The sequence below is a fragment of the Peromyscus eremicus genome, chromosome 1, assembly GCF_949786415.1.
Source record: "Peromyscus eremicus chromosome 1, PerEre_H2_v1, whole genome shotgun sequence".
Lineage (NCBI taxonomy): Eukaryota > Metazoa > Chordata > Mammalia > Rodentia > Cricetidae > Peromyscus > Peromyscus eremicus.
Genome location: NC_081416.1, coordinates 156,846,200 through 156,907,147, shown reverse-complemented (window position 1 = coordinate 156,907,147; position 60,948 = coordinate 156,846,200). Strand labels below are relative to the sequence as shown.

The 60,948-nt window shown below is 53.0% G+C and overlaps 5 protein-coding genes across 10 annotated transcripts; 1 reads left to right on the top strand and 4 right to left on the bottom strand.

The window, feature by feature from the left end:
• Window positions 1–232: 232 nt before the first annotated feature.
• On the bottom strand, window positions 233–10,318 carry Fxyd5 (FXYD domain containing ion transport regulator 5). Of its 3 annotated transcripts, XM_059276021.1 has the most exons (10): window positions 9,874–10,309; window positions 9,715–9,775; window positions 8,489–8,557; window positions 7,510–7,566; window positions 6,290–6,421; window positions 4,357–4,440; window positions 3,320–3,349; window positions 3,162–3,236; window positions 467–512; window positions 233–374 (listed from the first exon to the last, which is right to left on the bottom strand). In XM_059276021.1, the coding sequence occupies exons 1-10, from the start codon at window positions 9,964–9,966 to the stop codon at window positions 308–310; spliced, it is 714 nt and encodes a 237-aa protein (XP_059132004.1). In that variant the 5' UTR covers window positions 9,967–10,309; the 3' UTR covers window positions 233–307. The 3 variants fall into 3 exon arrangements, with proteins under 3 accessions (XP_059132004.1, XP_059132018.1, XP_059132011.1); XM_059276035.1 differs by lacking the exon at window positions 6,290–6,421 and having other exon boundaries at window positions 9,874–10,318; XM_059276028.1 differs by having other exon boundaries at window positions 257–512; window positions 9,874–10,142.
• An 804-nt stretch (window positions 10,319–11,122) lies between these two features.
• On the bottom strand, window positions 11,123–19,682 carry Fxyd7 (FXYD domain containing ion transport regulator 7). Of its 2 annotated transcripts, XM_059276304.1 has the most exons (6): window positions 19,652–19,682; window positions 15,600–15,629; window positions 13,391–13,465; window positions 13,119–13,161; window positions 12,924–12,964; window positions 11,123–11,178 (listed from the first exon to the last, which is right to left on the bottom strand). In XM_059276304.1, the coding sequence occupies exons 1-6, from the start codon at window positions 19,680–19,682 to the stop codon at window positions 11,156–11,158; spliced, it is 243 nt and encodes an 80-aa protein (XP_059132287.1). In that variant the 3' UTR covers window positions 11,123–11,155. The 2 variants fall into 2 exon arrangements, 1 of the variants encoding a protein (XP_059132287.1); XR_009382027.1 differs by lacking the exon at window positions 19,652–19,682 and adding an exon at window positions 19,284–19,563 and having other exon boundaries at window positions 13,391–15,629.
• A 293-nt stretch (window positions 19,683–19,975) lies between these two features.
• Fxyd1 (FXYD domain containing ion transport regulator 1) lies at window positions 19,976–24,056 on the bottom strand. Of its 3 annotated transcripts, XM_059276114.1 has the most exons (9): window positions 23,945–24,039; window positions 23,038–23,061; window positions 22,650–22,714; window positions 22,184–22,216; window positions 21,717–21,791; window positions 21,325–21,361; window positions 20,434–20,483; window positions 20,232–20,286; window positions 19,976–20,111 (listed from the first exon to the last, which is right to left on the bottom strand). In XM_059276114.1, the coding sequence occupies exons 1-8, from the start codon at window positions 23,947–23,949 to the stop codon at window positions 20,264–20,266; spliced, it is 312 nt and encodes a 103-aa protein (XP_059132097.1). In that variant the 5' UTR covers window positions 23,950–24,039; the 3' UTR covers window positions 19,976–20,111; window positions 20,232–20,263. The 3 variants fall into 3 exon arrangements, with proteins under 3 accessions (XP_059132097.1, XP_059132104.1, XP_059132087.1); XM_059276121.1 differs by lacking the exon at window positions 23,038–23,061 and having other exon boundaries at window positions 23,945–24,056; XM_059276104.1 differs by lacking the exons at window positions 23,038–23,061; window positions 23,945–24,039 and adding an exon at window positions 23,721–23,847.
• Window positions 24,057–27,300: 3,244 nt separating this feature from the next.
• Window positions 27,301–37,820, top strand: Lgi4 (leucine rich repeat LGI family member 4). The gene is made up of 9 exons (XM_059275628.1): window positions 27,301–28,073; window positions 28,468–28,539; window positions 28,903–28,974; window positions 31,754–31,825; window positions 31,938–32,009; window positions 32,219–32,388; window positions 35,472–35,636; window positions 35,719–36,224; window positions 37,417–37,820. The coding sequence occupies exons 1-9, from the start codon at window positions 27,904–27,906 to the stop codon at window positions 37,729–37,731; spliced, it is 1,614 nt and encodes a 537-aa protein (XP_059131611.1). The 5' UTR covers window positions 27,301–27,903; the 3' UTR covers window positions 37,732–37,820.
• A 1,259-nt stretch (window positions 37,821–39,079) lies between these two features.
• Window positions 39,080–45,551, bottom strand: Fxyd3 (FXYD domain containing ion transport regulator 3). The gene is made up of 8 exons (XM_059276298.1): window positions 45,465–45,551; window positions 42,273–42,326; window positions 40,616–40,648; window positions 40,504–40,527; window positions 39,801–39,875; window positions 39,687–39,723; window positions 39,398–39,435; window positions 39,080–39,292 (listed from the first exon to the last, which is right to left on the bottom strand). The coding sequence occupies exons 2-8, from the start codon at window positions 42,310–42,312 to the stop codon at window positions 39,273–39,275; spliced, it is 267 nt and encodes an 88-aa protein (XP_059132281.1). The 5' UTR covers window positions 42,313–42,326; window positions 45,465–45,551; the 3' UTR covers window positions 39,080–39,272.
• Window positions 45,552–60,948: the final 15,397 nt, after the last annotated feature.

Here is a 60,948-nt window from a genome sequence, read left to right as displayed (position 1 = left end):
AAGTGGGCTGGCCCTGGGTCCTTCCTCTCTTCCCTGCACACACATCTCCCTCCCCTTCTCGCTCACTTTATTTCTGTCCTTGACCCTGGAGTGTGTGGCACCCTGGCCTACTCCCAAGGGCTCCAAGGCCAGCCCTGACTCTACCACCCCCACCCCCCCACCCCCCCCACCCCCCCACCCCCATCACAGACTCACAGAAGACAGAGGCCATGGAAGAACGACCATAGGATTTATCTGAACAGATTAGATAAGGGGCAGGGCAGTGCCTGGGGAGCCAGGCACCCTCAGGGTGGGGAGGCCACCAGCCTTAGGCCAGGCTCCCTCCAGTGGCCTCTTCTTTCTGGGTTCCTTTTGTGTTGACCACTCTGTAGGCTCTTGGGGTAGAGGGAGGAGGCAGGGGATGGTGAGCCGCTGTGGTATGGAGACTCCAGCTGGGGTGCCCATCTGGGTGTCAGTCCCCACTCACCTGTGGCGATTCAGGCACATTTGGGACAACTGTCTACACTTCCCACCTAGCAGAAAAGGAAGCAGTTCTCCCATGAGTCAGAAACAGTATTGATTATCACATGCACACTGGGGACCAACAGGTAGGCCAATCCTGGCCCTCAGGAAGCTCCCAGTCCACTTCACAAACATGTAAAGGGCCAATGAGAGGGCTTAGCCAGTAAAGGTGCTTGCGGCTAAGCCAGACAACCTGAGTTCTGTTCCTGGAACCTATGTGGTAGAAAGAGGAAACAAGGGGCTGGAGAGATGGGTCAGCGGTTAAGAGCACTGACTGCTCTTCCAGAGGTCCTGAGTTCAATTCCCAGCAACCACATGGAGGCTCACAACTATCATAACTGTAGTCCCATGGGATCCGATGCCTTCTGGTGTGCAGATGTACACACAGACAAAAACCCATATACATAAAATAAATAAATCTTTGTGGTTTTTTGTTTGTTTTTAGACAGGTTTTCTCTGTGTAGCTCTGTAGACCAGGCTGGCCTGAACTCAGAGATCTGCCTGAGTCTGTCTCCTGAGTGCTGGGATTAAAGGCATGTGCTGACACCCAGCTAATCTCCATGAGAGAGACAGACAGAGAGACAGACAGACCGACCGAACCAACTCGTGAAAGTTGTCCTCTGATCTCTACATGTGTACTGTATGTACACACACACACACACACACACACACACACACACACACACACACGCTGAAATAAATAAGCACAGGTGGGGCAGAACAGTCTGTGCAAAGGCCCTGGGGTAGAAGGGCAGGGATGAGTTCCAAGGACAAGAGAGAGGCTGGAACCTGGATCAGAGTCACCAGGGTATGGGTAGAGATGTTAGGAAGCCCCAGGGAAGCGGGGCTATGGCAGCCCACCTGCCTCTCTGGCCTCGTGCCCTCCCCTGCCTGCCTGCGACACCCTAGCCTCTTCTCACTGTGTCCCATCAGTGCCCAGCTGTTCTGCCCCTGGACCTCTGCAGATGCTGCTCCCTTCAGCCGGGGAGTTTGTAGTCACCTGGCCCTTAGGACATTCTGATTTCACCCCCACCTCTTGCTTGACTAACAAGGACTCTCCTCTCTTCCATGCTCTGGAAGATTGTCAAGGCCTTGCGCTGAATCTCACGTGGTGTGGGTGTGGCCCTCTAAATGTCCATCTTAGAGCTGGGGCCTCAGTACCCGGCCTGGGGGCTTTTGGGGGCCAGGAAGTCATAGGTCCGCTCTCTGTTAACCCTCAGGAGGAGGAGCTGTCCTAGAAAGATTAGCCAGTCTCCTCCCTGCTCTCTCACGCCTGTCTTGCCTGTCTTGTCACATGACCTCTCCTGCTACACACCCTCCCCCACCAGAGGTGGATGTGGGGTGTGTTCATCTCTCTCCACTTCATTTTATTTGAAGACAGAGTTTTTTGTTGAACCTAACGCACACCGACTCAGCTACGCTGGTTGGCTCTCTCTCTTCAGCACGGGGTTGGGGGCGTCACAGACACATGCTGCCACCGAGGGTTGGGCATCTGAACTCAGGTCCACGTAAGCACCTTACCCACTGATAGCTCCTGAGTCCCGTGGATCCCTTCTTAAGCTACAAGCCAGAAGAGGCAGCACCTTACGTCGCTCCTTGCTGAGTATTTGATCACAACAACGAGAAAAGCAAGCAGCAGAGCCCCCATCAATGTCAGAGTGGGGATGTGGCTCAGGTGGTACAGTGCTGGCCCAGCTCGCACCAAGTGATGGGTTTGATTCCCAGTGCAGCATTAACCAAGTGTGCCTATAGTCTAAGCACTCGGGAGGTAGAGGCAGGGGGATCGGAAGTCCAAGGCTGAGGTGGTGGAGGTGGCTTAGTGATTGGTCACTTCCTACTTCTGGAGAGGATCACCCATACTCATCTAAGAAGGCTCCCATACATCTCCTGCAACTCCAGCTCAGGGGATCCAACACTGTCTTCATGTGCACACTCACATGTGCACACACCCACACAGATACACACCTATACACATAATTTAAAAATAAAAACAAATCTCTTTTTAAAAAAGATATTCAAGGCCATCTTTGGCTACATAGTTAAGTTCAAAGCCAGCCTGGGCTACACGAGACCTGTCTCAAAACAAACAAACAAAAACCCAAAACAAAACACCAAAAACTGCTGAGCGGTATGGCACACACCTATAATCTCAACCCTTAGGAGGCTGAGGTGGAAGGGTGGTGAGTTTGAGGCCAGCCTGGGCTACATAGTGAGACCCTGTCTCAAAAAGAAAACAACGAAATCTATTTTCTCATTTCACAAATGAAGCTGGCCCTTGGCTTGCAGTGAAGCAGAGTGTGGTGGACATATTAGCAGCCGTCTGAGCCTGTGTGTCCTCTGTCTGTGCCTGCTTGTCTCTCTCATCTGGGCACCACCACATGCACAAGCCCAGGAAGACAAAGATGATAAGGGGAAGCGGCGTGCTCCCTGGAACAGCGCCCCCTGCTGACTCAGCCCTGCTGCCACCAGAAGAACCTCCCAGCGGGACCCAGCCAGCTTCCACCAGGCAGGCTCGGAGCTGGGTCACGGCTTTTCTGTAGGAACCTGAGTTTGCACAGCTTTGCCCAAGGGGTTTCAAGACCCCGACCCTCAGTCACCAGGCGGCCCAGACCGCCCCACCCCGAGTCTCGGTGCCCTTTCTGCCCACGGCCCACTCTCACTGGTGAGGATGATGATGCCCATGATGAACAGCACGGCGGCCACCAGCAGCCCCCGTTTCCGGAGAGTGAAATCATCTGTGGAGACAGAAATGGAGGTGTCAGGGCAGGGGGTCTTTGTCCCACCTCCAGCGGTGGGGTGGTGGTGGGCGGTAACTTACCATAGTAGAAGGGGTCATTCTCATCCTTATCTAGAGAGGACAGATAAATGTGAGTCAGAGCTGGGCAGAGGTTTGCAGAGAGAATAAGTGCAGACTAGGGAGTGAGGACACCTGAGACCCGGCCTCCTAAGCCTTAGGACAAAAATGGAAGTCCTCACTGTGACATGCCATGTGGCTCCTCACTGGCCTTCCTGCTCCCAAGTCCCACCAGACATCCAGTCACCTTAGGTCCTTTGTATGAACAGCCTTTCCCTAGACACCCACAAGGCCCCTCTGGCACTTCCTTAACCAGAAAACCTTCCTTGGATCTGTGTATGAGACACTCCCTGATCATTCTCAAATCCCCAATTTCACGCTATTTTTCTTGATAACAAATTAAAAACTACCCGATACATAAGTACTCCAATTATATGCTATCTCCCCCCACTAACGCGTCAGCTTCAGAGGGTCTTTCTATATAGCCCAGGCTGTCATGGAACTTGCTATGTAATGGGGGGGTGGGGCTCAAACTTGCAGCCATCTTCCTTCCCTGCTTCCCAGGTGCAAAGATTACAGAAATGCATCACCATGCCCATCAACAGCCTAGATATTTGTCTGTCTTGTTCATGGCTGCAACGAACACACATGAATCTGTGATGAACACACAGATGAATGGGTGACCCGGCCATATGGCTTCTACGCCTTCAGTGGGGGTGGAGTAGGCAGGAAGTGGAGATCAGGAGGGGAAAAATGAAGAGGACTACATGGGCCCCAGCTGGTCCACAACTGACCTTAGGTGTGTGAGTGAGTCTACAGTGGCCAGAAGAGCCACACAGCTGAGCCCAGCCTGAATTTCAATTTGTAGAATTCAGAGTTCAGAAAGCAGCCACCTGGGCTTGTTCGGCCTTTACGCACGTGCTGCCGTCTGTCCAGTCAGACATCACAGCGTTCCTACCCTCTGCCAGCCTCCTCCTCCGTGGCATGAGCCCTGCAGACTTTCCCATTCCGAGCGGAAACTACTGGGCACCTGTTTCTAGTCAGGAAAAGGAGGTTCTAACCTCGTGCCTTGGGTAAGTGGTGCCGCATCCTGTCTTTGGTTGGTCTTGGAGTGCTGATCCCAGGGAGCGTCGTGGTACCTTCAGCTGAAAGGCAGAAAAAAGTGGAGGGCAGGAATGGCCACAGGCACAGACACAGAGATGTGGATTAACAACGGAATACATCTTTGCATCTGGGGACAGCGACCAGGCACCTCCCACTGACACTCTGGCAGCGGGCACCTGCCTGCACTCCCCCAGGCTGGCCCCTCTCCCGGAACTCTATTCATAACCCAAGCGCAGAAGCCAGGATTTCACGGACTTGGTTCCCACTGTCCTGGAGACACTTATTGAACATATTGTGAGCATCCCTTCTGCTTTGGGACCAAAAATAGCAGAGCATTCTCTTTTTACTTTTAATTTAATTAAAAAATTTGGAGGTGGGGTCTGTCATGTAACCCACACTGGCCTCACGCTCTCTCTTCTGCTTCTGCCTCCCGAGTTCTGGTATATGAGGATTAGGGGTCACCTGCTGCCTCAGTCTCAGCTCAGCCCCTTTCCTCACACCTGTTGATCTAGAGGAAACTACTTCCTTCCTGATTCTGGGCTGTGTGGACTTTTCCAGCCTCAAGGTGGGGAACATTGACCAGTCAGAACTGCCCACTTTTCAGGCTTCCATTGGGTCAGACAAGGACATGTGATTTCAACCGGACCAATGAGAGTCAATTTCATTTTGGGCAGGGCTTACGAGGGAAAGAGGACTGTGTCTCCCAGCTGCTCAAGTACGGGACATCCAAGAAGCAAAGAGAATGAAAACAGTAGAGGCAAGAGGGAGCAAGTCAGACACACTGACAGTTCCTACGTTCCTTGGTCCAGCTGTGCCCTGACACCTTATCTTCAGATTTTACAGCATTGAGCCAATACATCTTTTTGTTTTGTTTGGTTTGGTTTTTCGAGACAGGGTTTCTCTGTGTAGTTTTTGGTGCTTGTCCTGGATCTCGCTCTGTAGACCAGGCTGGCCTCGAACTCACAGAGCTCTGCCTGGCTCTGCCTCCCGAGCGCTAGGATTAAAGGTGTGTGCCAGCACCACCTGGCCCAATACATCTTTTTTAAAAGGTATATTTTGCAACTGAAAAGCCCCCGCTGTAACAGAAAAAGAAGACACAAAGGAAATCCACAATTCCATTTCTCAGCGCCCGCCAGCCCAGAGTAGGGAAAGGACAGGCAGTTGGCTCCTCTTTGCACCGGATAACATGCTAGAATGTTCCAGCATGGAGTTACTTGCTATGGAGTAGCTTCATCAAGGATCTGAGAAGGTCTTTCATAAAGAAGCATTGAACTTTAACTCAGAATCCTCCAAATAGCTTCACACACACACACACACACACACACACACACACACACAAACCACACTCATACACGCACACAGACACACACACACACACACACTACACCACGCCACACACTCACGCACGCACACAGACACACAGACACACTCACACATGCACTCTCTTGCTGTCTCTCACACACACAGACACACAGAGACAAACTTGCACACACACAGACACTCACACATCAACTCCATCACACAGACATATACATGCACTCTCTCGCTTGCTCGCTCGCTCTCACACAGAGACACTCACATACACACTCGCAGACACACACAGAGATACACACAAACACACTCACACGTGAACTCTATCACACAGAGACACACACACAGACACACTCATACACAGACAGACACAGACACATGCACGAACACACTCACACACACTCGCACACAAACACACACACACACACACACACACACACACACACACACACACACCCCGAGAGTTTATTAGCAGTTCCTCAGGCAGGTGCTTTGAGAAAAGCACTTGGGGAATGCTGACCCAGAACCGAGGCAATTAAACAAAATCTAGAGGGCTTCCGCTGTCAGCCAAGGCTCTACCTTCCTTACTGCTCCTGTGTGTCCCTGGATCTGTCCCTGGATCTGTCCCTGTCGCTGGATCCATGGTGTTCACTCCCATTTTTGTCAGTTGCTCCGTCTCGGTTTTGGCCGCTGTCTGGCTTTGTGTGGTTTCTGCTCCAGTCAGAAGAAAAGGAGGGAAGGGTGAGGGGTGAGGGGTGAGAGGTGAGGGGTGAGAGGTGAGGGGTGAGAGGTGAGGGGTGAGAGGTGGGGGGTGAGAGGTGAGGGGTGAGGGGTGAGAGGTGAGGTGAGAGGTGAGGGGTGAGAGGTCAGGGGTGAGAGGTGAGGGGTGAGGAGAGGTGAGAGGTGAGGGGTGAGAGGTGCTCGGCCACAGAACTGCCGGCAGCGTTCCCTCCACATGCTGGTACACACAGTCTAAAATATCAGGTGTCGCTTTGTTGGCATGGGGTGGGGACTCTTTGAACACCACAGGGGAATGAAATGTGTGTCTGTGGCCACCATCCAGACAACTTTTCTTTAAAAATAAAACAAAACATGGTCTCACCAAGTAGCCCAGGCCGACCTTAAGTTTTTCATCTTCTTGCCTCAGCTTCCTGTGTGCTGGCATAGAACAATTTATACTTAATTGGGGGGGGGGGTGTACTAGGGATTGAACTCAGAGCCTCATACATGATAGGCATTCTATCACTGAATCCCCAGCCCCTCACTGGGGGATTCTAGGCAGGGGCTCTACCACTGAGCCACACCCCAGCCCCTCACTGGGGATTCTAGGCAGGGGCTCTACCACTGAACCACATCTCCAGCGTCATTAATCATTAACTGAAGAAATGATAAGGGACACTCTAAATTATGCTATACTCGAAGAAAAAGTACAATAATTACTTGAAAAACAACTTTTAAGGAGATACAGACCTGAGCAGGCACTGGGAGTGTCTGTAAAGATCAACTTTTGAAAGTGGGTCAATTTTAAAAGATTATTATGTTTTTAAGTCAATGGAATTGGATACCAGATAGGCTCAGGCAGCTTGTAATGCCAACACTCCAGAGGCTGAGGCAGGAGGACTGCCCTTAGTTCAAGGCCACCCTGGGCTACAAAGCAGTAGTGTGTGGACAAAATAAACATAGAATGGGCTGGCAAGGGTCCAGAGCTATGGTGGGCTGAAGTGAGCAAGGAAACATCAGATGTCAGAGGAAGGGGTGTGTGTCTGGGCCCTCCCCCGACCCTGCCCCACCCCACTCACCATCAGCTCCCCAGTTTGGGATGGGAGTGGTAGGCTGGACTTCTGGGTTGGTTTTATCTGGAATTGGGGTAATAACAGGGTCAGAGAGAAGGGAGAAGGGAGCAGCAGCAGAGTTTCTGCAGGTGGAGACTGGAGAGTTTCCATAGCAACTCCATCTTCTTTTTTCACTGCCTGTCCATCTGCAAGAGCGGCAGGGGCAATCTCCGCTGTCTTTCCTTAAGAGCTGTCTACCTTCTCGGAGACAGGCTCTCTCATTGGCTTGGAACTCTCCAAGGAAGTCAAGCTGGCAAGCTCTAGGGATCCATCTGTCTCTGCCTCCCCACCTGGGGTTTGCGACCACGTGCCATTATGCCTGGCCTTTTATGTGACTTCTGGGGACTGAACTTGGGTCCTTAGGCTTGTGAGGCAAGTGCTTTACTGACTCCCTTCAACTCCATTTTGAGGTGATGAGAGAAATTCAGGCCCTTTGATAAGTCCTAAAACATGATGCCCGGGTCTCCCCTGCCTCCAGACCACTAGCAAGACTCAGAAGCCCTTCCTGAAAAGGATGTTTGACTCAGTTTCCCAAACCTTCCTGACCACAAACCAGTATTACTTGCTCTAATAAGAGCCCCTGGGCTGGGTACTCAGGAGGTGGATCGTGCTTGGAGCCTCCTCCCCCTCAGACATCAAACGGGACAGCTGATGGGTGGAAAAATTTAACTTCCCCAGCTTTAGATTCTTCTCGATGAGAAGCTGACTAGGGGTGAACCCAACACAGAGGACCCAGAAGCCAGATTTGGTGTTAGGTCCCTGACAGTCGCGTTGAAGCACCTAGATCAGGTCATGACTGAAGCTCCATCCTGTTTTGTTTTGTTTTTGTTTTTTTTTCAGTTACACAAATGTAAATTTCCCTCTTTGGTCCAAGCATGGTGGCATCATTACCCGCAGTGAGATTACCCGCAGTGAGAATTTTATAGACCTGCATCATTTTTCTTACCTGGGACATGAGTATTCACAGAAGTCTGGTCCTCCGCAAAACTGGATGTGGCCTTTTCTGGTGTCTGCCCTGGGGAACCAAGGCTGAGCAGTCAGAAGGAGCCTCGAACTCCCTTTGGTCCCACCATGCCAGACCTTTTGAAGTCTCCTGGCAGTCCTGAAGGTCCTGATCCCAGGGGAACCAGCTTTGGCTGGGTCACTCCATGGTCCTGAGAACACTTTAAGCCTAGCTACTGCTCCAGGACTTTGGCACACCCTTGCAGGACAGTCTCATTGAGAGTCCGGGTGCTAGGGTCAGCCAGGGCCATGGTTTCACATTCTGCTCCCGACCACTTTCTCCTTGCTGTGTGCCCTGAGACACTGATGCCCCCTCTCTGTGTCTCCTTTGCCCCATCAGAAAGGTGGGGGTGCCTCACTGCTCCCCGGGCTAAACCCTGTCTCCTCCCACTGGGGTGCCCAGCAGCCCCTCTCTGGCCTCCTGCAGCCAGAAGGGACCTGTGAGGAAACCCAGGTCAGGACAGACCCTCCGGGCTCAGAGCCCAGGGCGGCTGCACCTCACTCCAGGAAAAGCCAAAATTTTCATCTGGTCCCCAAGTTCCCCCGCCTCCAGTCCCACCACCGTCTTCCCCACCCAGCCCAGCCTTCCACTGTGTCTCAGATCCACACAGACCGCTCCTTCCTCTTCCTGTGTCCCCCACATTTACGCCCCACCCCCAGCATCAGTGTCCCGTCCATACAACGGGCAACTGAGCGCGAGCTGAAGCACAAGACGCACTAGCAAGTGCCCACCTGGCCTGTCCCTTTTGAGAAGTGCTTCCCAGGTGAGGGTGAGGGTCTCCTACTCTATACCCTATTCCCTCTTGGACCCGTTTGCCTGACTGTATTCTCAGAAAACCCAGCAGTTCTGCTTTGCTGGGAGCCTGGGGTTTCCTGGCTGCCGAGTAGAAAACTGACACCCATCTCCCAGCCAAGTCAAACTCAACAAGTCCTGGTGAAGGGGAGGGTGCTCAGCAGGGCAGGCTCCAGCCAGACCCTCTGGAAACAGCCACCCGAGGTCTGAAGTGTCCAAAGAGGGTGCAACCCAGAGCCTGCCTCGCCAGGCTTCGCCCCACTTCCTGGTGCCAGCTCACTGCAGGGAAGGGGCGTGAGATGGTACAGAGCATTCAATCTTCAGTCACTCGCCTAGCCGCCCACTGAGACGGGGTGGTGGTGGTGGGGTCTTCTTACCTCTGCTGGGCAGAATCAGGACGACAAAGACGAGGAGACACAGACAACTGGACGGTGACATCTATGGGGTGAGTGGAGGGAAAGGTGAGTGAGGCAAGAGCCCTCGGCAGCCCCACATCCTCCTGGAGCAGGCCCCTGGCTTCAAGGTTCCTCTGGTACCTGCCTCTGGGAAGGGATGCTTTTCAGAGGCCCGAGTCCCAAGCCACCATCCCCTTCTTCCATGAGCCGATCCCCAAAGAAAGCCAGAAGCATCAGCTAAGCCTGGCCTCCTGACAGCCCTGAGGCAGAGAGGCTGTTCCCTGCTCCTCCAGCCGGAGCTGACCCTCCTCGCTGGTGGTGGTTCCCTGGCAGAGGAAGCCAGGGGCCCGCGGTGTCTGCTCCCTCGGGGATGGAGCCCAGAGCAGTGGGGCCCGGAGGGGAAGAGGAAGGGTGACTAATGCCTCAGAGGAAAAAGTGAGCTGGTGTTCGGCTGCCCTGCAGGCACCACCGCACCCATGCTAGGAATATTTTAGAAGAACCAGTCTGCCCGGGATGGAGAGACTCCTCTCTGGGGAGACTGAGGCAGGAGGTGTGCCCACAGAGGAACCAAGGGTGAATGCCAGGTAGAGAGGCATCCAGGTCCCCGCCCGCCCCCCCAGCTGCTTCCCATCTGCATGCCGTGGCCCTCAGCAAGAGGGTAGAGCAAAAGAGGGACTTACGTCCGAGCCCAGGGTCTCTAGCCTGGAGTGTGAGAGTACCGCGTGGGAGCTGCCTCGGGGCGGAGGGTGTGGCCAGGGGCGCGGGCGCGGGCGGGCGGGGACCAGAGCGGCTCAGTCATTTCCTCTCTGGCTTCCAGGCCCCACCAGCAGGGGTGGGAGCAGGAGCGGTGGAGGGCATTGGGGGACTGAGGGCGGTGGCCTCCATTCGAGGGTCTGGGAGACACAAGGGTACCGAGAAAGGAAAGCCCCTTGGGTAGGTTTGAAGGGAAGGATGTGGTGAGGGAAGGAGAGGGAGGAAGGAACCCGCCGGCTACCTCAGCCTCCTACCCAGCCCTTGGGTGCCCACAGACGACAACACACAGACAGAACGGGAGGAAAAAAACGAATGCACATTTATTAAGCTCAAGACATGGACCCTGAGGGGACAGCCAGGAGGGTCCTGGAGAAGGTGACCAGGAGATGCAGGAGGGAGGGATACGAGGATCCCAGGGGACTGGGGACGGACTCCTGGATCCCAGGAGCTGGAGGCCTGAGTCTCTGGGTCTGGGGTGCAAGTGGGCTCTTTGGGGGATCGTCGTTGCCAAGGCCTGGGGAGGGACAGCGGGGTGCAGTGGCTCCGGCCTTGGGATGGGTGTGGCGGCTCATTGGGGGCACACTCCTCGGCGCCAGGCTGGGTCCCCACCGCCTTCACCCGGTCCTCGGGCTCCTGCGCCAGGGACAGCAGTGGAGATCTGTAGAGGGTCCTACACGCCGCCACCTCCAGGTGCTGGGAACAGAAGAGAACCCGCGTTAGTGACCCAAGTGAGGAAAAGAACCAGAGTCCAGGGATGGTCTCCTTCTGGCTAGCCTTGGGGAGTCCTCATGTCTTCCCCATCCCCTGATATCTGGTCACCATGAGGACATCTTCATTGCTGCTATCTGCTCCATCTTGGGCCATGGAGTAAAGGACACCTAAGGCTGACCTGAATGTTCCTGGGGGTTTAAAGTCTCCTTGGAAGAAAGAATCCCCACCTCATGCTACACCCCCAAGCTCCTTTTCTATATATGCTTTTGACAACCTGAACATCAGGCAGGCATCTTTCAGGCCTCCACTTCCCTTCCAGGACAGGCCACCTTTGTTCTCCTACCCCGACTAGGGCTGAGCTAAACACCTGCACCCACCCTACCCCAGCACCACAAAGACACCTCTGATGTTCTTAACTCTCGTTAAGAAGACATGAAACAAGACGTAATTTCTCACCCATCCTCCCCCACAGAACCTATGTCCTCAGAGTGCCATCCTTTGTCGTAAGATTTTAATGGGAAGCTAGCCTAGTGGCTCACACCTGTAAACACCCCAGCACTTGGGAGGCGGAGGCAGATGATGGCTGTGAGTTTGAGGTTGACACAGTGAGTTCTTTACAGAGTCCTGGACAGCCAGGACTAAAGAGAGACATGGTAAGAGGAAGACAGCCCCACCTCTGACAGGTTTTTACTCCCTGAAGTAAGTTCCTAGAAAGGAGGTAACTCTGCTAGTAAACACGCCCAAAGTCTCCCAAGTACAACCTCCTCACACCCTTCATCTTCCCCATCCCCACCCCCTCGCCTTCCAGCCTTCTTTGTCGTCTTCCTGTCCCCATGTGCTGCCCTCCATGCTCTCCCCTTCTCTCTTCTACACCAGCTTCCTCTTCCCCCACTTCCTTCCAGCTGGAATCATTTTTCTTTTTCTTCTTTTTGAGACACAGTCTCATGTAGCCCAGGCTGCTCTCTGACTCTCTCTATAGCTAGGAATGGCCTCAAACTCCTGATTCTCCTGCCTCCACCTCCAGAGTGCTGAGATTCTGAACAGGCACTGTGCCCAGTTTAGACAGTGCTTGGGATTCGACCCAGGGCCGCATGCATGGAGGCAAGCACCCCAGCCGCATGCCCCTGCAAACCTCAGCTTTTTGTTTGTTTGTGTGTTTGTTGTTGTTTTGTTTTGAGACAGGGTCTCACTATGCAGCCCTGGCTGGCCTGGAATTCACAGAGATGCACACACACACACACACACACACACACACACACACACACACTCACCCCGCTTGCTCCCCACCTCACTCCAACTCCCAAGTTCTGGGATTAAAGGCATACATTCTTGCCTTCCCTCCATCTTTAAATCTGTATTCTATGCTTCATCCGGTCGTCCTTATTCAGAAGCCCACCCTCTCTTCCCTCCCTCTCCTTTCTCTCTCCTGCCCTCCTCTTTCTTCCCTGTGGGCCTACTGGGAGGTAGAGGGGAAGCCTGTGGGGTTTCCCAGGTGCTAGCTGGCCCCTTCCATCCTCAGACTTCCCCAGCCACACCCCACCCACCAAGCTCTCTGACGCCTGCATTTCTTTGGGACCTCCTTGAGATATTGCCGGAATCCCCTCTCTGCAACTTCACCCCCTGAAGGAAGGACCCAGGATCAGCTGCAGCCTGGTGGGGCCCCAGGCTCCAGTCCCCCCACATAGCCCTCTAAGGATCCTGCTAGCAACCTCCAAAACCGTGCTCACCTGAGGAGGGCAGTTCCGACTTACAGGATTTGCATGTTGGGCTGTGGGGAGAGAGAGAGAGAGAGAGAGAGAGAGAGAGAGAGAGAGAGAGAGAGAGAGAGAGAGAGAGAGAGAGAGAGGAGGCAGCTTAACAGGGTGGCTAGGTTCCCTGGGCCCTACATTAGGTCTCCATCCCAGTTCCCCAGGCTGCCCCACCTCTCAGACCTGGAGTCCGCCTTCCTGCACTTCACCTTCTTGCCTGTTAGGAAAGAGATAGCAGGGAGCAATGCGAGTGGGTAGGAAGAGACAGGGCAGGGCAAGCAGAGGACCTTCACAGGTAAGGAGGGAGTGGGTGAGGCCTGCAGGGGACCCCTGAGGATTGACAATCGGGACCTTTGCAAGTGCGGACCGGGTAGGGGTGGGCAGGAGATCCTCTAAGGTGGGGACACTCTCAATTTGGGGACCCCACAAGTGGGGAGGGCACTTACTGAGGATGATGATGATCCCCAGCACGAACATGATACTGGCCAGGGTCATCCCCACAGTCTGTACGGTGGCATAGTCTGAGGGAGACAGCGGGACCTCAGGGCAGGGCGGCTCTCAGCCCAGCCCAAGCCTCAGGTCAGTGGCCCAACAGGACAAGAAATCTGCCAGCTGAGCCCCCAACTCCACCAGGGACTGGGGGAGGACCCAGATTGCCTGGGCCAGTCTGAGACCTCTGTGCCTCTCTACCCTCCACCCTCCTTCCCAATGCTGCCCTTCTGGATTCTCACACGAGACACTAAGCCCCATCAATCGCCCCTTCCTGGGTCCTCATCTTGGTTCTGTCCTCCATGATCAGGGCCTAGACTATCCCGGCAGATCTCTCTATGGTATTGCTGCCCTGCCCCCATTCTTCCTCCCACAGCCACAAGAACTCTATTACTCCCAGTCAGATCAGGGGCCTGCAGAGGCCTCCCAAATGGCCCCCACAGTATTCCAAGCAAAAACCAAGATAAATCAAGATTTGAACCTCAGAGTCGTGAAATGACTTCTGATTATTTCAGTGCATGAGCCCATTAGCCCTGGTCATAATCCGTGGAGATGCTGAGTACTGTTTGTTATTGAGACAGACAGCAGCCTCACCTGACTGACAGAGTCCATCTAGCACTGATACAATGAATGAGAGTTCTTCAGTGGATGACCTAGTCCTGATCTTACTAAGGCTTCACACACCCTTCTCTTCTCACCAGTCCTCTGCATAGCTATACAAACCCCCTGATCCTAAAGCATGCCAGCCACCCTGCCTCAGGACCTTTGCACGAGCCACTTCCTCTGCCTGAAGGCTCCATGCACTTGACTTCCTCACCAACCTGTGAGTTTAACTGAAATGCTCCATGTAAAAGTCTCATGGCCCCAGCTCTCTCTAGCCCCATTCCCTTTCTTATTTTTTTTTTCATAAGAACATATTGCTTTGAGACTGGGTCTTACTACATAGTGCAGACTGATCTCAAACTCACAATCCCACTGCCTCAGCCTCTTGAATGCTGGGAAGAGTTATTCTTGTTTGCTGTACATGTGTGATGAATAGGAGGAGAGTATGAGGCCTGTCAGGACAGAAAGGCTGGTCTAGAAACCTCCCCATGATGTCTCTAGAGCCAGGTGTGGGGCCTAGCATCCAGCACACACAGGCGTCACAGGGAGGGGACCGTGGAGCGCCTACTGTGTACAGCCTGCATCTGCCCTTCAGCAGCTAGCTCTGATGCTGTGATCAAGCATTCATCAACAAACAAAAAATGCTAACAAAAACAAAACCACACACACAAATCCCCAAGTCACGGCAGGGTGTGGTGTGGCTGCTTTGGCTGGGGACTCAGGGACAGCCTCCTAGCAAATCAGTCAATATCTGATCCGAGGCCAGCAAGGAGAGGAGCCTTAGCTCACTGTGTGGAGAGCTGGGGGTGAGGAATCATGTTTCTGGTAGAAGGAAGAGTAAGTCCAAAGGCCCTGAGGTAGTAAGGACCTTGGCCTATGAGAGGGTCTGTATTCATGAGTAAGGACAGAAAATGGGGGGAATTCAGGCTAGCTTCCAGTCTGCCAGACCCAAGGCTTCCGTGTCTTAGGCATGAGAGAAAGGCATCATTACAGAAACTCTTTCCGTAGTCCTCATAGGTGGGAACCATTACTATACCTTATTTATAGGAGGGCCCAGAGAGGTAAAGTTGTTTGCCCTAGGCCACACAGCTAGGAAGTGGATAAATTAAGATTCAAATCTCAGAGTCGTTTTATGACTCTTCCCAAGCTGCTGCTTTGATTAATTCAGTGTATGAGCCATAGTCCTGGTCAGAATCCTTGGAGGCGTTGAGTATTAGTTGCTATTGAGGCAGGCAGCAGCCTCCTCTGACTGATGTAGTTTGTCTAGCACTGATATAATGAATGCATTTTTCCTTCCCAGTCTCTTCCTAGTCTCCAAAGAGGGAGCCTAAGGCTGGTGCTTGCCAACCCCAGTTAATCTCTACCCTGAACCCAAGAGAAAACAGGCTTTACAAGGCTCACAGCCTCCATCAGGGGCTGGAGGGGGTAGGAGACCACCTCCCTCCCCCAATCAGGCTGTACCTTCCACATACCCCTTTGGTGAGCCAGTGTCCTGTAGTCCCAGCTGAAACTACCCTTCCATTCCAGCCCTAGGGCATCCCCAGCACAAGATCCAACACTCACCATAGAAAAACGGGTCTGTTTCTTCGGGAACTGTGGAAAAGAAGACAGAGAAGAGGGGAAAACATGTTTCAATACTGGCTTTCTGGATATGTTCGAGAACCAAGATGGACCAAGCGCTTCTCTGTATGGTGGATGATACTGCCTCTCGGTAGAGCACATAGGATGCCCTCCAGACCCATCCACCCATCAGTTAGTGCCACGTCCTGTCTAGTGCACCACCCACCCAATTGTACATGGCAGCCCTGGTCCTAGACCCCTCGGAGTCATTCTGTGAAACACACATGTTGTACATACACACACTGGACCCATCAGAGCCCAGTCTCACAAGAGGACCACCAGATGGACGCATTGGCTTCCCCTAAAGACTCTCTCAACCCTCCCAGTCATCCAAGGGCCCCTGAGGTCACAAGGCTGCCCCATGCAGAGCTCTCCCATCTGCTTAGGCTGTCACCAAATCCAGTATGGGCAACCTGTGCTGACTTATATTCTCTATCATCTAAGACACCAGCAGTTTGGAGAGTTGGGATCAATCTTGTGGTAACTCTGTGCTCCTTTGTAAATGAATCTTCTCCATCAAGTGAAATGTAAGGCCCTTAGGTTTCTGAGGTTGGGTTCCTCCAACCTCAGAAAATGCGTGTGTGTGTGTGTGTGTGTGTGTGTGTGTGTGTGTGTGTGTGGCCTTTTCCTATTTCTCACCTTTGTCCTAAACCCCTTTTAGCAGGCTAGGAGAGGTAGGTATGGTGGCCCACATCTATACCCCAGCACTTGTAAGAATGAGACAGGATAAAGACATCAAGGACAGCCTGGGCTACAAAGAGACCCTACCAGGTAGAGGGGGAGCTCAGAACATCCTTCCAGCATAAGATGTGCACCCTGGCCAATCATGGTAGCACATGCCTTTAATCCCAGTACTAAGGAGGCAGAGGAAGGTGGATCTCTGAAAGTTTGAGGCCAGTTAGTTCCATACTATCTGAGGCTACATAGTGAGACCTTGTCTTTAAAAATTAAATTAAAAGGTGTCCACCCTGTAGCCGGATGGTGGTGGCTCACGCCTTTAATCCTAGCACTGGGGAGGCAGAGGCAGGCGGATCTCTGTGAGTTTGAGGACAGCCTGGGCTACAGAGTGAGTTCCAGGAAAGGCACAAAGCTACACAGAGAAACCCTGTCTCAAAACAAACAAACAAACAAACAAACAAACGAAAAGATGTCCACCCTGAGACTGTCAACTCCTCCCTGCAGCTCTCACCACACTCTGCCCGGTCTACAACAGAATTCTGCAGCTTGTGCCACTAGAAAGGGGGGTGGGTGATGGCACTGGTGCTCCCCTTTTCTGGGTTCTCTGGGACCCATGAATGCTCAAGATGGTGAGTGCTTTAGTCGTCTTTGGGGTGTGGAGACCTCCTGCCTCCATCCACACATCCCTAAGTTAGCAGTGCATCCTAGTGGCCTTCCTCCACTGAGACTTTTGGTACTATTTGCTACCAATACTACTTGGAGCCCGAACTGACTGATACAGCTGGCTATGAGGCGTGACCATTAAAAGCTCTGGTTTATTTGGTGTGTCCTTCCCAGGTCTCTGTCCAGGCTCTAAAGAAATCCTGGTTTTGGTGCTGATGTGTCTTTAACATTTGTCAACTGAATTGTTGTTTGGGGAATGTGACTTAGGTTTGCTTTTTTTTTTTTTTCCAGAGGATCTCACTATGTAGTCCAGGCTGCTCTTAAGCTCACATTCCTCCTGTCCCCGCCTCCAGAGTGCTGGCATTACCAGCATGTACCACGCACCTGCCTCCTGACTTTTAGGGCAAGAGAGGGAAAAAATAAATACGAATTTTCCATTTGTGGTGGTGATAAAAAAAAAAAAATAAAGCCCAGTAATGTTTTTTAAAGAAGTTAATCCTCAGGAGAAAAAAAAAAATCTTAAATAAACAGCAGTAAAAGGAACGTTCCAATACGGCAAACTCAGACGCATACAGCCTGGACCCTGTGTCTGAGAGCCATCTGGGCTGCATTTTAGCCTCATCACCAGAGGGTGGGCAAATTGGTCTCTGAAGCTCAGTCTGGTTCTCAAGAAGTTTTCTGGAATGAATGAATGAACGAATGAATGAATGAATGAATGAGAGGGTCTCCAAGGCTGCGGGTGATTGCATCAAAGACGGAGGTATTGGTCTATCTCTCAGTCTCCTGGTTTCCCATACATCCCTTCTCCAGATGGCTGCCTGTCCCAGCATCTTCCTGGGCTCCTCCAAAGATTCCCTGCGGGTCCCTGACCACCGCAGTCCCAGTCTTCAGGGTGTGGCTGGGTTAAGGGTGGAGCCAGGAGGCAAGAGAAGCAATGTACACCACTCTTGGCCAGTTGCCAGGGAGAGATCAAGAAGGAGGTGGTTGCTATGGTAACCAGGGCATCTTGCGAGGTGATTGGGGTCCTGGCACTCCAAGCTGGGTGGGGTCCTGTGTAAGGTTTGGGGGATGGGCCAGTCTTACCTCCCCTCTTTGCCCCTGCAGACACGGCTTCTGGCCAAGCTGTCTTTGCTCCCAAAAATAGGGTCCTAGATCCAGGTATGCTCACATCCCCGTTCTGCTCACCCCTGATTCTCCCTCTTATTCTCTGACAAGAACCGCATCTCCCTTCTCTCCCTCAACAATTCATTAATTTGTTTCCATAAGCTGCCTGGGAAGAATGTACCGGAGCTTTTCCTCCCCCGGGGTTTCCCAAGTCCTGCGGTCCCCTGTCAGGCTGTGACAGGGAGAAGGGGATTGGCGAGGCATCTGCCCTCCCATCTCCACCCGTCTGCTGCCATCGATCCTGCTAACCGCCACCTCTGCGAAAAAGAAGCCCTGGGCTCCCGCCAGACCTGCTGGTTCAGCCCTGCCCCCTCTCCCTGGGGTGGCTCCTAGCCTCTGCAGCCCCTCACCCCCGCCCTGCCTGGGATTCTGCAGCTAGGGCTCTGCACAGCAGCCTCCCCCCCGCCCCCCGCGCGCGTTTGCTGGGGAAGAGGAAAGGGAAGGTGCCGTGAGAATGGAATTGGGGTTCCCTCCACCGCTAGGGGCTCCGCAGCACCCCAAGTCCTCTGCGTTGCCCGCACTCCTGTTTAAGCATCCTACCCCTAGCTCCTCTGCAGAGGACCGGGCAACAGAGAGGGAGATCAGGAAGCCAGGGAGCCAGAGAGTGTTTAAGAGGGTGCACCAGATCTGGGTTAATGGGTGCTAAGTGTAAACCTAGTGCGGCTGGATACAGGGAGACGAGATGTGTCTCCGAGATGAAACCATAAGTACATGTGGGCTGGGAAGGGGTCCCCGACATTCCATTCCCACCATGCGGGTTCACCGCAGTGCTGCAGCCCCACCCGTTCCCCCTCCCCCGTTCCCCCCCCCTCCGTACTTGTCTATGTCCCTCAATCTCAGGGTCTCTACGTCTGAAAACCTCTCTCTCTCTCTCTCTCTCTCTCTCTCTCTCTCTCTCCATCTCTGAGAGACTGTCACCTGGGTTTTCGTGCCTCTGGCTCTCCTGTTTCCCTTGGTCTCTGTCTCTTTCAGGTTTTCTTAGCCCATCTCTTGTCACACCACCACCTCCCTCTTCTCCCTTCAACAGTCCCTCTGGTCCTTTAGCATCTGCCTGTCGGAGTTCAGTAAATATCCACACTACACAAGGCAGTCTTAGGATAACGACCCCTTTAACTGGCCCACCTCAGGGTGCTGAAGTCTTCCAGAACCTCAGTGGCTGCAGATCCATCAGCTCCCACCCTTAAACCCCCATCTCTTCCCGTTAGCTTCCACCACTGTGCTGGACCAGCCACCCGGTTGCCATAGCAACCTGTCCGCGCATCCTTTCTCTTGGGACTGTCACTCTCTAATCATAGGTCCTGTACAGGGTGCCCAAGAAACCCCAAGGGGTGTCAAGGAATGTGCTCCTGGGCTTCCACCCACGATAGGGGCAGATATTTCCCCTCCCTCTTCCTTTCAGTACAGGATCCTCCCCACATCCTGTCCCCTAAGCTCTTAGATCCAGGATCCCCCACCTCCATGCTAGCACCCATTCCCCAGGCGACGCTCACCGTTTGTGGGGCTCTGAGTTGGGGTAGCCATGCTGAGCCCGAGCAGGGGGCTGTTGAATGCTGAGGCAGCGAAGGCGCGGCTGCAGCAGCTGGAAGCAGGACAGACTGATGTGGGGGGGTAAAGTGGGGGAGCCCTGGTAGGGCGGGGGGCCTGTAGCCAATGGGGGCCCGGAGAGCCCGCCCCCGTCCAGGCCATCCCCCCGCCCCCGCCCCCGCCCACTGCTGACGTCCCCGCCCCTTCCCCAAGGGTGGGGGCGCCCCCTGCCGGGGCCAAGGGGGCTTCCAGGTTTTCGCGCAAGAGGCACTGAGATCAACCAAGCGCTATCAGGAGGGAAAACCGAGTTTTATTGGAGGTCTTAGCAGTAAGGGGTGTCCGAGAGGCAGGGCTGAGGCAAGGGACGCTGGAGGTGGCCACAGGCGAGCAGCTGGGTGGGGGGAGGCGTCAGATGTCCAAGGGGTCCTGTGGGGAGTGAAGGGAGTGAACGGCAAGCAGAGACCCCCAAGCTCTCCTCGCCACGCTCCCACCCTGGCACTGTGCCCCTCTGCCTCCCTCCCAACTTCAGCCCATCGGCTGCAGGACCTGGCTGAGTTTCCTGGAGACAGGTGGAAGGTCTACCGCCTGCGGGTGGACAGACCTGGGGGGGGACACAGAGAGTTCAGCGGGGGCGGGGGGAATCTGCAACCCGGGTAACTCCCCGCCAAACCCATCGTGCTGTGCGCCCAGGAAGAGGGGTTCTTGGAAACAGCTGCCCCACAAACCCCTGCTGTGTCCACGAACTTACGGCGGATGGAGCTGCGGAAAGTTCCCTCCTCTTCGTCGGGTTCCCCAGTTCTGAGAAGGGACAAACAGAGGAATTCGGATGGACCAGGATGGGCAGCCGCTTCCGAGAAGCCCCAAGTGCAGGCCTTATTTCCCGAACCGCAACGGGGACTTGGATACGGGAAAGGTCCATCCAAGAAGCATCCTGTTTCTGTTCTGGGGTGCGGCAGGAGCAGCTCCCAGCCGGTCATAGTGAAGGCCTCCGGGATGTTGGGAAAGGGACTTGACATTGTTGGGGAGAGGGACAGTCACAGGGTCTTGGGAGACGGCCCTGATGGGACTTGGGTCCAGTGAGTGAGCCTAAGTCACTTCACCTCCCCGTGCCACCGTTTCCTCATTTGCAAAACGGAATTGATGGCACCCAGGTGGGGTGAGGGGTACAGAACAGGGAAGGAAAGGCGCCTGGCGCGTGGTGCGCACTCATGCACGCTAGAGGGTCGGTGTGGAGGCATCTGTGATCGTCTCAGCACGCAGAAGGCATGCCTACGTTGCCTGCGCTTGAAAGGTTTATTTCGAGAGGGATCCTGCGCGAGGATGGGGACTGGAGCTAAACTGGGCCGCCCTGTGAGGTGATCTCATTTCAGCACTGCTGCTCCTGCCCAGCTTTGCCTCACTATGCTTGAGTTTCCATCTGCGGGGCTGGTGGGAGCCCAGCGCCCCCACTGGCTGGGAGCTGGGCCAGGCAAAGCGGGAGATTGACCATCGCTCGCTTGGGGACCAGGAACTTGGCTTGGCTTTGGCACATGCTCAGCGCTTAATACGTGTTCGACTGCAGGATGGGTGCGCTTGCCGCCTCTCCCCAACTGCCTCTCCACTGCGGGAGGAGCGAGGGAGGCCCAGAGGGAGCACTCACCTCTGCTGTTGGTTGAATTTGCACCGGCATCTCTTGCCTGTGGAGTGGGAGGGTATAGGCTGAGCTTTCCTCATACTGCCTCATCCGCAGGCTCTCCTCCAAACTGGGGAGGCCGCGGGGGTGGGGCGTGGGGCGGGGCTGGAGGAAGGGTAGGGTGTGGGGGCGTGGTTGAATGGGGGTGTGGCCTCGAGGAATCGGGTGGGGAGTGGGGCGCGGTTTAAAGTGGGTGTGGTCTTGTGGGGCGAGGCTGGAGTCAGGGTGTGATGTGAGAGATGTGGTTGGAGGCTGAGCCTGTGCTGGGCGTGGGTGGGGCAAGCTGTGTAGGTTGTTGGGAGCTGACTTGGGCAGGGAAGGCTGGAGGCGGGGCCGAGAAGGCAGGTGCAGACACTCACTAAGGATGATAAGGATGCCCAGGATGAAGAGGATCCCAGCGATGGTGAGGCCGCCGATCCTCAGGGTGTGGTAATCTGTGGGCAGCCCAGAGGAGAGTGAGTGCAGGGAAGGGGGGTCCCATGGGTAAGAGTATGCAGGGCAAAGGGGAAGAGAGGAGGAGAGGAGAAGCGGGGAGGGGAGAGCAGATGTGTGAGAGGAGAGGGCAGGGCAGAGGAAAGAGGGAAGGAGGAGGGTGGTGGAAAGAAAGGTTGGAGAGGAGGGCGCCACCGAAAGTGGGGGCAGTAGGGGATGGGTGAGACAGGGGGATCAAATAGACAGGCAAAGGAGTCTAAGACAAGGAGAGCAGGAGAGAATGGAGAGAGAGAGAGAGAGAGAGAGAGAGAGAGAGAGAGAGAGAGAGAGAGAGAGAGAGAGAGAATGGAAACACACAGTCCTTCTCTCCAAACCCCATAGCAGTTCCCCTCACCGTAGGTGAATGGATCAGGTTCCTGTGGACCTTCTAGAAAGAAAAATAAAAATGAACATTTGAGTATCTCTTGGGGTCTGCGACAGTTAGAACCATAAGAGGACCCTTTGGGGGCTCTACCTACCTTCTCGCACTGGGAGTTTGGGTGCTACAGGACCATAGACAGGCTGCCAGACTATTCTGTGTTCTAGCAACCTCCTGTGGTGACCCAGTGTCCTGATATCTTACAGGTTGGTCATGTTTCCATCAACCAGGGGCCCAGCTTCTATCCACTCCCACTTGTGCCTAACTCGGGCATCTTCCTCTCTCCCCAATGCCAGCCATGGCCAGAGCCTGTGTGGCGATGCCTGATTCCCTCTTACGTGCATTCCTTTAGTTTGGTTTCTCCCACTTAGTTTTCTCGGGGGCCTTCTCCTACCTCTGGCACCCACGGGGCTGAGATAGAAGGCATCTCCTTTGGACTCACCTGCACTGGCCGTGGTGAGGAAACACACGCAGAGAGCCAGGATGTGGCCGGGAGATGCCATTGCCCTAAGGAGTCAGCCAGGGTCAAGAAATGTCCTCTCCCCTGCTCTCCTCCCCTCCTAGAAAGGGCCTGAACCCACGGGGTTAAGTCAAGGACAGCCTAAGGACTTAAGGAAGGAGTGTCAGCCATTCAACTTAGTTGCCTGAGAAACAGGGGATCCCCTGCTTCCCAGGAACCACGTCCCCAAAACAACTCCATAACGGGGATCAGGAGACTCCGCAGCATACACTAGAGCAAGGCAGGGTAGGGGAGACACACATACAGGCCTGGGGGGGCCTCCCACGGGCCACCCCCTACCAACATCTGGTCCCCGAGTCCCGAAACTTACCCTTGTAAGGGAAGCAAGCTGCCTCTGGACACAGGTGGAAATACTGAGACAGACAGAAGGACACGCCCAGCCCCACCTGCCCCGACACACCTCAACCAGTGGTCTCTCTGTACCCAGACAGTGCCGGCTCTCCTGCCCTCGGCTGCCTGCCCGCTCTCTCCCTGACCCTGGGTATAAATATCTCCCACTTCACCCTGGAGGAATTCGCTGCACACAGGCCACCATGGCAACAGCCCCCCCCCTCCCAACGACTCGGGGGGTCCTGTACAACACTACTGGGGTGAGGCTCAGCCAGGAGCCACATCCCCACAGGCTACCCTGTATCCTTTCCTGGAAGCTGAGAGAAAAGGGGAAACACCCCTCTCTTTGCCCTCCCCCGGGTGACATCTTTCATAACAAGACAACATTAGACAAGCAAATGACAAGAGGCCCGTGCTGGTGGGCCTGAGAGAAGTCAGTTGTTTGGTTCAGGGACACACGTATGAGCACAGACACACATATACGTGGATACACACACACACACACACACACACACACACACACACACACACACACCGGCTGTGGCTAGAATGGGGACAGACAACACCCTCTTCCCAAACTGCTGATTAGAGGAACATAGGGTGTGGACATAAGCACATACTCCTCCGGGCCTTCTGTACCCCCAAACAGTGACAGAAACAGACCTGTACAAATGAGTACACAAGCCTCCCCCAGCCAGGGGTCTCATGCAGCAGCCACTGAAACAGGGCGGAGTCACTGCTCTGCCCTGTACAAATGGTCCCCACACTCTCCTCCCTCTTGGGTCAGGCCTGCCTGAGAAGCCACAGGCTGGCCACTCTTGTTCCCAAAATAGGCCTCCCAGCTAGGGGAGCAGAGAGGCCTGGAGGGAGGGCTGGGGGACGCTCACCCCATTCACGCTGTCCCTGCTGACAGAAGACCCCCAAATGTCCAGCTGTGCACCCTGGGAGCTAAGCACTTTGGACCCCCTGGCCCAGAACTGGACGCTCCACCCCCGCAGGCTCCCCTCCTGGCCCCACCCCACTCTTGCCCTCCCCAATGAGCAACTGAAACTAGAGCCCAGGCTGGAGGGGGGCCAGGGGGCGGCCCCCAGCCCAGGCCGCCCTGGCCGCTAGATTAACTCTCTCAGCACAGCCCCAGGAGCAGCATGTGGACTGGCCTGTGAGGTGACACAGGCGTGTGTGTGTGTGTGTGTGTGTGTGTGTGTGTGCGTGTGTGTGTGTGTGCGTGTGTGTGCGCGTGTCTGTGTGTACATGCACACACACACGTGTGCGTGAACACAAGCCTGCTTCGAGTCCAGGGTCAGAGAATGTTTTCTGCTAGGATTCCTGGGAATTGGCCCAGCTGGGGCCTAAGGTCACACAGCCTAAGTGCTTACGAGGTCACTGACCTCTGACCTAGTGTTCTGCCAGCCTTTGGTAACTAGTTTTTTATTTTAAATGCGTGGTGCTTTGATTTTTGCATGGATGTTGTGTGTTGCTGACTCAGATTCACCAGGAGTAACACACACACACACACACACACACACACACACACACACTCAGGCATCTGTGCAGATATACAGTCAGGATATAACCACTGAATGGGTCTCAGGAAGCAGAGGCAGGAGGATTGGGAGCTCAAGGTCAGCCTGACCTGCAGAGTGAGCTACATAGAGAGTGAGACACACATCCCTTCTCATAAAAAAGACATTGCTGTGCCTGTGTGCTCTTACACACGTTACACACTATCACACACAGCCCATAGGAACACATTCAAAGACAGACCCACGCCCAGTACTCCCTCCCATTCCCACACCACAAGGAGGGCAGACATGGGTTCAAGACTCCTTGTGTGACCTTGGGCAGCTCTTGAGACCTCACTGTCCCTCGACTGTCCCGGGCTACATAAGGGAGAAACCACTAATGCTCTATCTGCAACTCCTGGCCAGGCTCCGAGGTCCACAAACTTAGTATTTTCTTGTCACCTCCGTTTTAGAGACTGGTAAACTGAGGTCTAGATCACTGATTTTCCTCAAGTCTCCCTGCCGGCTGAGGGTAGAAATGTCCCCTGCCAACAGCAACCCAGACACTGTGCTCTACAGACAGGAGTTTAGCCCTGTCACAGACACAAGCTTAGCCTCAGATATCCCTGTGGCCCCAGAGCCTTCTACCCATGCTGTCCCAGCATCCCCGTTGAAGATAACCTTGGTGTTTACACAGCACCAGGAATGGAGGGGGCTGCCGCCAGCCTGTCCAGCCTGTCCAGCTTCTTTGCCTACAGAATGGCTCTGAAGTGCTCACTGCCCCAGAGTGGAACAGCTCAGTCCTTTCTCTTTGTGTGATGCTAGGCTGGTGACAGTCTGTTTGGGACTCAATTGTCCCTTCTGTAAAATGGAAAGAATAGCAGTGTTCCCCCAACAAAGGGAGGTGGTGTGGTTATCTAGAACAACCCACGCAAAGCAGTGAAAACTGGTGCATTTCCTGCAAGGCTGGTTGCACAGTAAATGTTTGTGTTTGCAAAGTTATGCCCTGCATCACTGTATAAGCCGTCTGTCTCCTGATGAACGGGAGTGAGCACCTTCTGGAATGCTCCGGGCCTGTCGCTGGCCCCTGTGCGTCCTTAGCAGGAAGCTTTTTAATTGTTCTCTGTTTGTTTGTGTTTGTTTGTTTTCACAGGCTCTTATTCTGCACCCTCAAGCTGGCCTCAAATTCACTATGGAGCCTAGACTAGTCTCCAACCGTCGATCCTCCTGCCTCCACCTTCTGAGTTTGGGAATTACAAGTGTTATCACCTCTCTGAACCTTTATCAGAGTATTCCTATGTAGGGGGTATGGCTCAGTTATCAGAGTGCTTACTTAGCATTCATGGAGTCCTGGGCTCAATGCTCAGCACCAAATAACCTGGGAGTGATGACACACGTTTATTCCCAGAAGTGGAGGCTGGAGGTTGGGAGACCAAGGTCATCCTAGGCTATACAGAATGTTCAAGGCCAGCCTGAGTTATGTGGCATTCTGTCTAAAATGATTGCCCCCCAAGCCTGACTGAACCCCAAAGAGAGGAGCTGTTTGGTTAGTTCACCGAGTCCTCTCCTCAGTCTGGGCATGGACAGTAGGAATGATCCCACTGACAAATGAGGACACCGAGGAACAGAGAGGTTGAGTAACTTGACTGAGGCAACACAGGATCTGTTGGGCTCCTGTCCTCCAATGGCAAGAGACCACGTGTTCCTCAGCCTTCTGACCCCAGGCAACAAAGGTTGTTCCTACTAAGCTAGAACCAACTGGCCCCGTAAAGCTAATCATTTAAGAGCCTCATGCCTCGGTTTCCCCATTTTTGGAGCAGGGATTGTAAAGCAGGAACAGCAATACCCCCAGCTCACAGAGTTGCTGTGACGTCAATGAGCTAACACATGTAAAACCTGGCACACAGTTGAGTGTGGTGGAGCCCATCTGTCATCCCGGCACTTGGGAGGCTAAGCCAGGGGAGTCTTGTGTTTGCGGGCAGCCTGGACTGCAAAATGAATCCCAGGCCAGTCTCGAAACAAGCAAGCAAATGTAAAAGCCTGGCAGATAGCTTGACGGGCGTAGGAGGGATCAGGACTTAGGTTGGGTTATGTGTGATTTATGAATTTTTCTCATTTAATGGAGAGGATCTGTCTGAGTTTCCAAGACCTTAGTTCAGAGGAAAACACGCAATTGTGCACATAACCATAAATTCCAGCTTCCAAAGACAGGATGGAGAATGATACAGAGTGGCCCTGGAGCAGGCTCCCTGGGTTTGGATCCTGGCGCTGCCTCCACTGGAGCCAGCCACCCTGATCCCCTGGCCTTTCTTCAAATTCGTTATGAAAATGACACTGACCTGAACTTCATGGGAAGATTAGGGGCTGGTGGTGAAGTTTTAGGACAAAGCTCAATTAATTTGACGTGGAAGAGAGAGGTGGAATCATCACTGTTAGTTCTTGTATTCAGTCTTGGATCCTGGCCTTCAAGTGTTAATTACAGGGACCTGGAGGGAGCTCTGGCTTTGGGGCAGGGCAGCGGTTCTGCCACGGGTGGCCACAAGGGGGAGCAGCTGGACCGGTCCTGGCCTAGTGGTGCCTTGGTGACAGGGTGGACCACACCCTCTAAGAGCCGGGGCAGGAGGGAACAGCTAGGATATCCCCCATCCCCCAGTGACTCCTCTTCCTAGCCCCTCCCATCTGCAGTCTGCAGAGCCATCTGGTCTCCACCCTGGGGACATCCTTCCCACTCTCCCCAACTGGGGTTGAGTGGGGACTCTGATGAGGGGGTTGGTTGGGAGTGCCTAGGGTGGCTCAAGCCCTTGGCAGCTCCGCCCCCTCAAAGGCCATTCAGTCCCTTCCTTGGGCCTTTTCTTCCTATGGCCTCTGACCCGCTCCTTCCTACCCTTCTGCTGGGCACATCCCAGGCCACAGCAAGTGGGACGAGAGTGTGGGAGGACACAGAGAAAGTACTGGAAGCTTGAAACGGGGCAGGGAGGTGAGAGTTACAGACACCAGGCAGAAGGACCAGGACGGACAGACACACACACACACACACACACACACACACACACACACACACCAGAGATCTACAGGCCAAACCAGAGACACAGAGAGACAAAGAAGAAACAGACATGAGATTGCAGGGGTGGGAAACAGAATAATAGAAAGATTGGGAGAGAGACTGACAGACAATCCCACACTCCAGATACAGGGAGAGAGGGACCGGCTGAGAGAGAGAACAAGAAGGCGACCAGCCACAGGACAGCATGGCCAGCAGCAGGATGGAGGGGCATCCCACAAAGATGTAGTGGTCAGGGTCTGGCAGGGTAGGGTGAGTGGGAGCCTGGGCAGGGGCAGGGGGCATGGGAGGGGCAGGCATTCTATTGTTGCTGTTGGCCGGGGCTGGGGCAGGAGTGGCCTGGAGTCCCCCCAAGGCAAAGTGTCCCCCACGCTGCTCCTGTTCCAAGGAAAGCACCCTGTGTGAGGGCTCCTCCGAGCTGCCCGAGAGCTTCTCCGCCACGCTCCTGTCACTGTGAGTGCCAGCCCTGTGTGGGCCTAAAGGGAGGGAGGAGACCTGGGACTCCAGGGTTTGGGCTGGGGTGCTGGGGTCTCTATCAGAATCTTGCACACCACAGAATTCTGGGATGTCTGAAAGAGGGCTGCTGAGATTTGGAAAGGTGCCGACTGGGGGTGTCCCAAAGGGCAGGGGGAATCAATGGGGACACTGGAGGTGCAGTATCCAGGGGCTGAGGGCTGCCAGGGACCTTGTACATGTGTGGAGGGCAGAGGGCAGGGATAGAGAGCAGTAGGAGGGACCCCCGGGCTCAACATGGAAGGTCAGGGCCTCCAGAGCAGCCAAGGGCTCTGATTTGAGAGAGGAAAACTGCAATGGATTTCTGCTCACTGATTTCTGCCCATGTCCCCAGCTCCCTCATCAAGATGGGGGTCTCCCAGCTGAAGGCTGGCAGCTTCATGAAGATACCATCACTGCACTTGCTGTGAGTATGGCCTGGCTGGGCCCATGACCCTCTGCTCAAGAAAATGAGGGTTCCTGCACGTGTGTGTGCATGAATGTGTGTGTGTGCGCGCGCGTGCGTGCGTGCGTTTGCGCACGTGTGTGTGTGCGTGCGCGTGTGCGTGTGTGTGTGTGTGTGTGTGTATGTATGTGTGCATGTGAACGTATACATGCATGGGGGGTGTTCAGACACCTGTGAGGACATGTGTACTTTGTGTATATCTATGGAAGCATCCATGTCCGTTCACATACGCCTACACTTGCACGTGGGTCTTTGGGTTGGATGGGGGCTGAAAGGACAGTCATACATACCAGTCTGAAAACATCTGTCTTGCCCCCTTGCCAGGCTCTTCACATCCAATACCTTCTCCGTGATCGAGGACGATGCCTTCATTGGCCTGTCCTACCTGCGGTACCTGTGAGTACAGCCCTGCTGGGGGAAGGTGGGTCTGGAGGGGCGGGCGAGCCTCTTGTGACCCCCAGTGGAAGAGGACAAAGGGAAGTGGTCTGGGGAAGGGGGCATCTGGCCAATGGCAGGTCCCTAGGAGGAAGGCTGCAGTGTGGACAGCTCAGGAGCTACTGATCAGAAGGGAATCTCACCTCTGTGTACTTCAGATTCACAGAGGAAGCTGGGCCTGGTGGCTCAGGTCTGTAATCCCAGCTGTTCAGGAGGTTGAGGCAGGAGGATGGCTAACTCAAGGCCTGCTTCGGCTACAGAATGAATTCAAGGCTAGCCTGAACAACTCAGTGAGACCCTGTCTCATAATAAGAAATAATTAAAATAAGAGAAAATAAAAAACTAGGGGTACATCTTGGGAGTAGGTACTTGCTTAGCACGTGTGAGACCCCAGGTTTCAGTCCCAGCCCTGGAAACCAAGAACCAGCAAAGGGCCTAGATAGCCAGACTCAGTTGTCCTGATGCAGGGGGATTCCAGGAAAGGGTGTACAAAGAGGTTAGGAGAAGGAAACATTTAAAATTACCCGGAAACTACTTGGAGCTATGCAGTGACCATGTGACAGTGTTGGTGCAGCGCCAATGTGGGGGTGCCAGGTTGCAGGAGGGGTTGGCAGTATGACAGGGCTGTGTGCTGCTGGTGGCCTGGTGATGCTGCTGTGGAGGGTGGTGTGTAGGGGGTGTCCTTGTTACTGATGAAAGGGAAGTGATGTGTAAACAGACTTTTATTTCCTGCCTGCCAGTTCCAAATAACCAACACAGAGACTTAATAGGAATTATAGATGATTGGCCGATAGCTCAGGCTTATTACTAACTAGCTCTCGCAACTTAAATTAAGCCATTTTTTTTAATCTGCATTCTGCCACGTGGCCTTACCTCTCTTTCAGTGATGATTATATTATTGCTGATGGAGTGTTTGTTTGTTTGTTTATTTGTTTCGAGACAGGATTTCTCTGTGTAGTTTTGGTGCCTGTCCTGGATCTCGCTCTGTAGACCAGGCTGGCCTCAAACTCAGAGATCTGCCTGGCTCTGCCTCCCAAGTGCTGGGATTAAAGGCATGTGCCACCGTCATCCTGCCTGCTGATGGAGTATGAGGGTTGCTGACCAAAATAGCTGCCACAATATTGTTGGTGTTATTGGGGATATCTATAAGGTGTGTGGGGTTGCTGTTTGTGGTGATTATCAATGTAGGGATATGTGCTTATGGTGTGTGTGGATGTTGGTCATGGATATGGGTAGAATGTTGGTGGAGGTTTTCTAGTTTTGTGTTTTGGGGGCTCTTTCTTATTTGCCTGTTTGTTTTGGAAACTGGGGTCTTGGGCATACTAGGAAAGTAGTTCCAAACTCCTCACTGGGGGATTCTAGGCAGGGGCTCTACCACTGAGCCATACCACCAGTCCCTCACTGTGGGATTCTAGGCAGGGGCTCTACCATTGAGCCACACCACCAGTCCCTCACTGAGGGATTCTAGGCAGGGGCTCTTCCACTGAGCCACACCCCAGTCCCTCACTGGGGGATTCTAGGCAGGGGCTCTACCACTGAGCCACAGCCCTACCCCTCACTGGAGGATTCTAGGCAGGGCTCTACCACTGAGTCACACCCAACCCCTCACTGGGGGATTCTAGGCAGGGGCTCTACCACTGAGCCACACCCCCAGCCCCTCACTGGGGGATTCTAGGCAGGGTCTCTACCACTGAGCCACACCCCCAGCCCCTCACTGGGGGATTCTAGGCAGGGGCTCTACCACTGAACCACACCCCCAGCCCCTCACTAGGGGATTCTAGGCAGGGGCTCTACCACTGAGCCACAACCCTACCCCTCACTGGAGGATTCTAGGCAGGGCTCTACCACTGAGTCACACCCAGCCCCTCACTGGGGGATTCTAGGCAGGGGCTCTACCACTGAACCAAACCATATGGCCAGCCCTTCTGTGGAATATTCTAGGCAAGCACTCTATCTCTGAGGCACACCTCAGCCCAGGTGTCATGTTTTTTAAAAATGTTGCATTTATCTGGGGGAGAGTGACAGTGTATGTGCCATGGCCCACGCATACAAGTCAGAGGACAATTTGTGGGAGCAGATCCTCTTCTTCCACCACATGGGTTCTGGGGATCAAAAACTGGGGTTATCAGGCATGGTGGCAACTGCCTTTACCTGCTGAGCCATGTCCCAGCCCTGTTGTTAGTTTTGATGGTGTTGTTGGCTCTGGGTTTGCCAATGATGATGAAGTTGTTGGTATTCATGAAAATACTGTGCTGGTGGTGGATGGTGTGAATGTTGGTGGTGATGGTGATGCTGTTGGCACCAGCTGAGGTCTGTAACAGTGGTGGCAGTGTTGGTGTCATGGCAGCAGACTTGGTTCTGGTCATGAAAGTGTGATGTTGGTGACACTATCTGTGTTATTGGTGTGGGGTTTGGCAATGGGTGTTGACGAAAGAGGATGGGGATGAGTGCATAGTGCTGGGATTAATTGTTGGTAACTGAGCTCAGTGATGATAACAGAGGCACACATGTCAGTGCCACGGTGCCAGGGTGGTGGTGGTGTGATGGTGGTTGCGCTTATGATAAGCTTGACAATGACCATAGAGCCAAGACCTTGGCTACCGTGAGAGTAGCCCTGGTGAAGAATGGTTTCCTTGTGGTCATTCAAGGTGAGAGAAGAGAAAGAAACCATTCCTGTGGCTTCCTAGGGCCAGTCTCTCCAGCACTGTGGGCCTCGCCTCACTCCACCCTCTCCCCACAGCTTCATTGAGGACAACAAGATTGGCTCCATCTCCAAGAACGCCCTGAGAGGACTCCGCTCACTCACACACCTGTGTGTATTTCCACAGCCCAGTCCTCCACCATAGGCACCCGACCCATCCATCCCTCAAGGCCACGGCATCTCCTGGCCACAGCTGACACTCTTTCCTCTCCCGCTCTATCAGAAGCCTGGCCAACAACCACCTCGAGGCCCTACCCAGATTCCTGTTCCGAGACCTGGAGACTCTGACTCATGTGTGAGCTCAGGCTCAGGGGGGCTGAGGGTGGGGCTTGGGAATGCTAACAGGGAGGGAGATCTGGGCCTCTTTGGGCTAATGCATGAGTATGCTTGGCTTATACTTTCCTGTCGTCTGAGGGTGCCATCCTAGACCCTCACCTGGGAAGGTGACTCGGCCTCTAAGCCACAGAAACTGGGACACAGCTTCTTCGTGGCTTCTTGCCCCAGGGACCTCCGAGGGAACCCGTTCCAGTGTGACTGCCGAGTACTTTGGCTGCTGCAGTGGATGCCTACGGTGAATGCCAGTGTGGGCCTGGGGGCCTGTGCAGGCCCCTCTGCCCTTGCCCGAATGCAACTCAATCATCTTGACCCTAAGAAGTTCAAGTGCAGAGCCACAGGTGATGGCTTCCTGCCCCTCCCCAACTCCTCCGCAGTGGGAGGGGCAACAGGGCCTCTGAAGAAGTGAGGAAATCAAATGTGTGTGTTGGGGGCGGGGGAGGGGGGCGGGGGGAGGAGCCACAGGGGTGAGGAAATAACCTCCCTGAGCCTCCTCATTTCCTCATTTGTAAAGCAGGGGTGTAAACAGTGATCCCAGATCTTTATGAGGAGTAAACGCTGGGCAGTATTTTTCTTTACTTTTTGACAGGCTCTCAATTCACAGACAAGGCTGGCATTGAACTTGTGACCCTCCTGCCTCTTCCACCTTCTGTGTGCTGGGGTTGCAAGCATGAATCACACTTGGTCTCTGCACAGCTTTCTTTGCCAGTCCTGGCAAAGAGGCTTGTTGTTGTTGTTGTTATATGTATGTGTGTATGTCGGTGTATGGGCATGTGCATTCAAGTGCAGATGTTGGATCCCCTGGAACTGGAGATCTAGGCAGTTGTCAACTGTCCTACATGGGTGCTGGGAATGGGAACTCTAGTTCTCTGCAAGAACAGCAAACGCTGGTAACCCTGAGCCGTCTCTCCAGCCCTTGTTTGTTGCTATTTTTGTTTCGTTTTCTGAGACAAAGTCTTTCTATGTAGCCCAAGCTGGCTTCAGACTTGTAGCAATCCTCTGGTCTCGGCCTCACAAACGCCCCATGACAGGCGTGCTGGGCTTCCAAGAAGCTTTTGTAAGGATTCACTGGTATTGTTAATAGGACACTTAAATACCCCTCCTTTGCACCCATTTTGTGCTGGGAGCTGCGGGTACCTCCCTCCTCCCTGGGGCTTGTCTTCTTTTAGCTTTTCCACAAATATATAGAGTATACCCCGGGACGTTTTTCTGAGTGCTGGGTCATGCAGGAGACAGCAGTGACTCGGCTGGCTGGCCCTGGGTCTCTCCCTTTCTGAGGCTACAGCTGAGAAGTCAGGCAACCCCAAAGAGTCCAGGAGGATCCCTCAAAAACAAGGAGGCACAGGTGGGGGTAGGGGGTTGGGAGGGAGGGGGGTGGGATGACAGAGCTGGAAGGCACAGGCAGAGTCTGGGGTAGGAGTGAGGTCAGGACTGGAGAAGTCATTAGCACCTGAGGAAGCCCAGAGCTAGGACCAGAAAAGCCAAGGAAGGGTGCAAACAGCAAGTAGTGTGGGTTCTGTTTAAGGGCTTGTTTTTGTTTTTGTTTTTCCGAGACAGGGTTTCTCTGTGTAGTTTCCGTGCCTGTCCTGGAACTAGCTCTGTAGACTAGGCTGGCCTCGAACTCACAAAGATCTGCCTGGCTCTGCCTCCTGAGTGCTGGGATTAAAGGTGTGCGCCACCACCGCCTGGCTTCATTTACATTTTAAAATATGGGTGTGGGGGAATGGTGGCTGTATGTGTACCATGGCGCATGTACAGAGGTCAGAGGACAAGGGGGAACCGATTCTCTCCTTGCACCTATGAATTCTGGGACCGAATTCAGCTCCATCAGACTTGATGGCAAGTGCCCTTACTCACTGAGCCATCTCCCCAGCCCAGGAAGGGCTGATTAAAAGGACATTTTTAAAAGATTCTGCAGGGCATGGTAGTACATGCAATCCCAGCACTGGGACGGCTGAGGCTGGAGGGCTGTGACCTTGAGAGCAGTGTAGGCAACATGGTGCGGTCCTACCTCAAAAACAAAATGACATTCAGTCTGCGTGAATGTCCCCGGTTGTAGCTTCTTCCTGTGTCAACCTGCCACCTAGGAACAGGGCCTGGTGTGTAGCGTGACACACAGCCTGGGTCTCTTCTGACAACCTGGAGAGTGAACTAAAGAACTCCCTGGACTGGTGAGATGGCTCAGTGGTTAAGGACACTTGCCACCAAGCCTGATGACCGGGCTTCAATCCCCAGAACCCACAGGATGGAAGGAGACAGCCAGCTCTCACCCTTGCCCTCTGACCTCCACACACAGGTCATGCGTCCCACACATAAACACAGATGGGAGCAGACGACCCGTCTTCTGCATGGGTGGGGTAGCCCCTAGTCGCTGCCCTTGTTTTTATGGTTCAAGCCAGGTTGTGACACCTCCATGTGCTTTTGGATGTGGCAAAAAGGAGGCGAAAGAGGCCAGGTCCAGAACAAGTCATGTTCACACAATGGAGTGAATATCATACTTCTTGTCTGCTGTGAACTTGATCATGATATCTGGGGAGTGTGTTAGTAGGGGTACTGGAACATTCTGTCTGGGCTGCCTGATGGTCATCTCCCTGCTTTATGAAAAAAGTGATGTGTGTGTGTGTGTGTGTGTGTGTGTGTGTGTGTGTGTGTGTTACTAGGGACTAAACTCAGAGCCTTCCAAATGTTAGGCAAGCATTCCACTACCGAGCCACACCCCAGCCCCTCACTGGGGGATTCTAGGCAGGGGCTCTACCACTGAGCCACACCCCAGCCCCTCACTGGGGGATTCTAGGCAGGGCTCCACCACTGATCTACATACATCCTAGCCCTCTTTCTACTTTTTTTGTTTTGAGATAGGGTCTGCTATTAAGTTGCCAAGACTATCCTGAACTCCTGTATCCCAGACAGGCCTTGAACTTTCAGTTGTCATGGCTCATTCTCCTGAGGAGCTGGGTTGACGGTCTGTCTGGGGAGAATGGATGTTGCTGGCTAGCTGGCTGCCTGGGTCACTTATCCTCAAGTTTTCATGGTAACAAAGTGTAGCTCACAGGAATGATGTTGTAAATTAATTGAGTAACTAAACATGCTGTTTGATTTGTTTTGTGTTTTTGAGACAAGATCAGGCTATGTAGCCCAGGCTGACCAGCAACCAGAAATCCTCCTGCCTCAGCTTCCCCTAGGCTGCGATCATAAGCATGTCCCACAACATCTGTCTAAGACACTTTTCAATGGACTATTTGATGATGCCACACAGCTTTGAAAAGAAAGATGTTCGTGTTTCTGAGAGTTAAGATATCTATAGACAAAAAGGTTACATTCTATAGGTTCCTATGTGGTGAACACTATGAATTCTCATTTCAAAGATGTGCTAAGAAGGCTCAGAAACTGAGGCAGGCACCTCTGACTCTCTTGCTGCCTCTAGAACTGTCCTGGCTCCAGACTGTTGGGGAGTCGGCACTGAGCGTGGAGTCCTTCTCCTATCAGGGGGAACCTCACGTGATCCTGGCACAGCCCTTCGCTGGCCGCTGCTTGATCCTGGTCTGGGACTACAGCCTGCAGCGCTTCCGGCCTGAGGAAGAGGTGTCCGGTGAGCTCCCCTCCTGTCCTGGCCTCTTCTCTCCTGTCCCCAGACTGCCACTGAGCCTGACTGTGTCACACTCTCCCTACAGCGCCCTCCGTGGTGTCCTGCAAACCTCTGGTGCTGGGCTCACACCTCTTCATACTGGCTGCCCGCCTGTGGGGAGGCTCACAGCTGTGGTCTCGGTCTAGCCCCGACCTGCGTCTGGCCCCAATACAGGTCCTAGCCCCTCAAAGGCTGCTGCGACCCAATGATGCAGAGCTCCTGTGGTTGGATGGGCAGCCCTGCTTCGTGGTGGCTGACGCCTCCAAAGCTGGGAGCACCACGCTGCTGTGCCGCGATGGGCCCGGCTTCTACCCACGTCAGAGCCTGCATGCCTGGCACCGCGACACGGACGCTGAGGCCCTGGAGCTGGATGGCCGACCGCATCTGCTGCTTGCTTCAGCCTCCCAGAGGCCGGTGCTCTTCCATTGGTTTGGTGGCCGCTTCGAGAGGCGCACAGACATCCCAGAGGCTGAGGACGTCTATGCCACGAAACACTTTCAGGCCGGTGGAGACGTGTTCCTGTGCCTGACACGATACATTGGGGACTCCATGGTGAGGCTGGGGTCACGCAGTGGAAGCCAAGCCTGATCACGGCAGCTGACCCTCATTTGACAGGGGGCTGGATCCCTGTTTCAGCGCAGCCTCTCACGGGTGAATTCCAGGCGTGGTTTCTATCACTGAGCCTCACCCACAACCAATCCCTGATGAATTCTAGGCAAGCAAGCCCCACTAAGCCCCAGCCCCAGGCCCTTTCTAGTGAATTCCTGGCATAAGCTGAGCTACACTTCCAACCCTCAGCGATGAGTCCTAAAGTGAGGGCTTTGCCTGCTGAATACAGCCCGAGGCAGAGACTCAGACAGGGTCTTAACATGTAGTGCAGGCTGGCCTCAATCTTGTGCCCTGTGCCGGTGTAACAGGAAGGTGCCAACATGACCTGCTTCCACTGAACTTATTCTACTCCGCTAAGCTTGGCTCTGTAACTCTAGAACATTCCAGAATGATAGTTAACTCCAACCACACCCTTCCCATTGGGATACTACACCCTCAAGGTTGAACTGGTTGGTGGTAGGCCCTGCTCACTGCCTCCGGGGCTCTCTTTTCAGAATGAGGTCCAGTCAGGGACAGACAACCCCGCCCCACGCAGTTATCTGAGGGGTCTCTAGGGGAAAACAGTGGAGATAAGAATGGGAGTCAGGTAGGAGGGACTGGAGAAGGTGGAAGCTGCGTGAGGGTGTGGCCAGAACGGATGGCGTAAACATGGCTCGTGACCCTTGCTGGACACTCTGTGTGGCATGTGTGGGAAAGAGAAAGGTCTAGAACAAAGATCAGCTCTGAGCAGACAGATGTTTTCATCTGTAAATTAGGAAAGCTACTGGGCATAGTGTTGGTGTCAGTCAAGGGTCTGGCATTTCAGTACCAGGGAGGCTGAGGCACAAAGACCATGAGTCTGAGATAGTCAGTCAGTACCAGCAAGACTCCCCCAAAACAAACAAACAAACAAACAAACAAACCAATAAACAAAAATAAAGAGCTACAGTGAAAAGCTGAGGCACAAAGACCATGAGTCTGAGATAGTCAGTACTAGCAAGACTCCCCAAAAATAAATAAATACATACATACATACATAGCTACGGTGAAACTGAGGACCTACAGGCTCGTGTTACAAGTCCTCCAGAGCCTCGAGGATGACAGGGAGGCCCAGTGCCTCTTGACCCAGGGTCTAACTAGCTCCCGCACCCTACAGGTCATGCGCTGGGATGGCTCCATGTTCCGACTGCTACAGCAGCTTCCATCTCGAGGTTCCCATGTCTTCCAGCCACTGCTCATCGCCAGAGACCAGTTGGCCATCTTGGGCAGCGACTTTGCCTTCAGCCAAGTCTTCCGCCTTGAGCCTGATAAAGGGATCCTGGAGCCACTACAGGAACTGGGACCCCCGGCCTTGGTGGCCCCTCGCGCCTTTGCCCAAGTCATGGTAGCAGGAAGACGCTTTCTATTCGCAGCGTGCTTCAAGGGCCCCACGCAGATCTACCAGCACCACGAGTTGGATCTCAGTGCCTGAGGCTGGGCAGGACCCTGGAAGTGGCTGTGGGGCTGGCAAGGACATCCTACGACATCTGGGTACCCTCTCGGGCCTGGCCTCCTGGCCATCACAGCCTGTCCTGTGTGATACAGACTACTATCCAGTGCATCAGCCTGGGTCAGGCTTAGCCTACCTTTTGGAGGATCTGCACTTTAGGGGGAAGCGGGAGGAGGTCTCTCTGCTCCCAACAATGTTTGGGGCTCTTGCAGTTTGAAGCCACATTTTGGCTGAGGACAGATGTTCCCTAGACAATGGCTTGGGAGCTCAGCCTGGGACACAACAGGGAACTGGGATACAGAAATCAAAAGAACAATCTGCTGAGCTCAAGAGGTCTGGATATCCCGCCTTGGTCCTGCTCCATATAAAGTACAGAGAGAGAGCTTTCTTTTCCACTCAAAACCAATCTGGTCATTGGCTTTCGTGGAGGAGTACGTATCTCTGTGACGTCACAGTTGCTGGGCAGTTTCCGAGACTGGCACTTTGCTGTTTATGCGCATGTCTACTGCCAAAGTCCGAGTGGGCTTTTGATGCTTTTACGCATGCGCAGAAAAGTGAAGTGGTAAAGATGAGTCTGGAGGTATCAGAGAAAGCCATGGGTACCCCGTTCCCAGAATGTGACAGGGGCAAGAACAGAAAGTGTGTGATGTGAGTTCAATAAATGCCCTGCGCTCCCGACCTGCCCGGTCTGTGGGCTCATGGCAGGAAGGTCTTGTGAATGTTGTTGAGTGGCAGGTGATGGCCCTGGATGGGATCCTGGGTAAGAATTTTGCTTTGAAAGGTTTTAGGCATTTTCCAGGGTGTCACATGGCATCAGGGGTACTAGGGAATCTCAAGAAAGCCTGGGGCTAGTGGAGGGTCTCACTCTGTGCCTGCTGTATATTTTTAGGGGTGTCCTGGGGGAATTAAAGGTTTCACAGGGACAGTTGGTGTATGGAAAAGTCTCAGGGTAAAGTGAGGTCTCAGAATGGATGAGAAAGCCACTGTAGGGGTGGGGGTGGGGCTAAACTATTCGAGTGGCCCCAACATGGTAGGATGACCTATTATAGTTATTCTCAGTGTCAACACTGTACTCGATTAGGGTTCTTTTTCACTCCTAGAAGTGTCCCTAGTTTACCACTAGAACATCTAAGTGGCACACGAGGCTGCCCATGGAGAGAGCGGAAAGTCTCATGTCCATCATCAGGTCATGACACACAGGTCTAACCAAGATTCGGCCACCGGCTTCTGCACACAGGTGCCCACCTCATCAAGGGCCCCCAGGCCCACCCCAACATCTGCCTACCCCCTCGCTGCCCACAGCCACACTCCAGAATGCACACAATCTGAGTTCACCTGAGCACGATGTAAAACCATTTTAGATTAGAAACTGAACAAAGATCCAGCTATCATGAGAGAGGTAAGATGAGACCCAGGCAAGGCAGTGTCAGGAGAGGACAGGACGGCCGTGTTGGAGTTCAGGCCCACCTCCAGAGCCAGGACCTGGGCTCAGAGGCATGCTGTGCTCTTCTACTGGTCCATCTTCAGCAGTTGTGAGCAGAGCCTAGTGGAGGGATGGGGTCAGTTTGCAAGGGTCTATCCAGTCCCTTCTCCCCCTACCCCAGCCACCGCTTGTGACCCTTATCCCCAGTCACCCTGAGTGTCTTACCTGGTGTGATGAGAGGTGGCCCATCCCCTGGACGGTGACTGGGAAAATAGAAAAGTGATAACATACAAATAAATCCCCTTTGTTCTCTCCCTTAGGGCTAAGTATTCTCAGCTTGCCTAGACAGTTTCTTGGCTGGTTTTCCACTGTAGGTTTATACAGAGCTGGGGACCAAAGCCTTCTAGGGATGATTTGCAGGAAGCCAAGCCCGGGAGGCCTCAGGGCAGAGCAGCCAGGCCTGTCCTCTCTGCACAAGGCTTAGCCTTTTGGGCATGCCCAGAACCCATCTCACCTGGGCTTCTGCCGGAACTTGCACTTGCACTTCCCACCTGTTGGAGAAGGACACAGTCAGAGGGACACACCGACTCTTCCCTGTTCTCTCCCCCATCCAGAGCTCCGTACTCACTCATAAGAACTATGATGCCCACGGCACAGAGGATCCCTGCACAGATGAGCCCACCGACTCGAAGCCTGTACCAATCTGAGAGAGAAACGGGAGGCCTCAGAGCTGGCCAGGCCCCCGCATCTGTCTCCCAGTCCATTTGATAGCCGTGAAAGAGAAAGCCCCGCCCTGTTGTGCACACATTGCAGTTAAGATCCAAGCAAACAAGGTATTTCACGTCCGTTCAGAGGCAGAGAAGCCGTCTGAAGGGAAAGGATCAGTGTCGGGGATAGGAAGTCGGGGTAGGGGCCTTTAGAGAGTGGTCACGCTGTCTGAGGAGGTCCCACTGAAGGAAGTTCTGCAGGAAGTCAGAGGTGGCCCCGAAGACACATGGAAGACAGGGGTCCAGGCGAAAGGTGCACAGGTTCTGAGATGGGTGGCTGCCGGGAAGAGTGGGTCCAATTCCCCACCTTCTCTGGGGAGATTTTTGTGACCAACTTTCGGGTGGTTGATCTGAACCTTACGCCTCTTGCAGACTGCCCCGTGTCTGTCTTGAATTCTCCCTCACGGCTGATTCCAGATACCTGGATGCCCAGTGACCCATTTCAAACCCTCTCCTATCCTGTCCCCTGGGCCACTGTGAACTGTCAGCCTCCCTTGTGTGGGACCGTTGGCACAAAATAATGTGTAGGACTGGGAAGAAGTGAAGAGGGGATGGTGTTCTTACCGTAGTAGAAGGGGCTGTCTTTATCTGCAGAGAGAGAAAGGACACACGCATGAATCTGAGACAGTAGCAGGGGCCTGAGGTAAGTGGGATGGAGGGGTGGGCTCTGACTCACCTTCGGGGTCATTGGCATCCAGAGCAGGCAGGCCTGCGGGGACAAGGAAGGACAAGGGTGACTATGGTGGCCCTCAGCAGGGTCAGTTTATTGCCTGAGAAAAATGTTCCATGGGGGAACAGCCCCACCTCCAAAGTGCACAGGATTTGGCTGCTGGTTAGTCTCACCTGGACATGCGCCGTCATGGAGATACAGGCTCACCCACCCACCCCCCACCTGTGAGTCATGCCAGCATTTTGCCACCAGAAACAGATCCTATTCCGGGTACTTTTTGGCCACTGTGTGAGTGAATGTTTCCAGACACATGGCCAGGCCACACCTCCTGCTGAAGAGGCTTTGCTTCTCAAGGTAGCAGATGGTTTCTGTTCCCAGGCCTGTTTCCTCCACACCAGCAATGCCCACAGCCCCCCACAGCTACACCCCACAGTTATCAGGGTTGCCGACCTTTTGACCCTTTGAAATGACTCACGGTTGGCAACAATTCATTCCTTTATCCTTTTTCCAAATAGAGTGCTACTTGTGCCCAAAGAGTGATAAAGTAAAAAGCAGTTGTTGTTTTTTTTTTTAAAGGGGGGGCCCCCACTGGAGAGAGATGGCTTAGTGGTTAGAACACTGATTGCTCTTGCAAAAGACCTAAGTTCAGTTCCCAGCACCCACACATTGGGAGATGGTTCCCAAACATCGGTAACTGCAGTTCCAGGGGACCTGACACCCTCTTGTGGCCTCCACAGTCACCAAGCACTCAAATGGCAAAACACCCATACACATAAAATAATTTAAAAGCCGGGCAGTGGTGGCGCACGCCTTTAATCCCAGCACTTGGGAGGCAGAGCCAGGCGGATCTCTGTGAGTTCGAGGCCAGCCTGGGCTACCAAGTGAGCACCAGGAAAGGCGCAAAGCTACACAGAGAAACCCTGTCTCGAAAAATAAAATAAAATAAAATAAAATAAAAAAGTGGATCGCTCCTAAGAAATGATGCCTAAAGTTGTCCTCTGGCTGCCACACACACAAGCATGCACACGCATGAACAGTTACACACACATGAGCACACACAGTCATGCACACACAAAGGAGGCAGAGGGAGGAGGGAAGGAAGGAGAAAACAGGGCAAAAGCGAGGAGTAAGGATTAAATTCTGGCAGAAAGCTTGCTTGGTTTCATCCCGGGCCTGACTTCTGCCACGGGGAGAAAAACAATGCTTAATTATATTTGAGGCACAAACGCTTGGGGCCCACTCCACCCAGGCCCCACTTCACTGCTGTTCAAACATTAACGCATTTAAGCCTCACAAAAGCCCTGTGACCAAGTGCTGTTGTTCTCTGTGTTTTCAGGGATGGAGAAACTGAGGCATGAGGTATTCCCATTACCCACTACATCACCGATAGGTTCTTAGAGGCATCTGGGAAGGCAATGTAGGGAGGCCATGACACCCAAGAGTACTGGGCCGAGCCTTCGGCTTGCTGTCACCGAAAAGTAAATGGCATTCCCCAAAGGAAACACACACACACACACACACACACACACACACACACACACACACAAACACACACACACACACACACACAGAGAGAGAGAGAGAGAGAGAGAGAGAGAGCAAGCTTGTCATCACCCAGCTGAGAGGCCCCAGGCAAAGGGCAGTTTGGTGGCCAGATTCTCACCTGCTAGGAGGACCAGCAGGCTCAGGGTGACCTCTTGCATGTCGCAGCGTTGATCTAGAAGAGTCCAGAGAGGAGGCCCAAGCTTAGCAGAATGTCCAGGATGTAAGGCCGTGCGCCTCTGGTTCCCTATCCCGCCTGCTGCTCACCAGGAGCACAGGAAGGTACACACAGGAAGGTTGGTAGTGAGCCTGAAGCTCACTGGGCTGGGAGATAAGGAGCCCCAAAGTCAAGTGGGGGCTGGGTGAGCACTCGGGCTCCATGAAGGAACAGCCATTGTCGTCCCTGGACCACGACTTTAGGTTTTACCGTAACGAATCTTTTCTTGGAGAGAAGAGGTGGGGTGGTGTTTTGCTATGTCCAGGCTGGCCTTGAATTTGCCATCCTCCTGCCTCAGCTCTCCAAGTGCTAGGATCACAGGTGTGCACCATCACATTCAGCTTGTTATCTCTATCTGTACGATGGGGGAAACTGAGGCTCTGAGAGGTAAAAGCTGATGTCCAAGATCACTTGGTCCAGAAAACAGGATTTAAACAATGCCTTGTCCCCCACTTGCTGTTCATAACTCAGAACTGTGAGGGCCTCGGGGTGTTTTGGGGAGTAGGGTGTCAGGAGCCAGGTGGCAAGAGGCCCGGGTTCCGGGAGTGGCTCCCACAGACAGCTTGGAGCCTGCCTGGCTCTGCCCACACACTGCAGGCCTCTAGCTGGGGCCTGAGCTGACTCCCTGGGTTCCTGGGTGGGTGTATGGCAGAAATAATGCCAAGTTGGTGGGACATGTGCAGAGGGGGGTCCTGGCTGCAGCCTTACCTCCATTGTCTGCCCCACCCTTGGATCTGTCCCTTCAGCGTTCTCCCCAGTCCCAGCTCAAGCCCGGGTTTTGCCCCCTACCCTAGCCCTCACCCCTCCCTGACTCAGCCTCTGCTCTTGATCCTCATGCCAGCCTCAGTCCGCTGGGCTTCTCTTAGCAGCAAACCCTCCGTAGTTCCCCAGCGAGGCTCACTCAGCCCAGAGCGCCTTTCCATACAGCTCGGGCCCCAACAGTCTGCCTTTCCGTCACCCTGGAGGCCTGGAATAACCTCCTGTTCTCTGTGCACCTCTCCCACTTGTCCTGCTCAACTGTCGTGAGCTCATGTGCATGTACACACACACACACACACACACACACACACACACACTCAAGATAGTGAGTGCTGACATTTGTCCCCATTCCCCACAGGCTAAACACTGTCCAGTGACCTTGTGGGTCTCTTTTTCAATCCCTAGCAGTCCCAATGTCACACTTCAGAGCTAGCCCTTTTTACCCACACCAAAGCACACACACACTTGGAAGGGATGGAGCCAGCCACTGCTGGTGCGGGGTGTCCCATATGCTCACACAGACTTCTCCATTTCTATGGGCCCACCCCCAGAGGCCTGGGAAATCCTTCAGCTTCTCTATTAATCTAAATCGGTGGAGGCCTGTCATGCAAGCTACCAGGGAAGCTGAGGCAGGAGAAATGCTAATAATTCACGGACAGCCTAGGATACAGAGTTAAGGTCAGACTGAACGATTTGGTGAGATTTCACAAAATAAAAAGTCAAAAGAGGATGTGAGATGCAGCTCAGTGGTAGTACCCTGCCTAGAATGCCCCAGTGAGGAGCTGGGGGTGTGGCTCAGTGGTAGAGCACCTGCCTAAAACCCCCCAGTGAGGGCCTAGGAGAATTGGCCCAGCAGTGGAGGTTTGCTTAGTCTGCTCTTCAGGCCCTGGATTTAATATTTAATACTCATTACACACACACACACACACACACACACACACACACACACACACACACACGACTCATTGTTTTAGATTAAACACGCATTTTTTTTTTTTTTGTAGTAGATTCGGGGACTGTCTCAGATGTCATGGGCCCCAGCTAGCGCTTTGGGGAGCTGAAGTGGTGGTTAGGGGTACATGCTGCAGGTGTCTGTGGGCTCAGGCTGCCTCCTAACACTTCATTACCCATTCGGGTAAAAACACTAGCCGCGGCAGCTGCTCTTACGGAGTGCCCAGCCCATGCGGGCTTTTCTCAGGGTCTCATGATACTCCCTCATATCATCATCACAGCTTGGTGAAGTTGGCACTGTCATTATTCCACGTCGATGTCACAACCATCACGTCTGAGTTCATCTTAACATTGTACGCTGTCATCACGGCTGCTGGGTCTCACCTCTTACATTTCTCCCTATAGACTCCTCCAAGGCCCCCGAGGCCCCCAATCTCCCATCCCCACAAAACACTCAGAATCGGGGGTGGGGAAAGACAGGGGTTGCCCTGCAGCCCTGCCACTGCACAGTCTGGACCCTGGCGTGTGTAGGGCTGCAGGGAGCCGAGCCGGAAGCCGCCATCCCTCCTCACTGTCCTGTCTCTGCTGATGCTGTTTTCTGAAGAGAGGCTACCTGCTTCGGAGTGGGCCACAGTGGGAGCCAGCACGGAGAAGTCTGACTGGGACGCTCCCCACCTCATCTACTTCCTGGCTGTGCCAGTTGGAGGACAGATGCTATCACCTGCCTCCTGCATTCTCTCCTCCTCCAAGATGGTGGAGGATGGCCACTTCTGCAGGGGTACACTGCATAAACACTTGTCATCTGAGTCCCCCACATCTCCTAACCAGGTCCCACTTTACAACCTCCCTAGAGCAGAGCATCCCTCTTTCCTGGCATTCATCATCATCTATGTACCCCACACCTGTCCACCCAGACACAGTCCCATTCGCTTCATCCCTCAATGCATTTAAACTACTCCTTGTCTGCTCAGTTACCCTAGGTATTCCTCCCCACCTCACCCACTGAGAAACCCCCAGTCGTGATACCACAGTATGATCATTTCCCGTCCACCCTGACACCCCCACCCAGTTCAGATACCACCAGTAAAACCAGACTTCTCATCCACTCAGAGCCCCCCCCCTCAAGTCTTCCTGATCCCCACTATGAATGCCAAGTGGGTTACCCCAGATGTCTAGTCCAGTCCCACAGAGTTGAGCCGTGAGGAACAGGCAGCTGAAGCAGGAGAAGGTAGTCTCCTGCTTCCAGAAAAGAAGTCTTGAAGCTGGAAGATTGTTGGGGTTTTTAACCCCAGTTTTTATGTAGCAGGGACAGCCAGAGGAGAGCCAGGGAGAGTTGGGGGACAGAGGCAAAGGTCTCTGGGGGGAAGGGGCCCCCAGGCCGCTCACCTGATTAGCTCAACAGGCTGAGAGGTGGTTCCGGGAGAGAGCAGAATGTGGACTGCCCAGCCTGGGCGTCTTTATCCACAACTGCCACGCCCTGAGCAAACCTGGGCAGGCAGGCACAAGTTAGGTCTCCCTGAGGCGAGGGACGCCCCCACCCCATTCCTCCCTTAAAGAGACAGTTCTACCCGTTCTCTAGCTATAGTAGCCTCAAGTGAAGTGAAAGGGGATTGTGGTGGGCTGGGGTTTGGCATCATAATGGAGGGGAGATATCTTGTCCAGTCTCCTGAACTCCAAAGGAGACCGGGTTATGGGGAAGGTTCTCAGCTCCTTAACAACAAACCATCTTTTTGGAGGGTTAAAGTGGAACATCTATTTGATTTAGGTGGGGTACTTTTTCTTTGTTTGCTTATTTGAGGCAGGGTCTTACTATGTAGCCCTGGCTGGCCTGGAACTCACATTGCAGACCTGGCTCTGGTGTGATCAGGATCCACCCCCCTCTGCCTCCTGAGTGCTGGGATTAAAGGGGCGCAGCACCAGCTGTGGTTTTGTGTGGGGGTGGGATTGCTGGTGCTTACAGGGAGTTGAAGCCCTCTGTCCGTCCTGGAGTCTTTGCTGGCAGGACTGAGGGGTTAATAGAAGACATTGACATGGCTGAGGCTGCCATATGAAGGAGACACTTGCATGGTGGGCTACGGTGGGGGTTGTGGTTCTCGGGGCTCATAGGCCAGGCCCCAGAAGACTGGGAAGGGAACTGGTTTTGGGCACAGGCTGTAGTCCTGAGCCATGTTTCTCCCAGGAATGCGGAGCTGATGGGAGGATGCTCCGGAGAGGGTGTGGGTGTGGATGTCAGAACTGCCTTTCTCCACTACAGATAAGCCCCGGTACTCTGCAAGCCCCCGAACTCTGCAAGCCCCCACCCTGTCCTCCTCCCTCCTGCCCCGCTCCTCATGGTGCTCCTTCCGCCTGGGGTCTGTACAAGCCCCCACTTGGTCCCTGTTGGGGGTGCCTCCTCCCCCGAAATTCCGCCTTCTTACACAGAAGGACTTTTGTCTGGGGGCTGGATGGAGAACAAGGCACCATTGAATGGCTGGCAGAGGATTGGGGTCACCGGGAGGGGCAGGACCAGGAAAGGGGTGGCTTCTATTCGGCCACCAGCTGGACTCCAGACGACCCCCAGCACTATGGTGAGGACTGTGGGGTGGAGCTCCAGAGGCACCAGGCTAGGGAGAGGCTGCTGTGGTGGGTGTGGAGAGTGAAGGGGACTTAGAGTCCAGGGTCTAGGGGGCAAGGAAAAAGACCCCCCCCACACATACACACACTTCCCATCATGGCCTCCCTCTGTGATGTAGCTCACTTAGCTACATTGGCCTGTGTTCCCTGAGGCAACTCCTGAGCTCCAAGCCCTAGCTGGACAAAGTTTCTTGCCTCCCATAAATGAGCGGATCTCTCCCTGAGGGTAGGAGACATATGCAGAGATAGAAGCAGAGGAAAGAGAGACCTAGTAGAGGTCTGTGCAGAGGATCCCAGATCCTCTTAGGGGATCTTTGTACCTAGCCACACCATGAGCTTGACTGCCCTTCAGGAAAACAACCAAAACCCTTGGTGGTCCTGAGAATAGGATGGTGTCTACCTCTTCTGGACAACATAGGAACTACAAGCATCCGAGAACGGAGGGGCAGGAGGCTTGGGTCTCTGTGCTTCCTGGGTGCAAGCCCAGATGCTAGAGGGATCAGGTGAGAACCGTGAGTAAATTGTGAGGCCGGAGACTGTGAGACCATCCAGCACAGTGAGAATGACTGTCTTAACTAAGATGAGTGGGGCCCTGTGGTCAGATGTAAGTGGATCTCCAGGCCTCTTGCAAAGGGACCGAAGCTGGGGCGGGAATGGAGGGGCTGAGCAGGGCGTGATGTCACTGTGGTGGAGAGATGTGTGTGTGTGTGTGTGTGTGTGTGTGTGTGTGTGTGTGTGTGTGTGTACCTGTATAGGAATGAAATATCTCTGGAAAGTCATACCCGTGGGTGTGGGGAGGGAACCTGGGAGAAGGTGGAGGAGAGATTGGTACTTCCATTTATACTTTGGAATTTTGCATCCTGAAAACATACTGTCTTTTTAAAAAGCTTCATTGAGGGGGCTGAAGCGATGGCTCAGCAGTTAAGAGCGCCAGCTGCTCTTGAAGAGGACCTGAATTCGGTTCCCGGAACCCGTGGCTCATAACCCCTGGAGATCCAAGGCCTCTGAGGGTACTGCGCACACATGCACATACCCACACAAAGACACATCATTAAAAATAAACTAAGAATATTTTTAAAAGCTTGATTGAAACTGTTATGGGTAGGGTAGTCTGGTACACACCTGTAATCCTAACATTTGGAAGGCTGAGGCCAGAAGAATTTGAGTATGAGACCAGCCTGAGCTACACAGCAAGTCCTAGGTTAGCTTAGGGTGTGTTGCAAGATCCTGTTTCAGTTGTTAAAAATATTAAGTAAACTAAAATAATAAACTAAAATAAACATACATTGTTCAGCGGCTACACATATGGATACCAGGATGCCCATATGCTTCACTGTTCAAGTTCCTTATTTACAATGCTGTAGTATTTGCCCAGAATCTAGCCATGTCTTCTGGAGATTTAAATTTACCTCCGGAGTACTTGTAATACTCAACACAGTGAAAATAGTGGGTAAATAGTTGTTACTCTGTATTGTTATCTTGGCAATTGTGTCCACCCCAGAGAGTGATGAATGCTGCCCAACACATTTGTAGAAGACATCATGTTGCAAGGTCAAAAGGTCAGACATCCTCAGCAGAACACAGTTTTGTTTTTCCTGAGTGCTTCTCCCAAGTGGATGAACTCTCTTCCTACACAGAACTGACGGGTGCAGAGGGATGATTGTGTATACCATATATTTTATAACAACATGTATTAATGTAGATGATAAAGTTATTGGAAGTATCTTCCCTCCATGTTGCTGTATTTCATCTTTATTTATTTATTTATTTGTGTGTGTGTGTGTGTGTGTGTGTGTGTGTGTGTGTGTGTGTGTGTGTACCCTCGGAGACCAGAAGAAGGCATTGGATCCCCCTGGAGCTGAAGTTTCAGGTTTTTGTGAGCCACCCACCATGGGTGATGGGAATGGAACTCAGGTCCCCTGAAAGAGCAGGAAGAGCTCTTCGCCTCTAACTCGTCTGCCCAGAGCCCTCATGTTGCTCTTTGATGATCATCTGGCCCAGAGCAACCTGTGGAACCTGGAACAGGCTGTGGTTTCTCAGCACTGTGGGTATTCTTACTTAATTCGGAAAAAACCAACCCTCCCTGTAGTCTCTGAGCATCACACATTTTCAGGAATTCAATGAAAGCACAGAGTCAAAGCCATGAGTATTAGTGAAACCCCTCGGAGGCCTGGGGTGGCTCAAAAGGCTCTTTCCCAGCCTGTTAAGAAAAAGCTGTGCCCCCTGGTTAAAAGAATGGAATCCACCTCTGCCTTTGGGTGGAGACATGACATTCTGATCTGCTCCAAAGATAGAACATGACATGCCGTTGTCTCCTGCTGCTCTAGCTTGCTCTTGTTGCTGTCACTCTGACCAAAAGCGACACTTGGGGAAGGAGACAGGTTATTTCAGCTTGCAGTCCAACGTTGAGGGAAGTCAAGGCAGGAACTTGAAGCGGAAACCACGGAGGAACACTGTTGGATTGGCTCCTTCACAGTCGCATGCTTAGCTAGCCTTCCTATACAACCAAGGATCACCTGCCCAGGGACGGTGTCACCCACAGTGGGCTGAGCTCTCCTGCATTATTTTAAAAACAGCTCTCCACAGACATGTCCAGAGGTCAGTCTGATCTAGGCAATTCCACAACTGGGATTCCATTCTCAGGTTCTAGGCTGCAGTCGAGTTGACAGTTAAAGTTAATTGGGACACTTCCCTTAAGAGTTAATCCAGCTGGGCCTGTCAATCACCTGGCCAGATCATCCCTCAAAAAAGAGGATTTCACTAAAGCCATGCTAAGGAGACGGGAGGAATAATTACCTCTTAATGCGATAATGTATTTATCCTTCACCAAAGCCCCTCCCTGGTACAGATGCTTGAAAGTCTTTCATCCTGTAACACTGTAGCCTAACAGTTTTTCTGAGCTCCTCCTCCCTCAAAGCATGTTTTTTTTTTTTTTTTTTTTTCCTTACTATCTTTTTCTTTCACGTACCTGACAAAAATCCTAAGCATGCTTTCCCTGGCACTCGGGGTTTTTCACTGTTTCTCTGAAGCGCCCCCACCTCTTCCACCATGTAGGTGCTTGTAGACCTCCATTCCCAAAGAGGTGACTGTCTCTTTCCCTCTTCTCCATCTCCTTCCTTGGGCAGCTGCTGAGATCAACAGCTTGCCTGGCCTGATGTTTGCTGCTTAACCTCTAATAAAATTGCCCTCGAACTTCCTGTGGTGGTGTGAATAAAGATGGCCCCCACGGGCCTAGAGGGAGAGGCACTATTAGGAGATGTGGTCTTGTTGGAGTGGGTATGGCTTTGTTGGAGGAAGCGTGTCACTAGGGGGTGGGCTTTGAGATCTCAGATGCTCAAGCCAGTTCACTTCCTGCTGTCTGTGGATCCAGATGTAGAATTCTCAGCCCCTCTCCAGCACCGTGCATACCTGCATGCCACCATCCTTCCCACCATGATGATAATGGACTGAACCCCTGAACTGTAAGCCAGCCCCAATTAAATGTTATCTCTTCACAGTAAAAATAAAAACAAACAAAGAAAACCCTAGTAGGACACTTCCTTTTGAGTCCGCTTTAAAATTCTTTTATTTTTGAGTCTAAGAACACAAGGAAGGGAGCGTTCAGGTTGTTGTGCTGTGCGAGCGTGCTCACCATCTGAACCATCTCTCTGGCCCCTAAGAGTATATTTTTAACATGCGTTTTGTGTATGGATGTTTTGCCTGTGTGGATGTATGTGAGTCATATGTGTGCAGTGTCCACAGAAGTCAGAAGAGGTCTTGGCCTCCTGGAACAGAAGTTACAAATGATTGTGAGCCACCAGGTGGGTGCTAGGAACTGAACCTGGATCCTCTAGAAGAACAGTGAACTTAACTGCTGAACCACCTCTCCAGCCCCTTAAAAGTGTATATATTTTTATGATGACCTCTCTAGATTTCCCAAGAAGCTGACTTAACTTTTTTCTTTTTTCTTTCTTTTTTTTTTTAATTTGTGTTTTGTTTCTGAGACAGGTGCTCACAGTGTAACCCAGGCTGGTCTTGAACTCATGATCCTCTTGCCTCTGCTGGGACTACAGATGTGCAGTTAACACACCTGCTACTGCTTAACAGGTTGTAGACCAAACAAATGTATCTTGTGGTTGAATGCAGCCCTGGGACTTCCAGTGTGAGCTCTCCAGCTGAGGGCACCAGGTACACAGAGAGACTCAGCCCACCCCAGCTGTCAATCATCCCAGTAGTTGCTACTAATCCCAGAATGCTCCGGGGGAGTTTGCCCCACCCACCCCACCCCACCCTGCGAGCGCGCTTTCCCAACAGCAATTCCCTCTTCTTGGGATCTCTTCCCCTTTAAGTGCCCAGCTCGTTCCTTCACCCTTGACCCCGGCAACTTGGAGACCCCTGGTCTGAATCCAACCACTGTAAGTTTCCTTTACTTCACACAGTGTTACCAAAAAAAGTAACAGTAGCTCCTGTGGCTGAAGCTTTGGTCTATTGGGAATTTGATTCCGGCGGAAGGAAGTTGAGAGGCGGGGCTTTAGATCTTGATGGATGGCTTAATGTGTTGCCATGGGCGTGGGTTAGTTCTCGCTAGTGGGCTGTTCTGAAAGCAAGCCACATGCTTCTTCTTGCCCTCACTCGCCCTACTGTCTTCTGCCATGGGGTGATGAGACCAGAAAGCCCTCACCAGGGGCTAGCACCACACCCTTTGAACTTCCCAGCCTCCAGAACCATGAGCCAAACACAGACCAGTTAATTCTAAGTGACTCCGCTCAGCTATTCTGTTAGGACGGCAGAAAATGGAGGAAGACAGATGGTAACATTTAAAGACCAGGCTATTTCAGCACAGTGAGCCATATTTCCTGCTTCTCCTGGAAGGCTTGGTCTAACTGGGCATCATCACCCGGCAGTAGCAGTTAGTGAGGTTTGTCTCCCCAGGGTGACCCAGGTCCATCTGTCCTTGGTTCTCATTGAGTCTCTAGATGGAGACTGGCTCTTGACTTCAGACGGGGACATCTTCGGGGACATCTGTGCAGCCAAGGCCCCCACAGGATGTCCCTGGAGCCCTAGAAACCAGGGCATACCTGTCCATAGAGAAGAGAAAGAAGGAAATAATACGGGCTCCCTCCCACTCCCAAAGGCTTTGGCAAATTAACCGACAACAATGCCTGGAGCTGGACATGACCTGCAGAGGCCTGCCATCCCAGCACTGGGGAGGCTGAGACAGGAAGATCATGAGTTCAAGGCCAGCCTGTGCTACATATCAAGACCCTGTCTCAAAAACAAAAACAAAAAAAGGATAGACAAGATGGTTCTGTGAGTAAAGGTGCTTGCTGCCAAGCCTGATGACCTGAGTTTGATTCCTGGACTCCACATGGTGAAAGATGGGGACAGGGTTCCTGCAAGTTGTCCTCTGGCTGTTGGGGAGTATTATTTTAAGATGTGTTACCTTTGTTTATGCCATGGAACATTTGTTTAATGATGCAAAGATGTGATGCATTCTTTTATGTTGCATTTGCTTAACTCTGTGAAGCTGTGTTACTTTGTCTGCCTAAAATGCCTGATTGGTCTAATAAAGAGCCGAACGGCCAATAGTGAGGCAGGTGAGGGATAGGCGGGGCTGGCAGGCAGAGAGGATAAATAGGAGAAATCCGGGAAGAAAAGAAGAAATGAGAGAGAAGGAGGAGAACACAGGGGGCCAGCCACCCAGCTACACGACCAGCAACGGAGTAAGAAAGAAAGATATCCAGAAATAAGAAAATGGTAAAAGCTCAGAGGCAAAAAGTAGACGGGCTAATTTAGGTTAAGAAAAGCTGGCAAGAAACAAGCCAAGCTTTATAAACAATAAGACTCCGTGTGTGGTTATAAACAATAAGACTCCGTTTGTGGTTTATTTGGGAGCTGGGTGGCAGGCCCCCCAAAAGAACAAAGCATCAAAAGAGTAAAGAGCAAAAACAACCAACAACATCTGCCCTCTACATGTGCGTTGTGGCACACCCCCAAATATATAAACACATGTGCGTTGTGGCACACCCCCAAATAGATAAACACATGAACAATCCAATCTTCCTGTTAAGCCAAAAGGAGGACAGACAGACAAAGGGAGGAGTGGCTTGACCACAGCAGATTTTCTGGAGGGGTACCCTAAGAGGAGGGGTCAGTGGTGTAAAAACCAAAGCCTGCCGCCCACTGACAGGCTGGGGATAGAGCAAAGTGGGAGAAGAGAACCAGAAATTTGTCTTTTCAAGCCTTCGGTTGGCCATTGCTGGGTGTAGGCAGAGAAAAGGGATGTGTGGTGAATTAAAGAACTCCACGTGACTGATAAGCACCTCTCAGGGCCAGCCATTACCCAGGACCCACAGGGCAGAAAGGACAAGAATTTAGAAAAAATGAGGACAGGTATGGTGATATACACTTTTAATCCCAGCACTCAGGAGGTGAAGGCTGGTGGATTTTCGTGAGTTTGAGGCTAGCCTGGTCTACACAGCAAGTTCAGGATAGCCAGGGCTGCATAGTGAGAACCGGTCTCCAAAAAAGAAAGAGAAAAAAAAAAAAAGGATTTATAAAAACCAATTGCTTTAGTTTTGGGGGATTGTCATTGTTTAAGCAACATGGGGGCTTTCTGAAGTGGTGTGGCCCGGCTGTTTTAACTCATTTCTGTTGGGTAGGAGAAAAGGGAATGCAGCTGTTGCCCCAGCTGTTTTCTGCTGAAGAGGGCCGTGTCCTCATCAGGGGAGTCTTTGTTATTGGTCTTTTTGGAGGAGGAGGAGGAAGAGGAGGAGGCCCATCCTTAGCACAAAACAATATTAATCACAAGACTTACATACTGTATGGAAAGAATGGAGACATTTGGGCTTGAATAACCGTGGGCCAGTGAGATGGCTCCCTGGGGAAAAGGGCTTGCTGCCGAACCTGAACCAGAGTTGAACCCTGGCTCCACGTGGTGGAAAGACAGAAGTGACCACTGAAAGGTGTCCTCTGACCTCCACAGGACACACACACACACACACACACACACACACACACACACACACTAAATACATTTTAAAAAGGAAGAATAAGAGTAACCTAAAAGTTTAAGAGTTTAGTTGAGGGTAAGAAATCATATTTATGTGTGATCTACATAGTAATATCTTTCTATATATTAAATAACATATTGATTTCCCCTTAGATAAAAGCCTTTGTTCTTGTGCCTCGTAGTCTTTGTTCAGGGATCAGTTTCCAGCTGGTGACCCCTGGCAGCCAACACCCTGTCCTAGCTTAACCCCTTGCGTGTGTGGCCAGGCCTGAGGCTGTGCGGACAGTGAGTGTGCAGATCTTGGGGCTTGGCTGGCACTCAGCATCCTCAGTGGCTCTGAGCCTCCTTGCCCTGATCCCAGAGGCCAATCCTGAGCTCTGAGCGTGCCTGGGCCAGGCACACTCTGTTGTGGTGGACTGTCTTGGCATTTTCAAGGGATTGTCCCAGTGCCTCTGGCCCTTGGACTAGCTGTGACTGCTTAGTGACTTGTGACTTAGGGCCAAGTCACACCATGAAGGGTCAGACCCAGGCATTGTGTGTGTGCAGTGAGATGACAAAGGACAGCCGAGACCCATTGAAGCCACCTCGACCCCCAGGACAGACAGAGTCAGAGAAGAGAAGAGCATCCTCCCCGGAGAATGATCCGGAAGCAGGCTCCTGCCTCCCACTTCACTGTTCTCACTCAGACCCAGCTTCTACCCGCAACCCCAGAGTCACAGCAGCCTCTGCCTGGTCTCCTGCCCCGTCTGCAGTCCCTGTATTCCATCCTCAACTGCAGCCAGAGGAAGCCTGAATGGCTGAGTCAGATCCCACGGCCCTGCCCCCGAGGCATCTCCTTCCAGCTAAAAGCCAAGGTTCAGTGTCACCATGCATAAATCCTACATCTGACCCCTTATCACCTCTGGATTCATGATCTCCATTAACTCACCAACTCAGCTCTGTATGTCAGGCCTCTCTGCTGTCCCTTCCACGCGCCAGCCACCCAGGTCCCCTGGTCTTTGCACATCCGTGAAGCATCTTTCCTAACAGTGCGCTCATTCCACCCCTCCCTCATCTTCATTCTCTTGGACTCCACTCAGGTACCACCTTACCAATGAGACCGCTCAATTTAAAGTCACAGTGAGTGTGTGTATGTGTGTGGCGCTCAGAGGTCAACACTGGCTGTCTTCCTCAGTAACTTAACTTTGTTTTCTGAGCTCGCAGATTCTGGACTGGCTGACAGGTGAGCTCCAGGGGCCCTCTTGCCTCTTCTCCCCAGTTCAGATTGCAGGCGCACACTGAGCGAGTAGAAGATACACACACCCCCTGGGAGGCAGACAGAGGGAGATGGTGGACTTCAAGATGGCTGACTTCTCCCCCTTCTCCTGACCTGAGACAAAAGCTGGCCCCTAAAGGTCTGGCGGGGGTCCTCTTCTCCTGCCATAGCCCGAGCGATGGGCTGGCTCACCAAGGTCAAGGCCAGATCTGGACAGTTTGAGCAACTGTGAGCCAATCAGCCAGCCTGTCTTCAAACCTACTAACCCTAAGTTAGGTGAGGAAGACCCTTCAGACTTAGGCCTCAAGGAGAAGTGCTGTGTGTGTGTGTGTGTGTGTGTGTGTGTGTGTGTGTGTGTCTGTCTGTCTGTCTTTCCGTGTGCCTGCTGCGGCCATGTTCCCTCATCCTAATAAAAGCCTTTCTTCAGCTGCCAGGCCTCTCTGGTGCTGTCTGCACTGTTCACGATTTCTCCACCGCTGACGATGGCACTTGAGATATTTTTTGTGCCTTTTAATTCTTTAACTGGCAGAGAAAACAAACCCAACTAGGATTCCTAGACTGTAACAATAGCATGTCCAGCTTTTTCTGTTTTGAAGATTTATTTTATTTTGTTTCGTTGCTGTCGCTGGTTTTTTTTTTTTTATTTATTTTGAGTTTTTTTTTTCCTTTGTGTGTGTATGGGTATTTTGCTTGCATACATGTCTGTGCACCATGTGTGTGCAGTGCCCAAAGAGACCAGAAGAGGGCGTCAGATCCTCTGGAACTGGAGTTACGGATGGCTGTGAGCCACCATGTGGGTGCTGGGAACCGAACCTGGGTCCTCTGGACAGGCTATAAGAACAACTAGTGTTCTTAACCACTGAACCATCAGCTCCTGTTTTGTTTTGTTTTGTTTTAGGCCGAGTCTTGCTCGCCTGGACTCACAGAGACCCTCCTGCCTCTGCCTCCAGAGTACTAGGCATGCACCATCATTCTGGGCTCTGTTGTTTTAATACATGTATGTGTGCTTCTGTGTGTGTGTGTGTGTGTGTGTGTGTGTGTGTGTGTGTGTGAGAGAGAGAGAGAGAGAGAGAGAGAGAGAGAGAGAGAGAGAGAGAGAGAGAGAATGCAAGTGCCATGGAGGCCAGAGGTCTCGGATCCCCAGGAGCTGGAGTTACAGGTATGTGAGTCGCCTGCTGGGTCCTCTGCAAAAGCTATTATGTGTTGTCAACCACTGAGCAATCTCTCTAGCCCCCATTTAAAAAAATGTGGGTGCTGAGGATGAAACTCGGGTCCCCATAATTGAGCCATCTCCCCCAAGCCCCTTAAAGTCCACTTTCTGCCTGACATCACTTCCTGGCACACAGTTTAGTATCTGGGTATTAGTTGTGTCTCTCTCCCCTCTGGAAGGGGCTGAGGAAGGAACTTGGCTGTCTCATAAGCTGCCACCTGCCCCTTATAGAGCTCAGGTGCCTGACAACAGCTCAGAGATGATTTCCTGGGCAGCTGAGTGAGAGCCACACTTGTGAGCTCCGGGGTCCCAGACCCCATCTTCCTGAAGGCAGGCACCACCCAGAGAATACAGTAAGCCTATGTAGGTGGAGGGGGAAAGAAGGTACTCACAGCAAGGTACCTGGGATCAAATCCCTGAGCTGACACTTGCTCATCATGTGGCCTCAGGTAGGCACAGCTCTTACTCTGGTCCTCAGTTTCCCCTTGTAGCAACTGGGATAATAATAGCCAGTCCCCCGCAGGGCTGCCCTTTTGGCTTCAATGGGGCTGTTGTGTGGGAAACAGACAGCGTGACTAATTCTGGAAGCTGGTTCCCTTCCTGGAAGGGGAGAGTGGCGGGTGGAGCGGTGGGGTTTTCAACAGTCAACAAAGGAACCCTTGTGGGCAGGGCCCCGGGGGGTGGGGGAGGAACATGGCCAGCCCTGTGGGTCCTGGACAAAGGTCCCAGGTCTCAGAGAGGATTACCAGGGCGGTCACATTCTTTGAAGACTGCAACAAGAAATACTGGTTTTTGGAAGAGGAAGACACTGCAGTGTCTGGGGCTTTCTGTGTCCCTCTCCTTGCTGTGAGCAGCAGTGAAGCTGGGGAGAGGTTGCCCCCCCCCCCCCCGCCTTCACATGAGGTAGAGTTGAGGTGACTCCTGGCCACAGGGATTTGCTCACATAAGTAAAGTGAAAAAAAAAAAAAATTAGAGTTTAGGCCGTACAAAGGGCTGGTCGTTCTACCACCATAAGAAAAGCCAGCCTGAGGGTGCTGTGGCACCCACCCATGGCCCAGCCTGGGAGTTTCCTCACAACCCCCTCAAAAAGAAAATTCAACTTGAGAACAAACCTAATATTACAGAAGACCCCAGACCAGGAGAAAAGCCAAGAAACCATGTTAGTACCTCTATTAGTGCCTGTGACCTGGAAATACTAGCTACATAATCTAAAAATCTGACTCGTTTTGGTTTTGTTTTAATAATGTTTGCAGTTATTTGTACCCCAAACAACCAAACTGGGAGACATATTATGTATGGTTTTTCACTGAGTCTGAGCCGTTGGGTGGTGATTTGGACTTCAGTCAGAAGAGAGTCTCTGGGCATTGTGAATGCTTGCTCCAACCAGCTCAGGGGTCCTCAGACAGTCGGGGTTCCACCAGCCTGGACATAAGAACCATGGAGCATTTGGACCTGTTCTTCCTTAAAGCGCAGCAAGCAAGAGGAACCATAAGACAAAGACAGCCCTGTAGGGGCCAGGCACTCAAGTGTCCTCTTGCCAATGCGGTGAGACGGGAGTGCCCGGTTGTGTGGCAGGCGCCGGGAGAGGGTGGGTGGCACCAGGAGGTGCCCTTGGGAGTCCCATACCTCTGTCCAGGCCCACCAGAGGATGGGGAGCAGCTCAGTGCAGGTGGAACGTCCACAGCAGCAGGGGGGCTCACATACTCTGCCAGAAGGTGTCTCTGGACGTGCACTTGTTCTCGTGGGGCAGCCGTGCTGGACTAAGCCCCCCTGATACGGGGCCAGGCTGCTGTCAAAGGGTGGGCACAGGAGCTGGGACACGAGTCTCAGAGCCGACAGTGGCTGTGCGAAGAGCAGGTTGGTGCTGGAGGAAGACAGCTTGGGCTGCGTGACTGAACATTGCTCTGCTGGAGGCATTTCCTACCAGAAGGGTGCCATAGGAGCAGAGAGGCCCTGCTGTGAAGATGTGGTGGGCATATGATGGCGATAATGATGACGTACTGGGGGTGACGATGATGGTGGTCATGATGATGGTGGTGATGATGATGGTGATGATGGTGGAGGTTGTGATGGTTGTGGTAGTGGTGATAGAGTGATGGAGATGGTGGTGATGGTGGCCACAGGGTTCCTGTGCCAGGGGCACTGAGAAGGGCCTGAAGCTGTTTGTTAGCTCTCCAGGGCTGGGGTGTGGCTCAGCAGGGGCTCCCTTGCCTAGTGTGCAGGAGGTCTGCATTCTGCCCTCAGGGCTGCAAAAATAAACAAGCAAAAAAGTAAGTAACCTATCATCACAACTAAATGAAAAGAAAAGAAACAAACAGGACCTCCGCTCGCTGCTTCGCATGGGGCCTGTCCCTGAAAGACTCCACACATCCAGTGGCCTGCCAGCAGCTGGGAGATCACAGGGTCTCTCAGCAGGGCCACCTCCAGGCCTCTGTCCTGGTCAGCCCTCACTGCCAGCCACTGCAGCTCCCAGTGCCGTGTTGGAAACAGTTAAGAACCTCAGGCCAAAGTCCCGAACAGTTTTTATCCTGTCTCAGCGGGAGTAGCCATTCCTTAGATCTTAGGTTTTGCAGTCTGCCTGTTTGGCTACAGATCTCAGCTCAGCCACCTAGGCAGGACTCCCAGTGTGTGCCACCCAGCACCGTGGCCACCAGCCCCAAGTAGCCAGGGCAGGCCCTGTGTCTTTAGAGGCTGAGAAACCTCACATTTCCTGGAGCTATTTCACACTCAATTTTTGTTTGTTTCCCTGAGGTAAGATTTTGCTGTATAGCCCAGACTAGAGTGAACTCACAATCCTCCTGCCTGAGTGCTAGGCTAACAGGCCTTGGCCGCCACCCCAGGCTGCCACTGTTTAGAGTTACTGTGGCTGGCAGCTGCATCCGATGTGGCAGGATTAAACTATGGGCAGTGCTCTGTTTCCTGTCCCCTTCTAGTGGTGGGAGACGTGAGTGCGCAGGCGTGCCTGGCTTCTACTGTGTCTCAGTGTCTGCTCTTCCCCCAGAGTGTCATTCCCACCCACAGTGAGCCCTTGATTGACAGGCTGTGTGAATCTTCATTGGTCGACTCTCACAACTGCACAGGTTGGTGCGACAGCCTCACTCTTGACATTTTTATTTTTATTTTTTTATTTTAAAGGGTACAGAGCACAGAAGTGTTCAGTGACTTTCCCAGGGGCACACAGAAAGTGGTGGAACTGGTTCTCATCAAGGCAGCCTGGCTTTGGGATCTGGGTTTTCCTCACTGCTGCACAGGCAACTAGAGACATTCCTTACCGTGAAGGAGAATGGAATGAACAGCAGTCCCAGGACTTGGGATAGGCTGAGGCAGGAGGATATAAGATCAAGGCAAGTCCGAGCTGCATAGTTTGGGACGCTGCCAAAAGAAAAAAGAAAAAAAGAAAGAAAAAAAGACAACCGCAGAGCCGGTCCTAGCAATGTGGACATGCAATCTCAGTTACACTGGAGTTGAGGAGAGAGCATGGGAAGTTCATGCCCAGTAGGGACAACTTAGCAAGTCTGGTCTCAAAATAGAAAACACAAAAAGGTTAGGCATGTAGCTTAGTGGAAAGCACCTGCCTAGAATCCCCCAGTGAGGGGCTGGGGGTGTGGCTCAGTGGTAGAGCTCCTGCCTAGAATCCCCCAGTGAGGGGCTGGGGTGTGGCTCAGTGGTAGAGCTCCTGCCTAGAATCCTCCAGTGAGGGGCTAGGGTGTGGCTCAGTGGTAGAGCCCCTGTCTAGAATCCTCCAGTGAGGCCCTGGGGTGTGGCTCAGTGGTAGAGTCCCTGCCTAGAATCCCCCAGTGAGGAGCTGGGGTGTGACTCAGTGGTAGAGCCCCTGCCTAGAATCCCCCAGTGAGGGGCTGGGGTGTGGCTCAGTGATAGAGCACCAGCCTAGAATCCCCCAGTGAGGGGCTGGGGTGTGGCTCAGTGGTAGAGCCCCTGCCTAGAATCCCTCAGTGAGGAGCTGGGGTGTGGCTCAGTGGTAGAGCCCCTGCCTAGAATCCCCCAGTGAGGGGCTGGGGTGTGGTTCAGTGGTAGAGCACCAGCCTAGAATCCCCCAGTGAGGGGCTGGGGTATAGATCAGTGGTAGAGCCCCTGCCTAGAATCCCCCAGTGAGAGGCTGGGGTGTGGCTCAGTGGTAGAGCCCCTGCCTAGAATCCCCCAGTGAGGGGCTGGGATGTGACTCAGTGGTAGAGCCCCTGCCTAGAATCCCCCAGTGAGGGGCTGGGGTGTGGCTCAGTGGTAGTGCCCCTGCCTAGAATCCCCCAGTGAGGGGCTGGGGTGTGACTCAGTGGTAGAGCCCCTGCCTAGAATCCCCCAGTGAGGGGCTGGGGTGTGACTCAGTGGTAGAGCCCCTGCCTAGAATCCCCCAGTGAGGGGCTGGGGTGTGACTCAGTGGCAGAGGTCTTCTCTTACATGCACAAGGCCCTGGCTTTGATCCTTGGAACTGAAATCATGGTCACAGTGACTGCTGAAACTGCCTAATGCTCTGGACAAAGATTGCCGGGCAGCAAGACGAGGACACGGGAAGTGGACATTTGTTCTTTGGGCACTGGCCAGTACCTATTGCCACCACTAACCTCATCCCAGCCTCTGCCAGGCCACGCCCCCAAGGGCCAAGCCTGGGTCAGGCAGACACCAATTGGAGAATCCTGTTCCCAGGCTACAGGACAGATTCAAGAAGGAGCCAGTCAAAGCTGCCGGGACATTGTGAACTGATGTCTGGGTTTCCTTGGGACTCTTTCTCTTGCCGGGCAGAAGTTGAGGGACTGGCAGGGATGTTCTGGGAGATTTTGTCTGCAGG

Excerpts from the sequence above, each read along its gene's own strand:
- Fxyd5 (XM_059276021.1), bottom strand. The coding sequence starts at position 9,966 with ATGCTTCTGGCTTTCTTTGGGGATCGGCTCATGGAAGAAGGGGATGGT. Across the intron at positions 8,558-9,714 it reads CCTGATTCTGCCCAGCAGAG|GGCAGACACCAGAAAAGGCC; the intron begins GTAAGAAGACCC and ends TTGGTTCCCCAG. Across the intron at positions 513-3,161 it reads GGGCATCATCATCCTCACCA|GTGGGAAGTGTAGACAGTTG; the intron begins GTGAGAGTGGGC and ends CTTTTCTGCTAG.
- Fxyd7 (XM_059276304.1), bottom strand. The coding sequence starts at position 19,682 with ATGGCTACCCCAACTCAGAGCCCCACAAACG. Across the intron at positions 15,630-19,651 it reads AACTCAGAGCCCCACAAACG|TTCCCGAAGAAACAGACCCG; the intron begins GTGAGCGTCGCC and ends TCTTTTCCACAG. Across the intron at positions 12,965-13,118 it reads GCGGACTCCAGGTCTGAGAG|CCCAACATGCAAATCCTGTA; the intron begins GTGGGGCAGCCT and ends CTCTCCCCACAG.
- Fxyd1 (XM_059276104.1), bottom strand. The coding sequence starts at position 23,764 with ATGAGACCCCTGGCTGGGGGAGGCTTGTGTACTCATTTGTACAG. Across the intron at positions 22,217-22,649 it reads CCTCACCACGGCCAGTGCAG|AAGGTCCACAGGAACCTGAT; the intron begins GTGAGTCCAAAG and ends TTTTCTTTCTAG. Across the intron at positions 21,792-22,183 it reads ACCTGATCCATTCACCTACG|ATTACCACACCCTGAGGATC; the intron begins GTGAGGGGAACT and ends GGCTGCCCACAG.
- Lgi4 (XM_059275628.1), top strand. The coding sequence starts at position 27,904 with ATGGGAGGGGCAGGCATTCTATTGTTGCTGTTGGCCGGGGCTGGGGCA. Across the intron at positions 28,074-28,467 it reads TCCGCCACGCTCCTGTCACT|CTCCCTCATCAAGATGGGGG; the intron begins GTGAGTGCCAGC and ends CCATGTCCCCAG. Across the intron at positions 35,637-35,718 it reads GCCTGAGGAAGAGGTGTCCG|CGCCCTCCGTGGTGTCCTGC; the intron begins GTGAGCTCCCCT and ends CTCTCCCTACAG.
- Fxyd3 (XM_059276298.1), bottom strand. The coding sequence starts at position 42,312 with ATGCAAGAGGTCACCCTGAGCCTGCTGGTCCTCCTAGCAG. Across the intron at positions 40,649-42,272 it reads CCTGCTGGTCCTCCTAGCAG|GCCTGCCTGCTCTGGATGCC; the intron begins GTGAGAATCTGG and ends TTGTCCCCGCAG. Across the intron at positions 40,528-40,615 it reads GGATGCCAATGACCCCGAAG|ATAAAGACAGCCCCTTCTAC; the intron begins GTGAGTCAGAGC and ends CTCTCTCTGCAG.